The 59,269-nt window shown below is 34.4% G+C and overlaps 2 protein-coding genes across 3 annotated transcripts; both read right to left on the reverse strand.

Moving 5' to 3' along the window:
* Nucleotides 1–23,460: 23,460 nt before the first annotated feature.
* On the reverse strand, nucleotides 23,461–27,216 carry LOC106674385. Its single transcript, XM_014407045.2, has 4 exons — nucleotides 27,132–27,216; nucleotides 23,935–24,105; nucleotides 23,715–23,879; nucleotides 23,461–23,658 (listed from the first exon to the last, which is right to left on the reverse strand). The coding sequence occupies exons 1-4, from the start codon at nucleotides 27,201–27,203 to the stop codon at nucleotides 23,491–23,493; spliced, it is 576 nt and encodes a 191-aa protein (XP_014262531.1). The 5' UTR covers nucleotides 27,204–27,216; the 3' UTR covers nucleotides 23,461–23,490.
* A 19,790-nt stretch (nucleotides 27,217–47,006) lies between these two features.
* LOC106674387 lies at nucleotides 47,007–48,708 on the reverse strand. 2 transcript variants are annotated; one of them, XM_014407046.1, is made up of 4 exons: nucleotides 48,626–48,708; nucleotides 48,410–48,562; nucleotides 47,244–47,411; nucleotides 47,007–47,175 (listed from the first exon to the last, which is right to left on the reverse strand). In XM_014407046.1, exons 1-4 carry the CDS (start codon nucleotides 48,683–48,685, stop codon nucleotides 47,017–47,019), a joined length of 540 nt encoding a protein of 179 aa, XP_014262532.1. In that variant the 5' UTR covers nucleotides 48,686–48,708; the 3' UTR covers nucleotides 47,007–47,016. The 2 variants fall into 2 exon arrangements, with proteins under 2 accessions (XP_014262532.1, XP_024081714.1); XM_024225946.1 differs by having other exon boundaries at nucleotides 48,410–48,565; nucleotides 48,626–48,695.
* Nucleotides 48,709–59,269: the final 10,561 nt, after the last annotated feature.

The raw sequence follows: 59,269 nt of genomic DNA on the forward strand, positions 1-59,269 counted from the left end.
AAAAAAACCGGACACTCGTATTTTGTTGTTCATTTCGTTCATTGATAGCTCAGGTGGTAGAGGAGCGGCGTATCTAGCCGAAGGTCGTGGGTTCGAATCCCTCTCGTGCCATTAACTTGTTTTCATCTCAACTAAAAACCTTAATTAATTGTAACGTATTAATTGGTCAAGCGGACCACGAAATTAGTGAAATGTTACTAAAGAAAAGCTGGTCTTTTGAAATAATAAATGTTTGACTCCTCAATTGAAACAATTTCCCTATCAAGAACAAACAAATCGGCTAATGAAAAATTAAAATTACTGTCAGGGGAGGGGCTCCGTCTCTTTTCCCCCTCTTACGCAGATCTACGCCCTTTATTTTTTGGGGCGAAAACTGAGTACGTGCTCCTCGGAATGTAAACAATTATTAACAAGAAAAACAGCTGAATAATTAAGAAAGTCCTGCCTACGGTAGGAACGCAGAGAACGGAGGATTTAGTAATTTAATATTCAAGGAAGAGGAAGGAGGGATGGAGACGGTGTGAAAACTGAAACTCTTTTGTCAGCACTTTATGAATTAATCCGCAATCAACACTTTATTTTCTTTTTTCCCCTCTTTTTCCCTCTTATATATTTAGAAAATGAATCTCCTTTTATCACCTTCACTCATCCTTCTTATTATTAATATCTTTATTTTTATTTTCCTTTCTAAGAGAACAAAAATGATTACACTTTGCTCAAAATTATTCTATCTGTTTCCCGGCTATCACATGGAAAAATATATCATTACGTTCACAGACAAACTGCCTGTCCATAAAAATCATTATGGCATAAAAAATGTATTATTAAAAAAACAGATAAAAATAACCATTTTCGTAACTAAACAAATAAAACCTTATTTACACAACTGGTTTGTACTGTTAAATGGGTTATTCCTACACATATTGGGTTGTCCGGAAAATAATGCAGGATTTTGGTATTAAACAAAAAAAAAGAAACTAGTTACTTTAAAGCAATGTTCTTTAATCAAAATAATTNAAATGAGTAATCCTGTAAACGTAAACAGAATATTTTATATAGATTTTTTTTAATGAAAACTTAAAATCCTGCATTATTTTCCGGACAACCCAATACTTAAGAAAGTACATAGGTGAACGACTTTTCAATAATTTAATCCTACAATTTGCTAGTGTGTTTAACATACAGCAAGGTTATTCGTAGGCTTTAGAATCTTCTTGTTTGTGATTGATGATTTGTTCAATGCCAAAAATAAGAACATTTATTACGATAATAGTGAATAGTAAACAATTTAGTATTTGCTTTTGGGTGTTAATTTTCCTCCTAACATAAGCGATAAATCCCCAAAATATTTACTTTTGCTAGGAAAACATTGCAAGCATGAAAATCCACAATTGTAGTATCTACCGAAATAGTCAACTAATCTAATTGTTCTTGGTGTCATTTTTATTTTAATTGAAAATGTATCAAAACTTGGTCTTATTTGAAAAGATAAAGTTGGTACTCAATTATTTATTACTGTGTTGCTATTTAAACCCTATACTTTTTTCTTTGTTCTAAAATGATTTGCCTTCGATCCTCCAAAGAGGAATTAGGGTTGGAAACACAACAACTAACTCTCTGTAATAAGCAGATTATTTTGTGCTCCCGACAATCTAATTGTTCTTCAATTAAACATAAATACACTAGAAAAATATTGCGTAAACTTGCATCTAACTCTGAACCTAAAACAGTTTGACGTGATGCTCTTCAGAAAGATTTCAAAAGTCAAATGAGAAATGGTTTTGTTATAGAGGTTCTCGAATAGGTGTGAAAACATACAAATATTTGCGAGTTACTTGACACCTCGATTATCATTCACTCATCATATCATCGAAAGGTTCCAGGGTCCGGTAAGAATCTGGTCAATCATTATTGCCACAAAACCACCATCCTCGGCAATCAAATTACCATGGTTATAATGGCATATTGTGATCTTTAATATGTTATGTTGCTCAAATGTGAGGCTGTAAACGCTACATGTTGAAAAGGTTTCAAAGTTATTTTATAAAAAAAATTACTCTCTCTACTTTAAAACATTCCTACTTGTACGTTTATATTGAAACCCGTTGAACTAATTTTCTTATCTACATTACGCACGCATTTTAAATTTTGTCGGAGAGTATTGTCACTTCCCGATCATCGAATGGTAAATGCTGAAGCCTTGGAGGCGATAAAACGAGGCGTTCTGTGGTTTGATTTCTTTGGTTTCTCGTCTAAGTTTGATCCTACATGGACAATATAGCCCGGCGAAAGGTTCATCGTTCCTCACTTGCACAAAAGATTATTTGCCCTTGTTGAGGACAGATATAATTGTCTGAGATTTGAAACGCCGACATCTCTGGAAACCATTAATTGCTTTTGTGAGAAAGGCCTAAAAATACGGGTGCGATTTAATAAGATTTCATTTATTAATTATGCAACTATGTTCTGTAGCCTTTGTTAATTTAGTAAAATGAATTGTGTATTATTGCGTGGTCTAAAAGAAAAAAGTACGAATTTCATTTTAGATTATTATGTTCTTTATTTAGAAATCGTGAGATGCGGTCTGGTTTGATGAAGGTTTCAGAAAAACATTTTCTTTATCGTGCCAACGTTTCGATCTTTATTCAGATCATCTTCAGGGCCTGGGATTTATAAACATTGTTTACATATAACAATTACATTTTGGATGTAGATAAGTGAATTTATGCAATGCAAAATATATTTTTTATATATATTCAATCAAAGTATTTCTATGTAAATCCCAGGCCCTGAAGATGATCTCAATAAAGATCGAAACGTTGGCACGATAAAGAAAATGTTTTTCTGAAACCTACATCACACCAGACCACATCTCACGATTTCTAAATAAATATCGATTAACGGTCACTAATCACCACACATCATTATGTTCACTTATGTAGTTTTTTAAATTGCTAATTTAAATCCTTTATAAAGTAGTAAGTGTAAAATAAATCTAATTAATTTATTTTAATTTATGTATTATTAATTAAGTTTAATTAATTAATTAATTTACAAGTTAAATGAATTCTAGCAGATGTTCTCCACGTAGAAACATTTTTTTTACGACGGTTCGCAACAGCAGAGGTCATATCAACCCTCAGGGTGCCGGTGTTTTTGAAAACAGCCCATTTGTAAGTATGTGACCTTTACCTTACAGTGATGAGCGACGTGTCGCCTAAACCGTTGCGGCCACCGAAGCCCCCACATAGAAACATTAAATGAGTTGAATAATTTTTTTAATCTGATTTCAGTTAACGTCATTATCCAGCATTGACTCAAAAACCTCCTTTCTCAATCTAACTTGTTTCTTTCTTTCAGATTTTTTTGAGCACATCGAACTTGGTATGTAAAGGTAACATTAAAATGTTTGTGACAGCACACTCATATCAAGCGTGTTATTTGTTCTGACATTTTTTAAGACGAATTATTTATCTTTAATAAAGTGTGTGGTGTTTAGCGTCCGTTAGTTAATGATTATTTGGAGATGGTGAGATGCGGTCTGGTCTGACGTCGGTTGTAGAAAAATATTATGTTTTTTACCGTGCCAACGTTTCGATCTTTATTGAGATCATCTTCAGAGCTCACGATACGTTGTCACGATAAAGAAAATGTTTTTCTAACACCTACGTCAAACCAGACCGCATCTCACGATTTCCAAATAATTATCATTGATAAGCTTATTTGTTTATCTCGATTAGCACAATTTGTGCTAATCCATAACATCCAAAAGTATGTAAGAATATACGATTTACGTAGTGATTACCAACTTTCTTAGATAGTTTGCTGTGAGAGAATTTTTTAAAGTGGTCTGACGACCATTTACCCATCTGAATGATAAGTTTTCCGAGCTGTCATTTTATATATCTAAGCTACGAGTGTCATTTTATTCCAACCTGCATGATATCACTCTTTCTAGGAGGGTTAAAAAATGGTTCTTATATCTTCTAAGATCTTTTGTCTCTTAAAACAATAAATGTTGGGAGAAATTTATTTTCGAGAATGTAAATAGTTGGATCTCCCGCATTCCGGCAAGCTGTAGAACTGCTAAGTTCGCTTCCTTTTCCTTTGTAACCGTCTAAAGTTAAGATGGAATGGTTGGACGGGTTTTAAGACAGTCGTCCTAACTTGTCGAGTAGAAGATCAAACGTGGACAACAATGGCCGTCCTCATCAAGAGGAACTGAGACGTCTATGCAAAAGGGCGTCCTCCTAATTACCACCTCTGTCCGACGGAGTCATAGAGTCAGTCCTTCGAACCGCTTTATTATCCTTAGAGTCCGTGTTAATAACTGGGAGCCGTTGTAGTGCCGGGGATGGGTCAGTCCCCGATCAGGCTAACTAACCAATTACATCAGAATTCCCTTTCTTCCCTTTAAATTACTTTCAATTAATTACCCGGCCAATCGAGTCTTTCATTTTAATTAGCCCTTTTTGTTCAATTTGAGGTGTTCGTTGTCCAATAATTATCTTTGATTTCATTTAAGTTATTTACACCGGCTTCACAAGTCACCCATTAACGAATGGCCTTTTTTTATTTTCAATGATATCCCTCTCTTAACTATCAAATTCGAATTGGAAAAATAACCTAGCCAATTTATTTATAAAAAAGACACATAAACATGTATTAAGTTCAAATCTGTCCAACTGATATATCTTTACGATACAGAAATGCAAGGAAAACAAACTGCACAGCAATAATACAAACACGAGGTGTGATATTTTATATAGACATTCCATTATTCTCCGAAACGGGGTCGTTGTCATTTTTCACAGGTATACCGTCCTTCTTTCTTTCAACGTTCTTCCATATATTATGTAGGATGTAACGTGTCTTCATGTGATGAGTTGCTATTTTTCTATACAATTTACATCTTGATATATTTAATTTCTACAAAATTTACACCATTTATCGTAATGTTACAACAATCGTGAAATTAACGGTTTCTTTAACATTATTATTAAACAGTATTCTTTGTATCCTTCTATTTATTCCCTTCGATACTTATCATTAGAATGAACAGATTTAATTTTAGTAATTGTCAATAATTTTTTTTTCATATTATAACCATCACGATCATATGATTATTATGTAACCTTTAGAAGATCAATAATGTACCGTTTAAACAAGTACAAAAGTAAAGTACAAGGCTATTAAATGTTACAACACCAGTAAAAACTATAAAGGTACCGAGACATACATTTCGAAATAATAATGTTGCTTTAAAATAGGGGTACAGGGATAACGTTTTTGTATAGATAAATTTAAAATTAGGGCAAACATTTTATGACGATATAAAAAACTGCGGATATACTTAAATCGGACATTTTATTATGTATGCAAGTGTTGTTAACCGGGAACCCTTCGCGTTAATCAATTAGCTTTAGTGCCTCAGAAGCTTGATGCAAAAAGGTCCTTTAATTCTGTTAAACTGGGCTAAAGTTGTTTAAAGTGTAAGTTCCAAAATTTCATTTTGATTTATAAAACATGCATTTTTTCAACTGGATACCGTTTAGCAAAACATTTTCTAAATCAATTTTGAATTTATTTGAAAGTTTGACATGTGAAAGTAATGAATGAAGAGATTGCGTTTAATTATCAAAAACCTTTATAAACGTTATTTAAAAGTAATTAAGGTTTTTAGTTGAGATAAAAAAAGTTATTAGCACGAGCGGGATTCGAACCCACGATCTTCGGCTAGATACGCCGCTGCTCTACCACGTGAGCTATCGTGACCTCGATCCACTCGGACACTAACTTCCCAACTCAACCCCACGTTTTGTGTTTTCCCTCCTTTTTGCCATTTTTCAAATGTCGTGTAATCGGATTGCATTGTCGACGACAAATGAAATGGCCACGGAGAGCTTTAATGAAGTATACTTCATTTTAATTCATTAATTCACTAATTTCGTGTTCCGCTTGATCAATAAATATATTACGATTAATTAAGGTTTTTAGTTGAGATAAAAAAGTCAACATAAAATAGGGTTGAGATGGGAAGTTAGTGTCCGAGTGGATCGAGGTCACGATAGCTCAAGTGGTAGAGCAGCGGCGTATCTAGCCGAAGGTCGTAGGTTCGAATCACTCTCGTGCCATTGACTTTTTTATTTCGACTAAAAACCTTAATTAATTGTAATATATTAATTGGTCAAGCGAAAAACGAAATTAGTGAATTTAGTTATTTGTAATTATTCTATTTTTAGGCGATAACGATTTTACAATCCTACAGCACACACTTATTATTGCGATCGTGGACAATCGGTCTAGTAGAGAATTCCTGTCGTTCCTTCGTGTTTGAATGATAAATGTAAATAGTTTATCAGACTATTGTTCATAAGGAAAGTTAAAGATCTTTCCCGCGTGCGGAAAGTGAAGTTGGACCTGGTGCGTAACTGTTTCGGTCAAGTTTTCCGACTGGAGGAAGGAAACAGATTTCGAGGGTGATTGTATCTGCTAGCTACCCTTCCATCATACGCTTCTCGGATTCAATACGATATTGTATTTAATGTAAATTCAAGACAGGCAGTTGGAATATCTCTTTTGTTACACGGGAATTGAGACGAAGTCATACATAGCAATTGTATAGAGCCATTTACCCTTTTATGTCGATCGCTTGCTCTCAATTGATGCACCGCAGTACACTTTGTGAATATGATATACATACAAAAGGGCTCAGGAGAGAATAAGTTTAGAAATTATGAAGAGCATTTTTTAAGCATCGATTTTAAAAGTGAAAATTTAATAGACAGTTAAATAGTAACAAAAAAAAAGCCTGAGAAAATTTTCTGCCATTATATACTTGCTTCGCTGTAATCGAATAGGTGTTGTAACAAAAAATTTTAATTATGATTCATCCCCGTCCAAAAATCCGAATGTTCGCTTAACAAAAAGACCAACACAATTACTTCATATATGCTACTACGCTTAATAGAAAAAATTAGGAAAGCTCCTACAAAAAAGAATTGTTCCAATACTAAATTATCAAAATATAACATAATATGCCATATGATATATCATAAATCATCAAATTCAAATGCTCAACATGACAAATCTCAAAACCTCCTCGCCGTCTGAAAAGGCGATGGTCGCAGGATCACTATTCATAACAATTAATTAAGGTTTTTAATTGAGATAAAAAAGTCAATGGCACGAGCGGGATTCGAACCTACGATCTTCGGCTAGATACGCCGCTGCTCTACCACTTAAGCTATCGTGACCCTTGAAAAATGGCAAAAAGAGGGGAAAATTCAAAAGGTAGGGTTGAGACGGGAGGTTGGTGTCCGAGTGGATCGAGTTCACGATAGCTCAAGTGGTATAGCAGCGGCGTGTCAAGCCGAATATCGTGGGTTCGAATCCCGCTCGTGCCATTGACTTTTTATCTCAACTAAAAACCTTAATTAATTGTAATATATTAATTGGTCAAGCGAAAAACGAAATTAGTGAATTTAACTATTCATAACAATGAGTGTGATAGTGACTTAGGTTTTATTAAATAGAGAAGTGGTATCTTTGAAATACCGCCAATGTGTATTTTCTCTAGTCTTGTTTTATTTTGTATAAATTATACTTCTTTCTCAGGGTTATTGTTTACGAATAAAACATAGATGTACTGCAAATTTTAAAAAATTCTATTACATTCCTAAACAAAACATTAAATAGAGTTATTTTTTAACGTTGTTGTCCATCCTGGGCCCTAAAACTGGTGTACATCATCTGCCTGTGTTAAGTAGCCTACAGATTATTTAAACATTTTTAAGTCATTTGTGTTTATCTTTCATCCTCGTCCTTTTCAAAATATTGGGAAATCGTACCCCTTTGAAAATCGAATATGATTACCACGACTGATAAAACTCATCTGCCATATAAGAAAGATCCTGTCAAAAACCTAATGAGATTGCTGAAAAGGCAAAGTACTAATTGTAAACAATATCTCTGTACTTTCCAAAACTCTGTCACTCGCCTCTCTTCATCAAACGGCTAAAAATGTAACAGGATACTTTCTCAAAGCGTTGTAAACCCTTTTTAATCAGGTTTACGAAATTTCGTAGTTTTTCAGACATTTTTGTTAATATCAAATCAAGAAAATAAATGTAATGCTATTCCTATTACATTTCGTTTTTGGAAAGATTCTTTAAACATAGTAAGAAGGCATTAAATAAACATAAATCAACAAATATGTAAACAAACCCTTGTTTTTGTTTCCCCACGAGGGTTCGCAATAGCAGAGTTATATCAACCCTCGGGGAGTCCATGTTTTTGAATAAAAGCCCCATAAGTATGTCGGGTTTGAATGCAGGGCCTCTGGATTCGAACCCGGGGCCTTTTCCTTACAGTGATCCTAAACCGTTGCGGCCACCGACGCCCTTGTTTTATTCAATGGAATTTAATCAATTTGCTATTTATTATTTCAAAATCAGTAAAGTTTTTTCCCATTTATTCTGGACATACTTTTTCATAAAATCAGTTCTTTGTTGGCGTGGTGGCATGAAAGTCAACTTTTTCGCCACTGCCACATATAAAGGTCTGTTGGGGAACTCTTAATTATGGCCTAGTTTTGGTTCCGGTTCCCATCTTTGGCAATTTGGTCAGCCTGTTCATTTCCTTCTACACTGTAATATGCCGGCACCCACCTTAAGACAATTTGCTGTGTTCCCCTAGGTCAATTAGGCAATTTAGATGATCCCAGTCTAGTTTGGAGGAAAAAGCATTTAGTTCCGCCAGTCCGAAAGTATGTACATATTTGCACCTGTCATATTTTTCTTTATCAACTCCCATCCGAAGAGATGGATTGCACGAACCTCAGCCCTGAAAAGAAGTAATAAAAAATAAAAAAATTTAAAAAAAGATAGATCTTCAATTAATTCCTAAATATTTTAGCTTTTCTTAAATTATATTTGTTTTTTTGCACAGTCCCCTCAGATCCTTGTACAACCTAAAGGATTTCTAGCATTTCGTTTGCTATGTTTCGTGCTTTGTATGCTATGAATTTTCAAAAGTTAGAACATTTTTAATGGTCTGTAAATGATTATTGAGTATAAAGATGTATTGGATCGATTCCAATCTCGCTGTCTATATGTACACACACACACACACACACACACACATAAGCAAGCAAGCAAGCACACACACACACACACACAAGCAAACACACACACAAGCAAGCAAGCAAGCAAGCGCGCGCGCACACGCACACACACACACACACAAGCAAGCAAGCAAGCAAGCACACACACACACACACACACACACACACACACACACACACACACACACACACAAAAGCAAAAACACACACATATACATACGTTATATATATAATAAAATTTCTTTATGGAAATTACATTTAACGTTCCTATCTCTTCATAACGGTGAATATGCCACACGCCATAACATAAAATATCCCTCGCAACTGCACGAAATACATCGTACTTAGCAGCTAACGGGACCGTAAGAAATGGAAATTTGTAACAAAATGACATATTACATTTAATAAATAAAATTCAGTACAAATTGCTCATACAGCTCTCATTCCTGCTATCTCTTGGAATTTCGTAGAACCTCCCTGATTAATTACTGAAACAGATTTTATTTGAGAAATTTTTTGTCAAAAGATTTTTTACTTATTTATCTATAATTAATATATAAATAAAAAGGTTATAATTTGAATTATTGTAAGATATAACTGCTATATATTTTTCTCGATATTGTTCTATCCTATTAAATAGTCACTAATATCAATATTAATGTAAATTAACCAGAAATTGTCCAATGTTTTACAAGGCTTAAAATTATACAAAACCTTACAGTGAAAAAAGTAAAAGACTTCATTTTCAAACGAAGTCTCTTTATTCTTTTTTTAATTGATTCATTCCTTTATATACGTCTAAAGGTCTCATTAACCAAACTACGACTGGCAAGTAGTTTAACGACCAAACTTTTCAAACTAAACTTTTTTATTTTTTAACTTGAAAATTTTTGTACCCATCCTACTAGATCGACGAATTGACCCAGATAGCATGGAAAACTCTTAAACTTTAATGGTTTAATATTATCCAAGAGTTGGTTAATTAAGAACCTCTATGAAAGCTTTCTGTACATACACGTCCTTATTAAGCTAAAATTAACTTAATTCACAAAGTAACTAATATAGATTATTATCAAGCAACTATAATTCCTCCAATTTTTTTGATGTTGTTTTAACGGAATACCCGATCCGGACCTCGGGACCCGGATTAGTGACTTGTCCAAGAAAATCACCAAAAAGAAGAACTGCTCAGGGGCTGGTCGCCCATGAATTTTCTCTTCTCATCAACAGTCAAACTATAGTATCTAATAGAAAAAACGTAAAGGCATTAAAACTACTATATGTTACATAAAATTCAACGAAATTCAAATAAAAATTTGCACCTACCAGAAAAAAACAATAACCAGAAGTATGGCCAATGTGTTGGCGTGAACATGATGAGGTTCCATCGCAGTACAGACATTAAAAAAAAAAACCTTTTGGATTTGTAACTATCCTTACCTGATTAAGAATAAGCCATGCGAGGCTGACATACGGACATAGTTTTGGACTAAAGCCGTTTGTCCGGAATACAGGTTGTTCAATGTGTCTCACTTATCTGAATTATCGCGAGGCCAAAAGTAGCGATAATTATGATGAGTACAGTTTATTAAAAATTAACAATTATTGTTGAAATAGTCTGTACGTAAAGTTCGTAGAGGAAATTGGTCTGCGAATCGGTGAACACACGTTGAACCGGTTGAGCCATTTATTGGGACCGTCTAGACTCGCTGGTTGCGCTGTCATTCAAATGCGTTTCAGCATTGTACCATTTTCAGTGAAAAAAGGGACAGTTCCTCAATGAAAATGGAGCAAAGTCGAAACATGTTTCAGTGACATCGGAACCTTCGAGGGAACATTTTCTCAGTGCCTCACAATTTTAGAGATACCTTACACTGGTCATGTCGATGTGTTTTCAAATAACCCAATAGGGTTTTAAATTGTAATTGTATATTCATGTTTGTTAACCTTTTAGAAATTTAGATGGATTGTTTAGATAAATTCAAAAAAACTTTTAGTTCCAGCAGATTTCAGGTAAGAGCTTTGTTAATTTACCTACATGATGAGGTTCCATCGCAGTATAGACATTAAAAAAAAACCTTTTGGATTTGTAACTATCCTTACCTGATTAAGAATAACCCATGCGAGGCTGACATACGAACATGTAGTTTTGGACTAAAGCTGTTTGTCCGGAATACAGGTTGTTCAATGTGTCTCACTTATCTGAAGGGCGCCATTTCTTGGTTGTATTTAGTGAGTGTGTGTAGGACTGCCTCTCGAAATGGGAATTTTGCTTGACCAAAACAGCTAGTATTTGGGTTGCCGGTTTTTGTGAATGTTGATGCTGAACGTATTTATTAGCACGAATGTAAAATAGAGAGGGCCGATTGCGTAATATTGAGTATCCGATCGACCCTCAATTAGATTAGTTACATCAAATGTGTAAAGAGTAATGGAAGAACATCAAGTACTCCACCATACTAAATATATAAATGGCATGTAAATACGAAAGATTGTCGAGAAGTTTTGGATCTAGAAACTGATTGCGTGAAGTTGTTAACAGCCCCTGGAACCCTACCTCATTGGCTGGTTCGTCCCAAGACTGCAAACCCCTGGTTGGCTGATTTTCAAGGCCAGTTGGTAATTTATTGTAAATTACGCAAATGATGTAATTGACGGTATCAGCGATCAGCCCTGTGCAGAATGGAGCTTATATAAATCGGTAATATAACTGATTTATAGTGCGACGGTCCTGATGAAAATATTCCTAGGAACTGAGTGTTTTCTTTTGGCCTTTTGACCTCATCCCGATGGATTTTTAATAAACAGTTAATTTTTGTTAATCTAGGAAAGTTTTTATTATATGCATTAAAAAACTCATTAACATTTTGCAAATATCTACTTAACCTGTAATACTCAAATATTTTTTTCTGATCGGTTTTTAAGAACATAGTAAGGGATTGACTAGTTTTCGTGGTCCGCTTGACCAATTAATATCTTTCAATTAATTAAGATTTTTGTTGAGATAAAAAAGTAAGTGTAACGAGCGGGATTCGAACCCACGACCTTCGGCTTGATACGCCGCTGCTCTACCACTTGAGCTATCGTGACTTCGATCCTTTTGGACACTAACTTCCCATCTCAACCCCACCTTTCCAATTTTCTCTCCTTTTTGCCATTTTTCAAATGTTGTGTAATCTATTTGATTCTCGGCGACAAATGAAATGGCCACGGAGAGCTTTAGTGAATGTATACTTCATTTTAACTTATTAAATTTTCTAGTTTTCGTCGTCCGCTTGACTATTAATATCTTTCAATTAAGGTTTTTAGTTGAGATAAAACTGAAAAATGGCAAAAAAAAGTGGGAAAATTCAAAAGGTGAGGTTGAGATAGGAAGTTAGTGGCCGAGATCGAAGTCACGATAGCTCAAGTGGTAGAGCAGCGGCGTATCTAGCCGACGATCGTGGGTTCGAATCCCGCTCGTAACACTGACTTTTTATTTCAACTAAAAACCTTTATTAATTGATAATGTTGTTAGTAACATTTACTAATCTGAAGAGAAATTTTAATTCGATATTAAGGACAACCACAGTAAAAACCACAAAAGGCAAGCATACGGTCCCAGATTTTCAAAAGGTCGAAAAAAGTTCTTTGCCAATGCGCTTTGTGGTCGCTGCGGGGAGCGTAGGACCGCGCGAAACCGGGCCCCGGATAAAACCAGGCGAAAACAACTTTATAATTAAAGTTAATTAATTTCATTAGCACTTAAACGAGCTTTCTCACAACTCGGAAGACGTGAGCAGAGCTGGAGTCCTTTAACTTTTTAGCATCATCGCCAACTCTGGTTAACTCTTCTTCTATACCCCACACTTTCACCTCAGTTGACTTTTTCAATTTACAAATTCCTAATTGAAAATACCCTGTTAACAAATCACTTCCATGTCCATTCGAGCCTCCGCTTTGCTTTATAATTGCGCCGTTTTCCATAACTTGTCAGAACCAGTATTGTTTTAACAAGTTCGTCTATCTTTTTTTAAACAGCAAACAAATCTCCATGCGCCCAAATAAGCAAATATTCCTTTTAATTAGAAACAATTTACTTTTTTATAATAGGTTTAAGGGTATTGTTTATTTTTAAATTAACCAACTAGATATTCTTTTGAATTTTTCGTTAATAGATTTTAATTGTAAATAAATTTAAACGACAATCCATTGTGTTGAAAAAGTTAGATATTGCTTTACTCAATAGTTCATCAACTTATCTTATAAAGTAAAGTAATTCCACGTCATAAAGGGACTTATGTCCGCCGATCCGTTGGGACTTTCGGACAAGGGGTCCGACCACTTCGCAATACTTCCTCGAATCAACCTGTCAAAGAAAATGCCAAGAACAAGGCTGGAATCGAACCCATTATAGTAACTTGTTATTACTTGTTGTTTTCCCAAATGGATTATTTACAATAATTTTTCAGTAGAGAAGCAAAAATACACTGACATATTTTCATACGGAATCTCAAGTTGTAGACGATTAGTACAATGTTGAATATTTTGAAATAATAATAATTGAAATAGGTTCGCTCTATTACCTCTATTCTATGTAAAATGAATATTTTCAGAAAGTCTTCCGTTATCATATAGGCAAATATAATTAATTAGCCAAAATTATACGCAAGACTACATGATCATCCATTACTAGCGCCTACATAAAATACTTGCTGCTAACAAATAGTTATCTCTATACTAAACTACTGTTAGGTTGGTTTTTGTTATTACGACGTTATTTCTTAAATTACCATGAATGATGTAATATATTGGTTTTTTTATACTACATTATTTATAATTTATGTTAGTGTTAAAGTAATAAGTAATAGCATTTATTAGATAAATGTAATACCCTGCTTAATCAGTATACAGGGTGAGTCATTTTTTGACGCACCATTGGAAAATCAACGTGGGTGCGTTTAAATCTGACTCGAGGCTTATTTCCTTTGATTTGATACGTTAATAAAAGAAAGTGAGTCAATTTTCGGTGCACCATAGCAAAATGAACGTTGATGCGTCTAATTATGATTCGGTACATTTTATTTTGTTAGTCTCGTACCAAAAAATAGGCGAGTCACTTTTCAACGCACCATTCATTACAAATTAGTTTTAGTAGGTTGGAAGGAAAATAAACAAAACCAATATTATTAAAACGTTATTCAAACACAATGTAAAAAAAAATTCTTCACAAATTCATTTGATTAAGGTTTAAGAGTATTTTTTCGTCCGATCATCGTTTTACGATAGACTAGGCTACTGTGTTGCAGCAAATGGAGGTCTGTTACAACAATTATTATAATTTTTATTTAGAAATCGTGAGATGCGGTCTGGTGTGATGTAGGTTTCAGAAAAACATTTTCTTTATCGTGCCAACGTTTCGATCTTTATTGAGATCATTTTCAGGGCCTGGAATTTACAAACATTGTTTACATATAACAATTACATTTTGGATGTGGAAAAGTGAATTTATACAATGCAAAATATATTTTGTATATATTCAATCAAAGTATTTCTACTCACTCAAAGTGTTTGTCTTCTGATTGAGTAGACTTACTGACTTACAATGTTTGTAAATCCCAGGCCCTGAAGATGATCTCAATAAAGATCGAAACGTTGGCACGATAAAGAAAATGTTTTTCTGAAACCTACATCACACCAGACCGCATCTCACGATTTCTAAATAAATATCGATTAACGGTCACTAATCACCACACAATTATTATAATGATTTTGAACATTTTTGGTTTGCTAACAAAGGAGATTGTTACATTTATTTGATTTTTTCTTACTTTACCAGAAAAAAGGAGATTGTTACATTTATTTAATTTTTTTACTTTACCAGAAAAAAATACTCTTAAACCTTAATCAAATTAATTCTTGAAGAATTTTTTTTTAATTTTTACATTGTGTTTGAATAATGTTTTAATAATATTGGTTTTCTTTATTTTCCTTCCAACCTACTAAAACTAATTTGTAACGAATGGTGCGTCGAAAAATGACTCGCCTATTTCTTGGTACGAGACTAACAAAATAAAATGTGCCGAGTCATAATTAGACGCACCAACGTTCATTTTCCTACGGTGCACCGAAAATTGACTCACTTCCTATTTTTAATGTTAAAATCAAAAGAAATATGCCTTGAGTCAGATTTAAACGCACCCACGTTGATTTTCCAATGGTGCGTCAAAAAATGACCACCCTGTATATGTCACTAATAGTTCAGCTATTCACAAAGATATTACTATATAAAATAGAGAACACGAGATGAAACAAGAAAAGCGACTGAATTTGTAAGTATTAAACTCCACTTAACTTTTACGTATTTCGCTGTAATTTACATTTTCATTTCTTTTTAAAAGAATTTATTACATTTAAGTAGACAAAAAATGAAAAAAATTATTCGTTTGTATTTATATTTATTATTCTAAAAAACTTTAAATTATTTACATAAAAATTTCATTATCACTTGGGGACATACCGGGGGGGGTTCGCTATAATGATGCAAAAAATATAATTGTGTTAGGGTAAATTTTGAATAAACTTGAATGCCACAAAATGGGCTTTCTCGCACAATCCGAGAAGATGCAATTTTTTAATAATTTATATCTTAAAAAAAAGGATTTACCGCACACAGGCGCGCGTGCGAGCACGTACATAATGTCCAATACTAATCTACATGTAATTGTCTAATTAATGGGTCATCTACTGTTTTGTTTCAGTCTAATGTGGTAGTCGTTTCGTTGGTCAAAACTTATAAAATTTAAACATTGAAAAATATTTGAAGAAGTTCAAAAATTCACTTCGCTATGGCGAAACTTTGAAGCTATTTTAACTAAACTAAACTAACAGTGAAGTACAACAGAATACCAAGATTCACTAATTTAGTGGTCCGCTTGACCAATTTATACATTACAATTAATTAAGGTTTTTAGTTGAGATGAAAAAAAGTTAATGGCACGAGCGGGATTCGAACCCACGATCTTCGGCTAGATACGCCGCTGCTCTACCACTTGAGCTATCGTGACCTCGATCCACTCGGACATCAACTTCCTATCTCAACCCCACCTTATGACTTTTCCCTCCTTTTTGCCATTTTTCAAATGTCGTGTAATCCGATTGGATTCTCGAAGACAAATGAAATGGCGACGGAGAGCTTTAGTGAAGTTTACTTCATTTAATTCATCAAATTCACTAATTTAGTGGTCCGCTTGACCAATTAATAATGAATTGTAATGTATTAATTGGTCAAGCGGACCACTAAATTAGTGAATTTAATGAATTAAATGAAGTACACTTCACTAAAGCTCTCCGAGGCCATTTCATTTGTCGTCGAGAATCCAATCCGATTACACGACATATGAAAAATGGCAAAAAGGAGGGAAAACTCATAAGGTGGGGTTGTGATAGGAAGTTGGTGTCCGAGTGGATCGAGTTCACGATAGCTCAAGTGGTAGAGCAGCGGCGTATCTAGCCGAAGATCGTGGGTTCGAATCACGCTCGTGCCATTGACTTTTTTATCTCTACTAAAAACCTTAATTAATTGTAGAATACCAAGAGTTTTACAATATTTCCTAACCTGCCTGTGACTTTATAAGAAAACATTTAAAATCCTAATTTCGAAAAAAACAAAAACAATCACAATTTTGAGTAAAATGAAAATAGAATTAAGTTATTACTAAAACCATGTCTGTAACAATATAACAGTATGTGATAGATCTGAACTGTCATTTAATGTTGAAATTATATTGATTTAAACAAACTGAAAATTTTGAAATATAATTTAATTTATTGCTCTCCAGTCGGCCAATCATAAGGGATCGTAATCAAAATACATTGGCAAATTCAAATCAGCATAAAAATTCTAAGGCAACAGGGAAATTGAACACAGTAATACAGACGTGACACATGAGGCTCGTATGGCATAACGATTTCGGCGAAGCCCCTGATTAAACTAAATTATTAATGACGAGAGATCCATACACCTCGCAAAAATATCGTTGACGATATTTGTTAGACATAAAGCTCTTCAAAGTTTTATGTATTTTTAAATAAAACTTACTAATAATAGTGTCTGATTTACGGACACAAGTAACCCGATTTGTACCACATAATTGAAGGAAGAAATTCCTTCGCTAACAAAGAGCTAATAATGCCATTCAAATCCAAGCTAAGGTCTATAAAATTCTCTGCGCACAGAAGTTGATAAAGAAGAAACTGAAAAGTGCACGGAGTACATACGTTCGGACATCCAGATACAAAGAATCTCCCACCCTTACACATTCCTGTTTCGTCGGTCCTGGCTTCTCTTACCTTTCTCCACCTGCAAACTCCTTGTATCTTCCCTTATATTTCCCTTCTTCGATTATAGCTGTTTGGCATACGGTGGTCTCTCGGAGGAGGAGTACGCGCGATTGAAGCGTATTATGAATTGTTGCGTAAGATTTGTGTACGGCACCCCACGGGGATCCCGGGTGTCGGGGTTGTATTCCCAAATTTCCTGGCTATTCCCCTCCTTCCGTGCACAGTATTTCCTAGGTTGATTTCTTTTCCAGTCCATCCACACTCGTCGTCCTCCTTACATCATCCATTCCCTCCAATTCAACTCCTCACTCGTACGACCCGCTCATCCCCAATCGACTTTATCCTTCCGCAACATACAACCCATACCTTCCAAAGAACCCTTTCTGATCCGAGCCCCTAAAATCTGGAACTCCCTTCCCCTCTCTATTCGTCACGCTGCCTCCTTTTCCTCCTTTAAATCCCACCTGTATAATCACCTCCTCTCCCTCCAAGCAGAGACCTCACGTTAACATTTGTTATTTTTGTTTAATATTCTCGTAATTTTTTCATCTGTCCTGACTTATTGGTATACATTGTGCCAAGATTTCTATCTTTTTTTGTACTTTTAACTTCATAGAAGGAACTTCTTTTATTTATTTCATGTAAATTACTCTTAGGGGACACCAGTCCCAGAATAAAGTTATTTTTCTTCTTTCTTCTTTCTTAATTCATGTACAAAAGGTGGCTTCGGGCGTACCAACAGACTCCTGAGATTCAATAAATAATAAATACAAGCTATAGACTTACAGACTCTTCCAAGTGGTCATAGACAACCAAGTTGCAGGATGGAATCACTAATATGGTATACTGATATATTAAAGATGGTACACGGAGGAGGTAAAGGAGCCGAATTACTCCTTTTAAATACCCTTTGGACTGGTTCTAATATCTAAAAGTGAACGGATCATTTTGTTCAATCAGGCAGCTATAGATGCACTAAATTTGTATGCATTTAGCTCCAATATAATCAGGGAATGCCTAATGGCTCTAAGAAAACACAACAAGGTACAACCTTAACGGTTCCTGGACATGAAGATACAAACGCCTAACAGAAGAATCTAGAAGGAAACGAAAGGCTAACAAAGACGTCAGTCCACCCACCCTATAGGACCGAAACCACAACTAGTCGCGCCGGAAAAGAGCCCTGGAAAAATGAGCTTGAAAACGAATAACTCAAGCACTAGATAAAAGGAGCAGGTTCGCAGTGGAGAAAAGTTTGAAATCTTTACTCAACCCCCCCCCCCAAAAAAAAAAAACAATAATAAAAACGAATCTTTGATTCCCAGGTTAGATTTTTAAAGAAAATAAGCGTATATAATGATAGAAATCTTTTGGTCTTTAGTGATAGGTAGTGCGATTAAGTATTCATTAGCTTAAAAGTGAAGGGGGAAGGTCCGATGATAGCCATTTAAGGTCGATTATATACAGAGTGTATCAACTTCTATAGTTCATTCATTTAATTCGGAAACCATTACGGTGGGAACAGATTTAACATAACTTTCTCGTCTAGCTGGGAAATGACACTAACTTTGTTATTTTAAATAAAAAAATCATATTTTTATTGTATAATTTGATTTTCGGGTTCATTTAATAACCTTTCTAATGAAGTTTGCATTTCTCTAGCATCACTGGGCCGATTTTTTACCGTTTTTGACAACTCGACCCAAAAGTGTTCGATAGGGTCTTCGACGGGACTACATACTGGCCATTCCAAACATTGAATAGAAACACGATCCAAGTAGTCACAGACGATCTAGCTGTGTGGGGCCTTGTATTGAAATGTAAAAAATGAAACCGTCGCCAATTAGTGGCATATAAGAAACAACTTCTGACACATCTTCAATGTATAGCGCAGCTGTTAGGAAACCCTCAATGAAGACCAAGTTAGTGGGAACTTCCATAGAAATGACTGCCCAAAGCCATAACACCACCACCTCCATAGCTTCAAGAGGAACGCATGAAAGACGAAAACATCCACTGAAGATAGCGAAATCCGAAACGGATCAAACACCTGACCACAACAGCGAGGATAGGTATATCAAAATGATCGGAAATAACTAACTGCTCATACACACCAGCTTAAAAATTCTTGCATGACACACAGCAAAAAAGAACGAAAAACAAAATACTGGAAACACACAAAAAAATTCAACAACCTACACTCACCATTTACAGTGTACCTCTGATATACACCATTAAAACATTATACAAATTCACTAATTTCGTGGTCCGCTTGACCATTTAAATCATTACAATTAATTAAGGCTCTTAGTTGAGATGAAAAAAAGCACGAGCGGGATTCGAACCCACGATCTTCGGCTAGATACGCCGCTGCTCTACCACTTGAGCTGTCGTGACCTCGATCCACTCGGACATCAACTTCCTATCTCAACCTCACCTTATGAGTTTCCCTCCTTTTTGCCATTTTTCAATTATACAAATTTTTAAAAAAAGTACCAAAACAACATGGACATGCAGATAAAAATAAGCTGACCCGACTAAGTTGCTCATTTATTATCCTGGAGATTTTAAGAAATCCCACAATTTAAAAAGCAAAAGCATCACTAGGTGTTAAACGGTAAAGAGAATCAAGGCTTCTCTGAAAGAAAACAGTTTTCAACATCCACACTCCACACAAATAATATGATGAAATGCGGTGTTGTCTCCGTGAGTGGGCAGAGGAATGCTGCTTATTAGATAAGCTTGTCTGTTGTACATGCGGAAAGGGTGAAGAACGGGCGAGGGACGAAGGAGTAGGCGAAGGAGTGAGAGGTAACGACACGAGATATTAATGGGTGCACGGCTCATTGAGTCCAAGTTCCTCGCACCACTTCTCTCTTTCTACAGCTAACCCATCAAAATCCCATTACTGATTCACTTAAGATACCCCTCACTTACCGAACCCTTCTACTCATAGACTTACTATCCCTCTCACCAATTCCCCTCTCAGGATTCCGTTTTTCTTTGTTAAAAGAGTAGGAAAAAAGCTGGAAAGCCCATCTATCAAATTTTGCGTAATAGTCTTTAGCCCGATGGCAGGTTGTTAGAGAAAACTCCTTATTTCACACCACAATTCTTTACCTACATATTGACAGTTGGTTGATGCTTAAGAGTGCGTAAAAGGAAAACCTTACTTATTGTTAGACGTTTTGATGCTTGTTTAGCACTGCCAACAGTTTGTGGCATTAAAATATGATTCAAAAGATCAGGGCGCCCTCTCTCCCGCTAATAAACGTGGATTTTTTATGTAACTTATTTTCATGAATCGCTAATCGTATAAAATTAGTATTTGATTATATTTAAAATGTGATTCTTTGCCTACGTTTTTATATTGTGTATAACGTGCAGTATTCTAAAGCTGTCACTCGTTTTTAATGCATTATTTCGTATTTATGCATACAATGCAATATTCCCATACTACCGGAAACTATATACAGGGTGAATCAATTTCTGTAGTCCACCCATTTAATTCGGAAGCGATTAACTTTAGCAAAAAATGGTCTTATACAAACCCAAAGTTAATTTTGGTAAGGAATCGTGTGGTAGTAACAGATTTAATATAACTTTCTCATCTCCTGGGAAATGGCAACAACTTTGTTATTTTAAATGAGAATCCCATATTTTTATTGTAGTGCTTATTTTATATGTTTTGATTGGATCGACCATTTCTGAGTTATGACCGACGGAAAACGCGCGAGGAGAGTGTTTTTTGTAATAAAATTAAGAGAAAATTAACCTGTTTGGCATAAATCTTTTGCTAAACTTAATCGTTTTCGAAATAAACGGGTAGGGCCATCTTGTTGTTAAAAACAGTAAAAAGTCGCCCAGTGATGGTAGAGAAATGCAGAATTCATTTGAAAGGTTATTAAATGAAGAAATTTTTGTGTGATTCGGCAGTCTCTAAGATTATTACTGAGACAGGAGCAAATGTTTGAGTTCCTCAAAAAATTCCGGATTTTTGATAAATTTTGCATTTTCTTTGTTATAAATGACATTTAATGTGAAGTTTTTTCGGAGGATCTACGGAAGAGGTCAACACAGAGAACAACTTCCTTTCGGTTTTCGCCGAGCTTTCGACAGTTTTTTATACTGTCATCTTCAGGGCCTGTTTTATTATCATATAAAAAAACAACAATTAAAACATGAAAAACAAATTGCACAAAAATTGAAATATCTTACTTAAACCTTAATGGGGAAATAAAAAGACATGGTGTTTTGGGTACAGCAGTACATTTCGTTTTTTTGGGGGCTCAGCATCTAAACATTAATAATTTTTTTTCCATTTCTTGGGATCTTTTTTTGGGATCCTTTTCGGTCTATGCAGGCATCCTAAACGAATAAAATAAAAAAATAAAAATAAAAAACTAAGCAAAGGAGGGAAATGAGAACGTCGCCCTAGTGGCGGAATCTGTTAACCAGGGGAAAACATACGAGTTTATCCGGTAGCCTTTGTTCCTCTCTTCGAAGAGGGTTTGTTATTTGTTTTTGATCTGTGATCTTATTGTATACTAATTTAAATGTAAGATAAGTTAATTGTATATATATGTATATATATATATATANTATAAGAAGTATACGCACTGTGTGCATATGTATATGCACTGTGATCGCATGTACCTGAAAACAAAGAAAGGAAGATTTTACTAGTTTTTTAGACTTTTATGAGGTAACCTTTTCTCGACCACGTTTTTTAATTTTTAATTTTTATTGTACTTATAGTGGTAATTTTTAATTCTTAATTTATTCAATTTAAATAATGCTTAGATGCTGAGCCCCAAAAAAAAACGTAATGTACTTCTTTGCCCAAAACAATGTCTTTTTATTTCCCCATTAAGGTTTAAGCAAGATATTTCAATTTTTGTGCAATTTGTTTTTCAGGTTTTTAATTGTTGTTTTTTTATATGATAATAAAACAGGCCCTGAAGATGACAGTATGAAAAACTGTCGAAAGCTCGGCTAAAACCGAAAGGAAGCTTTTCTCTGTGTTGACCTCTTCCGTAGATCCTGCGAAAAAACTTCATGTTTCCAGCAGGTCGATAATCTAGCTCATCGTTACATTTAATGTGTTAATGGTGTCGCAAAGAAATTAAAATGGTGTAGTCCTATACGAAATTTATCCAACATTCCGGAAGAGGATTCAAAACTGCAGATAAATTAAGGAAAAGTTAGGAAAACCCGATTTAACGGCTTAAGGTGCGATTTTTTTTAATGAAGCACAAGAACGATCATAACTCCGTAGTGAACAGAGGTAGGACACCCACTCTTGCGGCATTCTACTTCATTTTCGATAAAGTTTTACCCAAAAAATTTTTCACATTGATCCGAATCCACCCTCCACCCGGTATAACTCATATGTACATACAGTATCATATATATTCATTTTATCTTATTGATTAATTTTTAAAAATAAAAAGCAAACAACTATTAAGAAGTCATGATTAGTTTATTCCGAAATCAAAAATTTATAATAATTAAAACTGAAAAAAAAGACGTCCTGATGTATATAAGTTATAAACGAGTATAACTATTTTATTAAACAAATAAGGAGATGACAATGCTAGGATGCAGGTGTTGCTCCTACAACTGTCTTCAGCACTCTCTCCCACTCCAGAGGTTTTATAAGGATTTTTATTAACCAACAAGGTAGTCTTAAGTTAGATTTTCCCGAAAGCATATCGGAGAAATTTGATTTAGATTAGTAAACTTAAAGAAACTGAATGTACATCAGTACTATTTTGTAATTTCTTGAATAAAAGTTTTTTAAAAACGGCAAAAGAAATTATGTAACTTATATATATCCNTAAAGAAATTAATTAATTAAAAATCCTTGTAATATATATTTTTTAAAGGAATAAACTGATAAAAAATCCTTGTAATGTTTAAGGTGGTAGGAGCTCACTTATTCTCGTAGGGCAATATTGTTTTTGAACATTAAAAAAAATGAATGAGATAATTTATTTGAAAATCAATCTATACTGAATGTAGGAACACAATAATGTTCTTAATTATCCTTTCTTCCTCTTTTGGTTCTCCAGAGCAAATTCTATAATTGCGCAGTGCCACTGTTTTCCTCGGGATTTTCCGTACGATTTCAACTTCCAAAAACCATGAATGAAAGCGAGAGTTTGCACGCTAGTCAGATCAAGTTCCGCTCCATTTAACGAGTAAGTACCCTAAAAAAGGCCAAGTTGGAAAATTTGGATTACTTATTAAAAAGCACATGATTTACCTGTTTTATTGGGCAGTTTGGCGGTATAGCTATTCCTTCAAAAAAGCTCGTCCACGGCATGCCTTCCCGTCCAAAAATTTTACACATATCCTCATTTTTGAAGTCAACCTGGTGGTGGCAGTGCTGTCTCTCTTTGTCCGAGCATTTGTACATCTCTACAATGATCTGGACAAATTATGCTAATAACGAAGAAACTAGAATTATGGTGTTTGATACTTACAGAGGCCGGTTCTACGACCGGTATCCCGACTGTGATGGTTCCATTTATCCGAAATTTGTTTTTACCCGATGGCTTTATTTCCACATTGCTAATTTTGTTCGGTCCGCTTTCTCTCCCGGGGCATTGATAAAACTTTTCTAATAACAATGTACCTCCGAAAACACCCGCCAGCTGCAAAATAAGTGCCAAATAAAAGATGACCATTTCAACAATACACAATAGAAATTTTACTTGTGGAAAGTAACAAACTTGTGCGATTTTTAAAGCACACTCTTTTGGAATTATTCATCGTTAAATTTTCTTTATGTAAAATTTTGAAATAATTTATTAGGCCAATTATAATAACGTAAAGTAGTTATAGACGATTATGTAAAATCATTTTTTCTATATACACAACAAATAAACACTAAAAAAAATCGACTGAACATTTTTATTTCAAATTTTAAAGTGGTTGCAACAATAACATTTACAAGAAGGGGCGGGCGTGTGATCGTAGATTTTAAGGGAAATTTGGTGGGTGAAACTAGACCAAAAATGATTAAATACATGTCAGAGCGTTTTTGCTAATGGCCCCTAGGAGTCAAGTAATAAGTCATTAAGTAATAATGTAAATATATATATTTTAATTCACTAGTTTTCGTGGTCCGCTTGACCAATTGATATATTTCAATTAATTAAGATTTTTAGTTGAGATAAAAAAGTCAATGTCACGAGCGGGATTCGAACCCACGATCTTCGGCTAGATACGCCGCTGCTCTACCACTTGAGCTATCGTGACCTCGATCCACTCGGACACTAACTTCCCAACTCAACCCCACCTTTTGAATTTGCCCTCCTTTTTGCCATTTTTCAAATGTCGTGTAATCTATTTGATTCTCGGCGACAAATGAAATGGTCACGGAGAGCTTTAGTGAAGGTATACTTCATTTTAACTTATTAAATTCTCTAGTTTTCGTGGTCCGCTTGACCAATTGATATATTTCAATTAATTAAGGTTTTTAGTTGAGATAAAAAAGTCAATGTCACGAGCGGGATTCGAACCCACGATCTTTGGCTAGATACGCCGCTGCTCTACCATTTGAGTTACCGTGACCTCGATTCACTCGGACACTAACTCCCCACTATGTTTTTAATGTGGATTTCTGTATTGTTTGTGCATGTATTTAAAAGTTATTTTATTTATTACACCAGTCGATTTGATTGGTTGTTACATAAGGTGAGCAAAAGTATAAATCATCATATTAAATGAGATTAAAAATATAAAATGTTACAGAAACGAAAAGACCCTTCTTCCCACGTAAGCATTTTTTTAAACCCATTCAGATTCATTTGAGGCTCCCTTTCAAGCCCTTAATTGCGAATTTTTAGCATACAAAAATAGATATCTTTATGTTGGATTCTCCGGGTAATTTTTTCTCCGATGTCCTGTGTTCCAAATCCTACGTTATTGCAATCGCTGAAAAGTTAAATATACTTACGTTTGTGTGTTTCGGTTGTGTAAACAAAGTTTTAGGAGATTAATAAGGAAAATTAGGATAAAATCAACTCAAACGTTTCATTTTATATCTTCAATTATAATTCAACGTTATATAAAGCTTCTTGTAAATCGGAGGAGTCGTTTCAAAACACAAAATTTATGTTTTGTTTTTCGAAAAACTGAGCCTTAAAAGGCAAACTTTAGCAAAAAAATCTATGTGATATTCTCGAAAATTTGTATTTAGTGGTTTTTGACAGTGCACAATATCAATTTGTTTCTTACAAAAATAATTATTTTATCCTACTTTGCTAATTTGCTTGGTAACAATGACAAAATTGTAATTACCTAATCACTAAGGATATCTAGATATTAAAATGCATAAACTGTGAACGGGCAACAAAGAAAGTTTTTTAACAAAGAAAAACAGTTTTTCAACAAAGAAACTTTTTTAACGAAACAGTGTTGATATTTGTTTCTCGCACCCCCAAAAATCACTTTTTTTAATTTGTGAGCAATTCAGTTTTTCCCTCAAAATGTTTGCCTTCCAAATTGCCTTCGGATTTATTTATTTTTATTTTTATATACTTTTTTGTAACTGTGCAAGAACACAACCGATTTGGCACATAACCTCCGTAAATAAATTTGAACTGTAAAAATAAAGGTAAAGGTTTGAGCAGTTTTTATTTATTTCCTTCTTATTTATCTAAATTATAATGTCATAAAATCAAACCATTGTTAATATACGTGTAAAAACAGGAAAATTCAAATTCCCTACGGTTGAAATTAGATCAAATCCAGAGGCGTTATCAATTTTGACGTCCGAGACGCTGGACATACGGGAGAAAGAAAATTGCTTTTGGGTAATCAAGCCCAAAAATGGTTATTTTTTATTGCGATAAAAATTCATATTTAGAGGCGGTAAAAGGCGGTTAAAAGGAATCTGATTTTTTTTAGTACATTATTAGAAGCACTGTATGGTTTCTTTCACGTTTTTATTCACTCTCATTTAATATGATCCTTCTTATTATTTTCTTACATTATAACCAGGAAATTTAACTCAACAAAGCCAGAAACACATATTTAAGAAAATTACATCATTTGTCCCAAATATTTTTTTCTAGGCTCTTAGGGTTTTTGAACATTCGGTCGATATTTTTTCACTTCGTATCACCAAGATAAGCTTCATTAAAATCTGTGTTCCCACGTTTATAGCCTCCCCTTATGAATAAAATAATATTAATTATTTTTTAATTAAGTTTTTTTTAGTAAGTCCTCAAACCACATGGCTCTCGCTAATACCCACATAACCGTATCCGATTCCGTTTAAATTATAAAATGTCGAAAATATTTTCACACAAAAGTTCATTAATTATTGTTATATGATATTGTTGAAAATTATCGCTCATCGATTTTATTAATGACACTTGTTAAAAAAAAATCGTTTGAACTTTTCAATTACTTTTTATTTATATTGTTTTAATTTCAGTTATAAAAGATAATTGGAATTGTATTACAAAGCAGATTTTGACACTTTGCTGTTGTGTGATATTAGGCTTTACAACCTTTAATCAGTTTTAATTGATCATTAATGTTTACTATGACCTACACATCCTAGAATAATTAAAAAATATCAAACAACTAGAAAATAATACAGTTATATAAAAGGTTATTTTTATGTTTTATTATGTTTTTTATTAATTTAGGCTTTTTCTTTAAGTACCTGAGTGGTGAAAATTCCGATGGAATGAAACAGCACTAGTGAGAAAAGTAAAACAGTCAAATCGCTCGGCATACTTCCACTGATGTTTTTAGGACGAATGTCGTCCGGTAGAAGATTCCATCGTAACAATAGCTCAAATTGTCATTACAAGCGTATCGCCAACAATAATGTCGGCAAATCAGTGTGAAAGGCATCAATTCCTGAATGGTGAATTTGCTTTTTTTTATCCGTTTTCCTCTTTGTTCAAACACTGACACCGGCGATTCACGGTTTAAATGATGAATGTGGGACTTGCCATTTCTCTCTTACTTTTGCGGAGTACAGTGTGACCCGGGAATATTGGATTTTCCGGGGTGGCGCACCGTCGGGTGCCTTATCACCTTTTTGTTAACAAACCATTACAAACACCTTCCGTTTCCAGAATTAATTTCCACTCCTTAAGCAAAGGCATTTCTTACTCTGCCTTCAAGATAAATGTTCAGCGTTAGAAACAGGAAAAACGGTAAATTGATAGTGCAACGCAACAATGTACTATTAAAAACCATCAGAACTAATGTAACGTTATTTTTTACCTATTGTTATAAAATTAAAATCAATATTTTATTGCATTCTTCAACAACTTACACCGTGTATTTAAGTATGGGTACGGATATTGTTCGAAACAAAGTAATATATTGTTAATACAATCGAAAAGAAACGATAAGAACTAATTGCATATGTGTTTTCAACTATATGTCAAAAATAAATGTATTCCATAAGGCTTATTTTAATTCTTCTCATCTAATATGATAGGCCACAAATAAATAAATAACTTGTTCAAATACAATATATCAAATATAATTCACAAGGCACAGCAAATATTGCCTTCTTTACAATTCTTGATAACAGGTACAATTTTCATTTATCCTACACTTATAAATAAGAAGCAATCAAATAATGATAGAATATTATGAATATTATCTCTGATACAACTTGGTACTGAATGTCTAAATTTAATATTATTTAGAATTCACTAGTTTTCGTGGTCCGCTTGACGTATTAATATCTTTCAATAAATTAAGGTTTATAGTTGAGATAAAAAGTCAGTGTCACGAGCGGGATTCGAACCCACGATCTTCGGCTAGATACGCCGCTGCTATACCAATTGAGCTATCGTGACCTCGACCCACTCAGCCAGTAACTTCCCATCTCAACCCCACCTTTTGAATTTCCCCACCTTTTTGCCATTTTTCAGTTTTATCTCAACTAAAAATCTTAATTAATTGAAAGATATTAATGGGTAAAGCGGATCACGAAAACTAGTGAATTTAATAAGTTAATTGAAATATACCTTCACTAAAGCTCTCCGTGGCCATTTCATTTGTTGCCGAGAATCCAAACCGACTACACGACATTTGAAAAATGGCAAAAAGGAGGAAAAATTCGAAAGGTGGGAAGTTAGTGTCCGAATGGATCGAAGACACGATTGCTAAAGTGGTAGAGCAGCGGCGTATCTAGCCAAAGATCGTGGGTTCGAATCCCGCTCGTGACACTGACTTTTTTATTCCAACTAAAACCTTGAGAGGTACTTAATTAACGTAAAAACCTTAATTAATTGAAATATATCAATTGGTCAAGCGGACCACGACAACTAGTGAATTTAATAAGTTAAAATGAAGTATACCTTCACTAAAGCTCTCCGTGGCCATTTCATTTGTCGCCGAGAATCAAATAGATTACACATTTGAAAAATGGCAAAAAAGTGGGAAAATTCAAAAGGTGGGGTTGAGATGGGAAGTTAGTGTCCGAACGGATGGAAGTCACTATAACACAAGTGGTAGAGCAGCGGCGTATTTAGCCGAAGGTCGTGGGTTCAAATCCCGCTCGTGACACTTACTTTTTATCTCAACCTAAACCTTCATTAATTATTTAGAATATTAAAGCTAAGGATGTAAGGATAATCTAAATTATTTCTTAAAAGGTCAAATAAACTAATAAATTATCCTAGAGAGAGCCGTTCAGGACACGTTTTTGAACAGAGTACACGGCTCTCGAGTCTCGACCTTTATAAAGCGTAGGACTCCCACGTGCAAATATGCAATACTACAAAAATATCAAGATATCCTCCTCAGAGGTAATTTACCACGAATTCTTCAGGCTGTAGAATCGTAAATTCCGGTCAAATTGTCGGGGAATCACGTTTAAGAGAATCCCAGGGCTCGGTGATGAGAGTAGCACTATTTTTGTTTGCGGTGAACGGAAATCTTTCATAACTTGAACTTTAGAAGTATCAACCACTTTTTCACTCTGAATCAAGTTATGGTCTGGAAGAAGAAAGCAAATTTAGTTGCTACTGCCAAGTTTTCGACCTATTTTAAGGTCATCATCAGAGCTTATATTATTATGAAACACATATTTGCACAATTGATTTAACAATCCATATACCTATATAAAACTTTCAAAACAATCTTAAATATGTCTACAGATTGGCATACTTAAGTTTTCCAAATTTTCTTTAAGTCCGACTCAGTCCCAACATTGCCAAGTACTGAACAATATTGCAACCTTATCCCGGAGGTCCTCCTCTCGTTATCATAGACCACTTTTAAAATTAATGAGACCTTCGTAAATTTAACATAAGCCCATAGTATCTCTTCGAATATTAGAAATATTATTTTCTAATATATAATCTAATTTATAATCCAATTTAGGATGTATTTGTAACATTCAAACAGATACTACGGGCTACAGTTCAATTTATGAAGGTCTTATTAATTTAGTAGTATTAGTGTAGTAGTATTATTAATTAATTAATTAATTTCCCTAGACGCACTGGCCTGCGCCTTGATATGTATTAAAATATCAAATAAAACGTTGTAAATTACAATTGTTCTGGTTTTCAAAGCTTAAAGATTAAAGAAACTATTTTTCTATAAATTAATACAATTCTGAGTATCGAGTTGAAAAACCCTTTATCCCTTATATTTTGTGGTAAGGTTTTAATAAGAGAAGAACAGTTATTTTAAATGAACAATATACACGGATAAAAAAAGATATGTAATAATGAAGGATATAATACAACAATATGCTTATAAACGTAATGGTCAAAAAAGAGTCTCCAAATTCAAAGGTGAGAGGATTAAACGTTCATATCCTCTATGGATAAGGTATGATTTATCAGTCAGATAACTACTGTAATCTCTTATAACCCCTTTGGTTAGATGAGCGCTCAGTCACCTCTAATCTTGTATAAAGTAAAGTAAATAATTCCAGTCGTACAGGAGGGCTTAACGTCCAATTACCCCGTTAGGTTTCGAGGACGAGGGATGAAACCACTTTAAAACACTTTTTACATATTATACACCAGTGAAATTCCATGGGCCAAGCCAGATTCGAACCGCTAGCCTAACAAAATCATTCGGACACCCTAATCACTCGTACACTGCGATTTTTTTGTTTTAACATTTATATATACCTTCAATCATATAGAACTATTCAACTTATGATCATTTATAGATAAACATATTTTTTAATATGGTTGAGATTGTAAAATGGATAAAACGGTTCTTTACTGAAATCGTTCGGTAAGCAGAACAATAGAATTCTAGTATTTATAAACTCACAAAGCCAATAATATGAACCGACCGATTGTAATGACCCGGTTTCACGTTTCATTTCAGATGTAATGAACCATTTACTTCCTTATCACGTCTCCATCTAAGCCTTCCGTTGTTCAATTTCCTTATGGAAACAATTGGATGATATTATCGGCAATTTGATCAAAAAATTCGTCGAAATGGTGTCATATGTCCGTAATGCAACAAATCTGAATAAACAAAAGCTTAAAAACACGTCTATCTAGCACGTTTTTCCTTCATTCAGAACTGGCTTGGCAATACTGGTTAATTAGTTTGCCGGTTGGTCGTTCCTTATTCTTTTGGTCTGCAGCAATTCTAGGTTGCTATCGGTCTGTGATCGATGCAGTGAATATCTTATTCCGACCTATACAAACTGCGTAAAATGTAGATGATTGTTATGATGGATAGTTGAAATGAGAGAAGGCTTGTGGTAGTGCATTGGTGAGGAAGAAAAGCTTAAAATGGAAGTTGTGGAATCGTATTCGGATCAGGTCCGTAGTCTGTGCCGTAGAAGGGAGCGTTGTGAATACTACGGAGGCCTTTTGATTGAAAGGATTGGATTCTTTTGATGTTGAAACGTATGGCTGTGCCCCACAGCTCGACTCCGAAATCCGTATCGGTCTGGGTTGTTATTTTGTACATTGCAGTTTGTCTTATACACTTTGTCTTATGTCTTACAGTGCGGATTTAGGGACAGTATCTTGAAGTCTGAGTTGTCAGTGTCTTGGATGAATTCTTTATAATTTAAGGTCTGGGTTCCAAGTATGCTTGCTTTTCAAGTACAACTGAAGGTAGCCAGATTTGTTTGGATGGTGGGGCGTTGTTTTTTGTTGTTGTCAGCTTAATACGCCAACTAGTGAAATAGTCTTTATCTAGTGACTTGGGTTGCTTCTACTGCTAGGATAGGGTCAGCCTGTGAGGAGAGCATTGTTCTGTCGTCAGGGAAGGTTATGATTTGAGCGTTAGGGTGTATCTGTCAGCGGTGTAAACAGAGTAGATTGGTCCTAGGACATTCGGAGTTGATGCGCTTGATGTCGAAGTATCGATGAGGTAGTAGGTGTGAGGAAGAATACGTTTTAGTTTGAAAAAGAGATCGGAGTGTCAAACTTTTCAAACGCCTGTTAGCCACTAAAAAGAACTGTTGAGAATATTGTTTTTTTTTAAGGGAAGAGTATATTGTGTCGACTACTGTTAAAAGCTGGTGAATAGAAAAATGGAGAGATCTAAAACCAAAATGTTTGGTGAGGATGGTGTTACAATTATCTTTTTAGACAGGTTTTTAAGAATTTTGGAGTGATGGGATCGTTACCTAGGGACATTTTTACTTGGAGGTGGAAAATTGGGAATTTAAATTCTGAAGACTGGAAGTGTGGGATTCAGATCAATATCCCAACATTCAAACTGTCCAATCCTTAACCTTAGGAAAAAATATAAGATGCTCCATTTTATGTATTGAACCTAACAACACATTCAGACTTAAAAATTACTTTCGTTCAAGACGAAATCCGTCCCCGTTACCGCAAATTTCACAACCCCCTCCCCGAACAACCGCAAATCAGCATATCAGAAACCTCGCATCCCGATGCGTTCCCTCGAACCATCCTCGCCCACTGAAGAGATAATGGCCGCGAGATCTCCTAGGAAGTGATGGTGATGATAGTTAACGTGATTATGACACAAGTATTACTTAAGCAGACAACAGTTTAGTACCATTGGAACGATAGCAATGCGTATTTTCTCCACTTTTGTTTTTCATTTTGTATATATTTCCTTGCTCAATGTTACATCTTTCCTACTTAAAGGTAGTTGAAAAGTACTACCAATTTTTAAAAAAACTTCTGAGGGGTGGATACGGTTTTACTCAGTTACATTGAGATCTAGATGAGGATTGAAAACAGTGTAGAGATGATCGAAGATAAGACACTTCTCTGCGTTTGATCTGGCTCAGGCGTCTTATTGTGGGTGGTTTCTTCTTATTCTGGATAAGATGATCCCTTTTCTAAGACAAAAATCCTCCAAGGGCCATCGATCGACCGTACGAGTACGTCATCAACAACATCCCGACGAGAGTTCCTCAGAGGACTTGTTACGGACCGCAGTAACCGCGCTCAGAGTGCAGACAAGGTGCAAAGTCCCGTCTAGAATCACGCAAATTAAAATGAAATTTTTATGTTTAAAATGCGTATATTTTTGGGTTAATCTCTTTGAATATTTATTTTACATAAGCGTTAATAAATTATGTTTATTTTATGATGTAGATCACTGTTTTCTAATGAAGTGCCTACGCCCCACAGTAGAGCAATTTGAGTTTTAAGGGGGGTAATTTTGAACATAACTCGATTAGATTTTTAGTCAACTATGTGCCGATTTTCATTTGTCATTTAGTTGAAAAATCATCAAATATCGTAGCTTCTGTTCGCCATGAAATAGCTGTATTTATGTGACGGACCTCGAGTTATTCCGATCATAAGAATTTCGTGCTATTTTATCAATATCCCGTAATAGTTATTGTCACTATCTCATGACATTTCAAGTAACGCTTATCGTCATCGCTGCAGTAATTTAAATTATTTTACGTTAAAATCTTTGTAAAGTCTCGCTTTTTCATAATTTAGTATATTTTATTATATATGTGTCTAATATATATAAATTATGGTATTGCGTTTTTAGTTTTTTTTTTTTAGTTTTTAGTTTTTAAAAAGAATACTATTTATTACACAGCAAGCAAATAGAAAACTGGAATAACCACTTCCAATTAGGGAATCTTCGGTCTATACTCAATGAAAGCCCGAGACGGATTGAATTAAAAATATTAATATTAGCGAAGAAGAACGAAGAACATGGTATTCTATGAACAAATTGCAACTACATATGGAACTATTCTGAAGGACATCGCCAACAGGAACTATCAATCAGAGAACTTTTTTGCTGAAATGCGGACAACACAAGGTCCTGAAGATGATCTCAATAAAGATCGAAACGTTGGCACGATAAAGAAAATGTTTTTTCTGAAACCTACATCACACCAGACCGCGTCTGACGATTTCTGAATAATTATCGATTAACGGTCACTAATCACCACACATTTTTACACACGTTGTTTTATAATATTGGTTTTATTAGGAATTATTAATTTAATCTGTTTTATTATATTATTTTTAATTGCCTATATAAAATTTTCATAGTAAAAATGTTTTTTACGTATACTTTATTACTTATATTTTCGCCTTCCTAAAAAGCAAATCTGTTGATAAAACAATCATGTAAATATGTAGTATTATATGAAATTTTTTGTTAGGTTTTTTTTCTTTACATTATAATTGATTTTTGTAAAACCTAACAACTTTAACATTTGTAAAAAACGTCTAAATAATTAATATTAGCAAAGGCTTGGGGATGTAATGAAGGAGGGGTTTCTTGGAAGTGAACATGTGCAGGTGTGATACGGGAGGAATGTGAAGGGTTGCAACATATAAGGGTCTAGCGAGTACGTAACACACATATATATATATATATATATATATATATATATATATGTGTGTGTGTGTGTGTGTGTGTGTGTGTGTGTGTGAGAGTGTGTGTGTGTGTGTATGTGTGTGTGTGTGTGTGTGTGGGATGATGCCGTGAGAGTGCGATTGGAGGTGGGGACGTGTTGTGACGGATGAGGAGTGGAAGGAAGGTTACAGAGAGTGGCTAAGAGAAGAAGATCTGAAAGACGAAAAAGACGTGTGAAGTTTAAAGTTGTTTGTAATTGCAGTACATTTGTTTACTTTTTTATATTATATACAGGGTGAATTGCTACTCGTGCTACAAACTTCTCCAGTAGATTCTTCACCCTAAAATGAACAAAAAAGTTCATATTGTCCATGGTCCGATTCTCAACCATTTCAGAGTAATTTCGCTTTTTATCGATTTTGAAAGATATCACGTCCTGGCGTCGGAAAATCGTGATATCTTTTAATCTAAACATTTCTCTGAAAATNATTGATTTCAAAGTGACAATGTTATGATTTAGATTTCATGATTAGGCCTAGAGTAAAAAAATAAAAGAGAATAGGGAATAGATAGTCGAGGAGAGGTGAACAAGATTCCGTGTAGATGAGAGACAAGAGAAGTGTGCGATCCTCAAAAGTGTTGTATTCCCTAAAATAGAGTGCTTCGGTCCACTGCGAATTGACTGGAAATAGTGAGTACATATCCACCCTTGTTCTAAATGGTCTGGCAAACGCTTTGTAGGCAATTATTGTTTATTTAAATTTATAAAAAGTTTTAATTGTTTGTTTAAAATTTAAAAGGAAATTTATTGGTTTTAATTATTATTTTCTTGTGTGTTTAATAAATTGTTTTTAAACTTTAATTAAATTTTATTATAAAAAGGCACCTGACCGTCTGTATTCAGGTTCGATCAAGACCTCTGGGGCTCTGTTTCTCACAAAAAAGGATTCAGAGTTGGGCCCGTCTTGTTGAATCGAGAACAGGTCGTGATATATATATACGAGCTATTTGCGTTTTTATGAAAAGGAAAAAACTAAAATTTCAATAAATATTAAATGACAGTATAAATGTTTTCTTACAGGCTTATATAATTTGCTACCAATACTGGCTTTTGTAAATCAACACCTCTCCTGTTTAATCCAAATTAAACCAAGATGTGGCGTTTCGAATTTCATATACAAACTTCACACTGTATAATTCGTATCTTTTGGTATTATAATTTTAATGTTAAATGAAATTTATGAGCCCGAGCCCAATAAATTAAAAGACGAACCAAATTAATCGTACGAGAATGAATAATCGAACTCACTGGAAGTACCCATTTTCCTACTGAGCAAAACATTGCACTATTTCACATGAAATAATATTAAATAATATTTTGCTATTGCGGACTAATATAACTGATTTATCAGGTGAAGGAAAATAAATAGAATAATATAGATTCCGAAAATCGTATTACTTTCTAAGATTATCATTTACATAAGGAAAACTGCATTTTATCTTAAATTTGGAAATTTCAACCAAATCTATGGGAGTTTTTCTCTTTTAGAGAAAATAAGGTATAATCAAATCGACGAATTTCACTGAAATTGACCATTTTTAACATAGTTGTGTATTAATTAATCTCCAGCAAATAATTTTCAACGATGCACCACTCAAAATGCGACAAGTCAACTATTTTCCGACGAAGTATCATTTGGATCTACCAGATGTCCTTTTTTAAAAGTACTTTCAACTTGAATCTCAATTGTCGAATTGCAACAAACTCTTCTTATACCAACGACAGCTATTTATTTTTTTTTTAAATATTGATTCTAACTGATGCGATTTTATCACGTTCGATTTTGCATTGGTGCGTTAAAGGAGAACATCTTATTTTAAAAATTGAAGAACATCATAAAATGAATTCCAGATGAAATGATTAGACGCGGAACATGGTTTTCGGGATTAAAAAAATTCACTTACTGTGTTTTATCAATTATTTTATACTGATTTTCCCCCAAAAAAATTAACTTTATTCAGTGGGCATTTTATTATTATAGATTATGTACGTTGAGGTTGAGAGGTGGGGCAGAAGGGATTTGAAAAAGTCTGAGTGGACATGGCACAAAAAAGGTTGGGAAACAGTGCACTAGATTGTTTAACAGCAGTTAATACAACACTCATCTCATTTATACATAATTGTTTTAGGTCTTCTTAAAAATAAACGGACGTAAAAGCCGTACCTATCAAAAAGCATTGTTGAATAAGTAAAAATGTAGAATTTAATTAGTATTTTAAATTACTTAGACGCGTCGAATTTCAAATGATTCTGTTATGTGTATATGAAAGAAAGAATTCATGCTATCTTTAAAAGAAGTTTTTCACAGAATCTATTTTAAAGTTGAAAGTTTAAGTTTGCTGATTATTCAAGGAAGAAAATGGTGAAAGTAAGATAAATGACACATGTGCACATTGAACCTCCATCTAGCGACGCGAGGCATTAAACGTTTTTCAAAAGTAGCCCAGCTTACAGTTATTTTTCGCCCATTATTCAATTTTTTCCAAAAGGGGAAAGAGAAACAACCAAAATGTCAAACGCCACCAGTTTGCGCGTGCGTACATTCTCCCTTTCAGCGTTCCGGAAAAAAGTTTCGGCCTGATAAATATCCCAGGGTGATCGTCTCGACTGATGGCCCCGCGATTGATATGCGGCCTCGGCCACCAACAGCTTCGACGCTTTTATTCCCACTTGTTAACTTTTTCACTTCCCTCCTCTCCTCCAGTTCGGTATAACTCCTGTAAAGAGTTTCCACAGTTTTGCACGTGTCAATAGTCATTCTTCCCTCGTGCTCTGAATATATCTTTCCCGATTTATTAAACTTACAAGGAAGAAATTCTCTCGGTTCTCCCCTATGCGTTACTTTCTTTTCAAACTAAAATTATATGCATTGGTATACATGTAGCCCACTTTCCTCGACAAGTGATTCGAAAATAGTATTTTTTTTATTAAAACACATACTAAAAGGACAACGAATGACACAGTTAAATACAAAACAAGGCCTAGTATTACTGATACGCCAAAACCGGTCGCTTTTTGATATCCCATCTGGTTGACCCATGGGCATTTCTTCGGTTCCTTACGGAAAAGAAGAACCTTTTTCCGTTAGGTGGAACGTCGACAACTACTTCAAAACACATGCTTGTAACAATAAATGATCATAAGGACATCAGTTAATCCCAAAATATGACATAACATTACCGATAAAAATGATAAATTCAATATTTAAATTGAAACTGTGTTTTGTTTCTTCTAGATGATCCTAAAATTCCAACATTTTTTCGATTTAGGCATATTGTAATTAAAAACAATAGTGTTACATAGTTTCAACAATGGAACTAGATTGGTTTGAGAAATTTGAATTTTTTTAAAACTTTTTATTTGTTTTTTACAACAGCATTCTTCGACGCAACAAGTAAAACAGATAGTACTTACATGTAAAATTATTAACGGTAGCGTGAAAGCTTGAACAATTACCATCCAGTGATGGTAACCGTTAGTTAATCAATACGATGAGCGAGATGTACTCCATCGTAGGAGACCGATTTCAATTGTTAAGGATGTCGCGGGGCCACCGACGCTTCAGTCTTCTGTTGGGATTATTAGGTAATGTGGTTGATGATAGGTTTTCGACGAAAGGGTTCGGATGGTGAAGTAGTTTGGAATGGAACGTTTGCTAGCGGGATTGGGCTAGCTCTGTAACAAAAGGGACATTTAGGTCGGTATGGATGGTGTGATTGGATACTTAGAAAGGGGCGATGACTATTGTTCTGAGGATTTTTTATTGAAAGGATTGGATTCGATTGAGGTTGGAACGCTTAGCAGTACCGTAAAGTTCAAGTCCGTATGTCCAAATGGGGGCCAGGATGGCAATGTAAAGTTTTCTTTTGTTTGTTAGTGAGAGTTTTGATCGTCTGTCGAGTAGTCGTTTAAGCATGAAAAATCGTATATTAGTGTATGGGGGTTCCACGTCAGTCGTTTGTCGAGGTAGAGTCCGAGGTATCGTACATGGTTCGCAATTGGGATGGGACCGTTGTTGAGGGAGTGTTTTCTTGTTTAGAGTAAATATTATGTTCGTTGATTTGGTTTCGTTGATCTTGATTCTCCACCGACGGAGCCAGCATTCTAGAGTGTTTAGGTGATTTTGAAGATTACGGGAAGCAGTGACAGGATCTTTATCAGGAGAAAGGATGGCGGTATCATCGGCAAAGGTGAAGGTGATAGTGTTAGGTTGCGTAGGTAGGTCGGAGGTATAAATTGAATAAAGGAAAGGAGCGAACACGCTGCCCTGTGGGACACCTGCTAGAATAGTATGGATAGGAGACAATGAATTTTTGTGGGATACTTGGAAGTAACGATCGTTAAGATAGGATTTTAGGATAAGGTAATAGGTCGCTGGTAGGATGTTCTTGAGCTTCTACAGCAGCCCAGAGTGCCATACTCGGTCAAAGGCTTGGTGTATATCCAAGAACACACCCGGGCAATGCTGTTTTAGCTCAAGGGATGTGGAAATAACGTCGATTATGCGATGTGCTTGTTGTACAGTTGAGTGGCAACTCCGAAAGCCGAATTGGTGATGGGGAATTGTGTTTGTAGGAATATCCTTGGTCAAGCGGTTCAATAGGAGCTTTTCCAGTACCTCGATCCACTCAGAAAACCAACTTCCCATCTCAACCCCACCTTTTGAGGTTTCCCTCCTTTTTGCCATTTTTCCGCTCTCCGTGGCCATTTCATTTGTAGCCGAGAATCCAATCCGATTGCACGACATTTGAAAAATGGCAGCAGCGGCGTATCTAGCCAAAGATCGTGAGTTCGAATCCCGCTCGTGCCATTACTTTTTTATCTCAACTAAAAACCTTAATTAATTGTAATATATTAATTGGTCAAGCGCACCACGAAATTAGTGAATTTTGATTAATAGTAAAAATTTAGATTATGTAACTGATAATAGTATTAAAACAAGACATATTGTAAATACTTTAAAATTAATTAATCATACTAAAAATGTAATTGCAGAAAAGCTAGAAATAGTTTTTGTAGAATATAAGAATAATGCTAGAATAAAAACAGGTTTATTTAATTGTGTAGGATCTATTTTAAAGATGTTAACTATTTTCTTAAGCCCAAAATGCATATTCATAATATAGATATCATAAGTCTAAATAATGATTGTAAACAAACTAAATTGAAATATCTATGCTCATACGAACAAATCAGCCATAAGGACAACGTGTGCGACAAGGCTTCTATCTGGTGATCCATCGAACTGTACATACACAGAACTCGTCGTAACCGACAATCACCTGACTTGGATACCTAGCTCAACTCAGTATTTGGCTGTATTTCCTAATGAAGAACCTATTAGTATAATCCGCCAAGATAGGACTACAGTAAAATGACTAAAAGGGGTATTTTTACTGAACATCAACGGCAGTAAAGTGGTCTACAGGAACAGAGAATTGTACCACTCTTCTAAAACTTCCGGGCATCCAAAAATTATTAGTAACTTTAAGCTCAAATTGAGCAAGGTTCAAGAGCCAAAATTCTCAATTATCATTAAAAAAATTGGGATTAGAGGAGCTGAAACTCAACCACATTTCGCCAATCATCAGGACTTCCTACATTTCAACGTCTACGAGCATATGGACCATGCCAGTCTACTGTGTATTGGTCACAGCCTCAGCTTATGGAGTCTTTACATGATATCGCAAGCGGAGACAACCCTTGGCCATTGCAACCCCTATCAATCAGCCACCCCCGGGGGGTTTATTTGGGCATAGAGGAGTTACACCTGCACAAATACGTTAATTCACCGACAGATGATGTTGCCACTGAACAGATTCGGAGAATGTGTGTAAGCAAAAAACCCTTCCCTGTTTACTATTCACAATACACTTGTAAAGACAAATTCAGATTAATCATATCCGTGAACAGGAAAGGTTCTTCTCAAATTGTAAGTTGTGTTTAACTAATAAATTGTGTGGTGATTAGTGACCGTTAATCGATAATTATTCAGAAATCGTGAGATACAGTCTGGTGTGATGTAGGTTTCAGAAAAAAATTTTCTTTATCGTGCCAACGTTTCGATCTTTATTGAGATCATCTTCAGGGCTTGGGATTTACAAACAGTTTACATTTAACAAATACATGTAGGATGTGGAAAAGTGAATTTATACAATGCAAAATATATTTTTTATATTCAATCAAAGTATTTCTGTTATATATGTTTATACCATTTATATATGTTATATATGTTTGTAAATCCCAGGCCCTGAAGATGATCTCAATAAAGATCGAAACGTTGGCACGATAAAGAAAATATTTTTCTGAAACCTACATCACACCAGACCGCATCTCACGATTTCTGAATAATTAACTAATAAAGTTTTTTAAAAAGACTCTCGATTAGCCAACACACTTATGTATATATATACATACATATTAATTTATAATTAATTTCTTACAGTATTTATTAATATAATATTTAATTGTGTTATAATTCCCGCTTTTCGCCCGTGATAATTGAGCGGCATGAAAAACCAGTTTCTCATTTGAACGTCATGATGGCCGGGGGACGGGGGTGTTCACTTTTGCAATTCATGTCGAGAGACGTGGTTGTAGAAATCCTTCAATCTGATGATGAGATAAGGGCTCGAAATCAACAGTGAGAACAACTTACTGTGAGTAGGAACTATCCTTTTAAAAATATTGAACATTACTTATACGCCTAAGGATTGACCTAATGATATATAATAAAGGTTCTTATCAATAAAAAACTATTTAAAACAATATATTCAATACGTGTTTCGTTTTCATGCATCTCATAAAAGCCACACATCGTTCTAATTATTGTGTTTTTTGCTTTTTTTATGACCAACCAGACTTAAATTGATGTTTAATTTTCAAAGTCTAACCTTTTCTGGTTTATGATTTCTTACTAAAATTTTACAAGTTTTGTAATACAAAAATATATGGTGTTATTTTACATTGTATTGTGTATAATTAAATAATAAAAAATAACTTTTATATTTTCTACTGTAATGAAAATATATATTAAAAGTAAATCCAATTCGATCATAATTAAGGGTTATATTCATAACAGTAAGAAAAGAGGTATAAAGAGGATGATTTTATTTCTATATTACATCAAATTAAAAAAACTATATCTGACTATGTTAAGATGAAAATGTGCAGATTTTCAATTTTCTGACCAATGGAAAAGAAATATTGGTGAAAATTTCCTAAAAATTCCCACGAGTAAAAATTTCCTGCGTTTTTTCTGCCAGTGATCGAGTTTTTTTATATCCGCCTTTTATATCTTTTATGTTATTCATGTTGATTTATTCAGACAAGAAAAACGACAACCAATTTTTCACTCTTATTTCAGACTTCAATTATTATATCACATTTTTATAGTTGAACTCGTAAATTTTATTTTGAGAGAGAAAATGAATCACCAACTTTCTTACATTTATATATAATAAATTTTCAAAAGTTAGTACTGTCAGTATTGATACAGTATGACAGCTTTCAGGCCAGTTCTCGTATTCTTGAAGTCATCGGTGTTCCGGCCCTCTTGCGCAATAGGCCATGAGCTATTACATGAATTATGTAGGCCGAGGTATCAGACTTGTATATATAAATAATTCAATGTTTACAAATTATTCAAGACATAAATATGTAATGTGGCTACAGGAAAAACAGTAGGTTTTCCCTTAATGTGATACGGATGCTTCGGGATCTCCACCATTGCTCTCCCTTCTATTTGTATTGTTGCTCTATTACATAAGGTGCACCACTTAGCCTGATTACGGTCAGTTTTCTTAATTACCTCCTTTCTTGATGAAAAAATAATATTGCCAAATTGTATTTTCATCAATCAAATAATTTTTTTGGTTAAATTCTATAAATTCTTGGTTTAACGATTCATGCATTTCGTCAGATTTCTTCTCAAAAAAAAGTACATAGCGTTTTTGTACTGTTTATTCATTAGATACAAAGAATATTTTAAAAAATGAATCAACCGTAAGCTTACCGCCATGGAATAATTTGGACAAAATTCCATAAAACTAATCGTGTAATATATAAGTTTTTAGACATTACATTCTGAAAGACTTTGAAATTAGCGATGTATTCCTGTTCAGTAAAAGAAAAAACGTCGACTTTAATGGATTGATACTGAATGTAACTTCTGCAGACTGAGATATTCCACTACTTGGATAACATGGATGCTATAGCCGTCTCCCGAGGGTTTAATTTATTATTGTATTAATTAGATTATCATTGCTTAATGATATTGGCTAGATATTGCATCCACTAATAGTACTATAACTGCTAGACACCACGTTTGGATAGCTAAAATCTTCTAATAACTTTGTTTTTGTATGATAATCTAGGAACACGAACAAAAGCAACGGACGTGGAGTTTTTAAGAAACTTCTTTCTTGTTACTTTACAATTAATTAAGGTTTTTAGTTGAGATGAAAAACCTTAATTAATTGTAAAGTATTAATTGGTCAAGCTGACCACGAAAACTTGGTACATAGAGTGGATCGAGGTCACGATAGCTCAGGTGGTAGAGCAGCAGCGTATCTAGCCGAAGGACGTGGGTTCGAATCCCTCTCGTGCCATTAACATTTTTTCATCTCAACTAAAAACCTTAATTAATTGTAAAGTATTAATTGGTCAAGCGGACCACGAAAATAGTGAATTTTTTGTTACCACTAGGACAAAAAATATTACAAGGGTCCGAGCGTTTTTGCTGATGGGTTCTATGAGCCGAGAAAAAATTATTTTGGTTAATTTCTTAATTTTTTTTAATACGGTACAAGCGTTTATTGAGCATGGCTTTTAAGGTGACTCAAAGACAAAAAGCGGACACTTGTACTTATTTGTTTATTTTCTGTAATAAATAGGTATAATGATTAATAATTGACTTAAATCGTAAACACAGCATTAATAACTTCTTTATTTTTATAGAGCGTTACTAACCCTTTTACACTCGTTGGATTAAAAATAAAGAAAATCCGTTCAATTTCATCATTTCCAGAGGTAACTTGTCGATTAAGTGAATTGGTTTTTTAAATTGTTATTTTTGATGAAACAATAAATTTGAGTAAAAAATTAATTTTTAGTTTTTCTCAAAAGCATAGTTTTAAGTCGAGAAGATCTCGTCCGGATCGATGACATGGCAAACGACGGTCGTAGCGTCCGTTACATAGCCCAATCCACGATGGTCTATCGCGGTTTAGGGCTACCGGAATTCTCGATCGAAGAGAAGGTAGTGGTCGATCGTGATGTTCGACGATTACAGAGATCGTTTTGTTGCTCTTAACGCACTTCGGAACGGTCTGTCATTTAACGGCTTCCTTGATAGCGGTCAACTCCAAACGGTAAGGGTGAGCTTTATTTAAAACAGACATCAGAAGGCTTCGTAAGAATGGAGTATTGTCTACACGTCCCGCATAAGGCTCTCTTCAACTGGATAGGAATTGAGTAGAAAGGCAACTATTCTCAAATGAACAACTCGCTCGGGCACTTGAACAAGAGGAGCTTTTCTCTTCACAGATGAATATCGGTTTGTTTTGTGACAATCAGGTGACCGGAACCGTGTGCGGAGCAAACGTGGAGAACGCTTAGCTCTATGCGCCAGCCTTTTCAAAGACTTTCAAATATGGCATGACTGGAACAATGTCTATGCCCGTACCGAACTGAATATCCTAGACAGATCTTCGACTTGAAATTCTTCTGGAAGCTGTGGTCCCATTCGCGCCATTTATTGGGGGCAAATTGGTGTTAATGCGTGATAATGCAAGACCGCATATAGCTTGAGTTGTCACCCATTACTAGGAGAATGTAGAGATTACAAAAATGATTTACCTATGACCTATGAGACATGATAAAGAAGCCTCTCTTCGAACAATCCATAATGTTCTCGACAATCCTTAAAGGCTTCGCACCGCTCATATTTTGTTAAAACTTTTTATTTGTTTTTTACAACTGCATTCTTCGACGATACAAGTAAAATTGATAATATTTACATATAAACATATTAACGGTAGCATGAAAGCTTGAACAGCTACCATCCAGTGATGGTTGCCGTTCGTAAATCAATACAATGAGCGAGATGTACTCCATCCTAGGAGACCGATGTCAACTGTTAAGGTTGTCGCGGGGCCATCGACGCTTCAGTCTTCTGTTTGGTTTATTAGGTAATGAGCTCGATGACAGGTTTTTGACGAAAAGGTTCTGATCATGGCGTAATTTGGAATGGAATGTTTTGTAGCGGCATTGGGCTAGCTCGGTAACAAGAGGGACATTTAGGTCGGTATGGATGGTGTGCTTGAATACATAGAAAGGGGCGTTGACTATTGTTCTGAGGATTTTAGATTGAAGGGATTGGATTCGATTGAGGTTGGAACGCTTGGCATTCCCGTAAAATTCAAGTCCGTATGTCCAAATGGGGAGGGCAATGTAAAGTTTTCTTTTGTTTGTTAGTGAAAGTTTTGATCGTACCAATGTACCATCAAGGCCCCACGTTGGGCGACAAAATCTTACACCAAAAATTTTGCCGGCTTTGCTCCATATACACGGGCGGGATTAGACAGTTTGATATTAAATTGGAAATGGGCGCCACGCTGTTTAATATGTGAAATGGATACAGCAAACCGTAAAACGTAATTTTAAAAAAGTAATATAAAAACAATTAATTAAGGTTTTTAGTTGAGATAAAATAGTCAATGCCACGAGCGGGATTCGAACCCACGATCTTCGGCTAGATACGCCGCTGCTCTACCACTTGAGCTATCGTGACCTCGATCCACTCGGACACTAACTTCCCATCTCAACCCCACCTTTTGAATTTTCCCTCCTTTTTTGCCATTTTTCAAATGTCGTGTAATCGGATTGGATTCTCGACGACAAATGAAATGGCCACGGAGAGCTTTAGTGAAGTACACTTCATTTTAAATCATTAAATTCACTAATTTCGTGGTCCGCTTGACCAATTAATATATTACAATTAATTAAGGTTTTTAGTTGAGAAAAAAAAAGTCAATGGCACGAGCGGGATTCGAACCCACGATCTTCGGCTAGATATGCCGCTGCTCTACCCCTTGATCTATCGTGACCACGATCCACTCGGACACTAACTTCCCACGTAAACCTCACCTTTTGAATTTTCCCTCCTTTTTTGCCATTTTTCAAATGCCGTGTAATCGGATTGGATGGAAATGAAATGGCCACGGAGGTGCCATTGACTTTTTTATCTCAACTAAAAACCTTAATTAATTGTAATATATTAATAGGTCAAGCGGACCACGAAATTAGTGAATTTAATGATTTAAAATGAAGTATGTTTCACTAAAGCTCTCCGTCACACTATAACAAAATAAGAACGAACTTACCGAATAAATGGACCTTACATTAAAATCTAAATGAACTTTTTTTTGCAAACTAAACTTTCCAGAGAACTAGTAGCTTCTTGATTCCGATGATGTTGAAAATTTGGAGCACCCGCTTCCAGGAAAATGTGGAGCTCCTTCTCCAAAGTTGGGTGGGTCCACTGTCACCTTAGTCGATGAAGGAATTGATTATTTTTTGAAGATCCTGTTACCCTAATGCTAAGCCTATCTTCGGCCATATTTGAGATTGACACACCGCCAACTTTTGTTTAAGAGGCATTATAATTTATAAGGTATAGCCGGTTAAATAATAACACATACAAAACGAAGAAACACTAACCCCCGCATTCAAATTTTCTAGCGTGCCGGATATGACCTTTGCCGTACGCCGACCAAAAAAAAAAAAAATATATATATATATATATATCTATTTTGTTACAAACGTATGAACGCGTTATTAAGAGCAAATTCACATTGTTGGGATTTCGGAAAAATGGAGACTTTTAGAAGGCGAAAAATTTGAGAAAAAAATGGTCTTGTGAGGTACAAATAAATCTTTTTGTTCTAACGATTTTGATTCGTAGCAGGCACATTTTAAGCTTTAAAGTTTATTTTAAAAAATCTCATTTTGGGCTGAGCATGTTTTTTCTCTGATGTTTCTTTTAAAATTCATTTGCCCTCTTGATTTCATCCAACGACCACGGTATTATAAGCGTATGTTATGTCATTATAAGTGAAAATTGAGAATGAAATTAATAAAGCCTGTTCAAAGTTTTAGTTTATATCCCTAATTCTAATTTCACAAAGGCCACGCCATCAGTGTAGTTTAAAAGCTTCTAAGCCACCATAAAACTTCCTCGCATCGGTAGAGTCGTTTCAAAATTAGCGTTTTTGAGATTTTTAAAATCTGAGACTTTCTTATTTGCAAAATTCTTTCTTATCCGGAAAGCAAAATATTTGATAAAACATTTTTTTTTTTCAAATATGTCAGGGTTTTTTGGGGATTCACAGAAAAATATAACGAGCTTGTTAAAGGAACGTCAGTGGCCGCAGCGGTAAGGCGTTGACACGGCGCTCATCACTGTAAGGGGCTTACAAATGGATTTTTTCGTTCATATTTCCTGGTAGTTGAAATACCCTCTTAAAAAATTGAAGTCAGGCCTCTTAGTGGTTTCAATATTTTTTGTAAATGTAAATGTCGTAATTTTTCATCTGTAATGTTGACATATCGTTACCCCCCCAATAAAAAACGATTTATTAAATAATCTAGGTAAATTTTTTAATCAAAAATCAATCATAAGATTATCTTCATACACGTATTTTGCGTATTGTTAGAGTTTGTATCTTTTGTGGATGTCTATTTCCATAAAGAAACAATTCAACAGATTTCCTTTCTCGTTCATCCCTTTGTTTTTGAATTTCCAGTAAGCTTCAAACAGTGGGAAAACTGTATCCATTCCGACTTTCACTCCATGCACAGCGTACGTTCCCTGAAATCGGAATAAAATTAAACATTAATGAGTTAACACAAATTAAATTACTTTGTTGATCGTGTTACCGCGTGAACTGGGCACGTTTTTGGCAACTCCGTTCTATTCCAGTACTGGTACCAGGGTGACGCCTTCTTTTCTATTTTGTCGCAGACCGAACTGAGTTTCAACGATGTGTAATACTCGCACGTATGAGTCTCCGATTTCGAAGCACACTTGTACATCTCGAGTAATAACTAAAAAATGTAAATAGTAGAATACAAAAATGTACATACAAGTAAATAAAAACTCAATTAATCGACAAAAAATTAAAGGTGATTTCAAAGAATTGGTTCAGATAAAGAAAATGTTGTGTGTCTGTAAACAGGTTAAGGCATTTTTTTATGTAGACGTCAGTAATCTAAATTAGGCTTGATCATAGGACCACAAAAATCCATCGATTAGCTCTGGGGTTATTGAAGTGCTTTTTTAGCACAGTAGTATTTCAATTTATCGTGTAACTGGTTAACAAATAGGAGAAAATTTAAAATCCAATTGAATAAAATATTAAACAAATCTTTTGTTGTTTGATTTAAATATAACTTTAAACAACAACAATCTGCTACATTAAAAATTAAAATTATTGAGTTCTGAAGGAAACTTTTAATATCTTCAGAACGAATTGATCAATTTGATCATTTCTGATATTTGGTAGCATAGAAAGGACTTTCTAAATGAGTGAAAAAAATTCTTCATCGAAGTAGAATTTTCCTCAAGATAATTTATTAGGATGAATTTTTTTTTTACCTTAACGAGCCAAATATCACCACCAGATTTTATGTGAAAAATTATCTTTGAAAACATGCATAGTTTTACAATAAAATAGGTAGAGTAAAAATGAAAGGTTATATCTTTTATAAAAATCAAACTATGAAATACGAATTCGTATTTATTTGGAAATTGTTTCAAATAATGATGAAGTGGTTATATTTTTCGAAAGCTATTTTTTTTTTGTCAAATTCACCTTCTCTTTGACATATAACTATGATATTAAGGCGGATATCAATTATATCAGGATAATAAAACGATATTATCTGTCAAATTTAATTTGGCCACATTATAATTTTCGTTTCATCATTTTTTAACATATAATTAAAATTTTCTCGCTGATCATTAATTACATTATGTATGTAGGTATGTATAAACTCAAACTCTTAAAAAGTAATGCAAAAATTAAATATAACATTGTTCATACCTTCATGTCTTTGATGGTCTTGGATACTGTAATTTCACCATATAACCTAGATTCTTTGGCATTAATCCTCTTGACAACCATATCCTTCCAGACAACCGGGATATTTGGTTTATCCGGGCATTGGTAAAAGTTCACGAGTCGAGTCTCCATAATCTACTGAAACATTGGCAATAAATCAATCCAAAACATAAGCAAACATTTCATAAACAAGAAAACCTTCTTGGAAGCGTTTGTGGCAGAAATCAGCCACAGAACTGGAAGCAGCCTTACGATCATGGTATGAAAGATGATGCTGAAGAATTGATCATTTGATCCATTGGACAGGAACGGTTAAATAAACATATCTCGCCGATCATAACAACTCCAGTTGAGTTACGGCTCGGAAAGATAGCAATCCTAACGAGAATCGATTAGCCTTGATTCAAAGCACTATCATCTCCGTTTGCACCCTTAACTTAATTAGAGTAATTTTAAATTATAGGTAACTCAAAAGTTAAATATTTCTCTTTTTCAGTACATTCTTTAATAATTTCTTAAGCAGAGCAAAAATCATCATTACCGTCTGCATTTTATACATTTTTGTAAAAATTATTTTTTTTAATATGCAGCCATTTAATAGTCTTAAGAGTCTCTTGTGACAAACGAGGGGAAAAACAAAAAATTAATAACGGCGAAACAGGTTTGAAACCATCGTTTCGCTACTTCTTCGCTTGGCAGGGTCAATGGTTATGTTTATTTATGCATATCCAATATGTTGCCGGCTCAATGTAAATAACCTCTTATTAGTTTACATTAATTGAACATAATACATCCTCGCTATCTATCAAAATACAGAGCGTATTATTACGTCCAACGATCCAGGTTAATTAATTACCATGTTTGAATACTACGATACAAAAAATCACAAATCCGAATAATAAATATATCTAGTATATTGAGTAAGTTTGTCAACATTATTTTTATTCCATTTTATTGATTACTTGGTTCTCCTTTTAATTTATTTTCAGTTTGTTTTGAAACAAATTGTCTAATTTCTATATCTACGCTTTCATCTATCTATTCATATTTTGCTATTTCTATTTTCTGCGTATTTTCTGTGTCTTTTCTTACATTTTCGAGGTGTTTTTCATCAATTTTATGTGAATTCAATTCTTAGTATGTTATATTTTATTAAATTCACTGATTTCGTGGTCCGCTTGACCAATTAATATATATTACAATTAATTAAGGTTTTTAGTTGAGATAAAAAAGTCAATGGCAGGAGCGGGATTCGAACCAACGACCTTCGGCTAGATATGCCGCTGCTCTACCACTTGAGCTATCGTGACCTCGATCCACTCGGACCATTGGATTTTTTATCTCAACTAAAAACCTTAATTAATTGTAATATATTAATTGGTCAAGCGGACCACGAAATTAGTGAATTTAATGAATTAAACTGAAGTATATTTCACTAAAGCTCTCCGTGGCCATTTCCTTTGTCGCTGAGAATCCAATCCGATTACACGACATTTGAAAAATGACAAAAAGGAGGGAAAATTCAAAAGGTGGGGTTGAGATGGGAAGTTAGTGTCCGAGTGGATCGAAGTCACGATAACTCAAATGGTAGAGCAGCGGCGTATCGTGCCGAAGATCGAGGGTTCGAATCCCGCTCGTGCCATTGACTTTTTTGATGAACTAAAAACCTTAATTAATTGTAATATTCTATCGTCATTTTTTGTTTATAATTTTTTTATAAAGCATTAATATTTTATTATAACTAGCAAACTATTTACGTATATAAACTCGGTTAATTTTTTATGGCATCTAATACACTATTTTCTTTAATTATAACAATACAGATCACAGAGCACAGATAATACAGATAGGGATATTAAAACGTATTAACATAATTGTTCTTCCGTCTTTTATTGGTCTGAAACTCCACCTTTTGAAATTCGCTTAACTATTAAATCATGTGAACGCCAGGTTGTTTTTTTTTTTTTTAATAGAACCTACGAGGGGTGAAAAGAACCCGAGTGAATACTGAATAGATTGAGAGGTAAGCAATCCCGGGTGGATAATGAACGGTTGATCCAGACCCTCGGGGATTAGGTGGAGATTAGGCATCTTCGGCCCCGTTCTGAGGGCGTCGGAACCTTTTACTTGTATTCACAAGTGCCGTATGTCCGCATCGAACCAGATAATTTCCGGGTTAAATCAGATTCAATTTACTACATTAGGAGGGGACCTTTATCGCTTTTCTTATCAGGGGAATTGCGTTTGCCAAGCAATCGACTTCCCTTGAGACCACATCCAAGACTTTTTTAGTATCGCTAAAATCAACGAAATATAAAATTATTCTTTTAATTTTCAGTCAGTTTCAAAGAAGGAAATACAAAACATAAAATCTAAACTATAATAATAATAATGTAAATATACATATAATTATGTTTATTTGAATTTTTTTAATTCACATCCCGTATCATTCTTCAATAATCAATCATCCCTCTGGTTATGTAATTAAATGCTTAACATTTTTATTTTACCACAACGTTCCCTCTTTTCCCTCAAGCTGCATCCCAACGAGGATAATCCACTCAAAACTTTGAAAGAAGCTGCCAACTCTCAATTCTCCTCAAACCGTAGATCCTCGACCTCAGCCGGATTTAAGTTAACTCACCACTCGAAACATTGCTTCATTAAAATCTTATTATTTCCTCTTTTCAAATAAAGAGAAAGAATGCTACTCCTTATTTTGTTTGATTGTGTCTTAAGAATAAAGCATCTCTTTACATACCAAGAAGATGTGACCTATTACCTATTTATTTATAAAACAAATAAATCAACCTGGCCCGGCCGGAGTAAGCGGAACGACAATTGTAAATATTTGAACATTTTAGATAACATTTCGAGGGTGAGAGACAGAGGTCCGAAATTTCAAATTTTAACGCTACACCCTTTGATATTTTTTGACATGTTAACATCAAACACATGAACTCTCATTATTTCATTCAATGTGTACATTAGGACTGTATTTTTGTTAATTTATTTATTTTAATTTTGGTAAACCATACGACATAAAATTCGAAAAAATCGACATTTTATTGGCTAAGCAGTTGACTACAGGCTTATTGATTACACAGCGATTGTATACGTTTTTGATTCTGGATTCGTCAGTAGTTTAAAGCCACTGTGCTAATTTTTTAGACATTATTCTAGTGCTTTACCGTCACAAAGTTTATGTTCTAAAGTCGTTACTTCTTGGCATTGTAGATTTCTTCATATTGCTAAAGAGCCTTTTTCACAGTATACATCAACTAGAGTCACTGCGCCTTTCCACGTGTAGCTCATATCTAGGTTTATGCGTACAGCCTTGATTATTGGCTCCTCAATTTTATTTCCAAGATTTATCTTTTCTTTCTTATTCCGGTATACACAGTAAAATAATCGTGTGCCTGCGCAAGCTATCTTCCGCACCCCCAACATTTTGTCGGCATTCCACTTTTCTTGCATCAGCCCTTGGTTTTCCACCGTTTTTTACAACTGGTCTATTGTAGAAGAATTGTTTAGTAAACTATCCAGGGCATCAGCTAGTTTTACTATTATTATTACGTTCACTAATTTCGTGGTCCGCTTGACCAATTAATATATTACAATTAATTAAGGTTTTTTGGTTGAGATAAAAAAGTCAATGGCACGAGCGGGATTCGAACCCATGATCTTCGGCTAGATACGCCGCTGCTCTACCACTTGAGCTAAGGTGACCTCGATCCACTCAGACACTAACTTCCCATCTCAACCCCAGCTTTTGAATTTTCCCTCCTTTTTGCCATTTTTCAAATGTGGTGTAATCGGATTGGATTCTCGACGACAAATAAATCCCGCTCGTGCCATTGACTTTTTATCTCAACCAAAAAACCTTAATTAATTGTAAATTATTATTACGATTCAAAAAAAATTATATGCAACGTTTACAGTGCTCAATATGTAAAGTGATGCGATCGAGAGTGATAGTAATATTTGTAAAACATATGTACAGTAATATCTGTAAAAATTAGTTTTTTTAAGTTCATTCGAGCACGACTTCGCCCGCAGGGCGATTGAGCCTTTTTTTTATTCCATCAAGTTCATTATTTTCCTCAGTAAGCCATATTTGTCCCCAATGCGAATAAATTCTGGTTGTTTTCCCGATATTTCTGCTAATACATTGCTATCTGGGGCAGGTTATTTATTAAAAAATTTTAAAAGTATTTTAAAGACAAATCCATAAACACGCAAAGAATATATGGGAATTATTAATTATCAGGTTTTCACTGCCATTCAATTGGTCAATCTAAATAAATTGCCAACAAACTAAAATCACAAAGCTTTTCTAGAATTGTGTATATTTTATAGCATTACTTTGAAATTGCAAACATGTCAAGTTCAGAATTATGTACTAATATCTAATCTGGATGGTAATAATATCCATTAATTCAAGACTGTTTACCCTGGCGAAGCTCCTTGGACTAACTCCGACGATTTTCCAAGCAGAGGCCCATGCAGTACAACAATTTGCTGAGTTAACACAGAAAAATAGGGAAGGAGCATAGATATACCTACTCTTAGACAGCCAGGTAACCATAAAGGCACTAAATGCACATGCTTTCAACACAAAACTTGACTGGAAGTGCCTAATGGCTCTAGGAAAACACAAGATTACTTTAAACTGGATTCCGGGGCATGAAAGTATAGAAGACAATGAACAGGCCGATTAACTGGGCATAAAAAAGGGCAACCCTCTCACCCATGGGGCCAGAACCAGAACTAAGTACTCCAGAGTATGTGCTTAAGTTGAAACTGGAAAAATAGTTTAAGAAAGAAAAACTCAAACACTGGGCAAATCTTCAAGTATGAGGTAAGCTAAGAGATATTTTAAATCTAAAAACGGAAAGCAAAATTACTCTTATCTTTCAGCAGGCAGGATTTGAGAAAAATTAAAGGCTTTATACCGGCCAGTGCCCTCTTAATTATCACCTTAATATGGGCAAAGCTGAGACGGAAACATGCTGGCTCTGCCAAGAGGAACCTAACAAATCGGCACATATCTTTTGTGAATGGAAAGCGTTCGCCTGAACAGCCACTTTGGTCAATTTCTCACATCCAAGAACATCCACCAGCAGACATCAAGTAAAATTCTCATTTTTGTAAGGAATAGCGCACATTCCAAAGTATGGCTATAAGCTATAAGGGTTCGACAATAAATTTGTTTAGGTCGCAGTGGAAGAAGGAATTGTATCTGCATCAATTCCCCCGATAAACCCTAAAAATAAAGAAAAAAAAGTGAAAATTGCTATTTGTTCAATTTAACCAACAACAAACCTGTTTACTCTATGTTAAATGACTAGCTTAGATTTGTGAAAGTTGTTTATAATTATTTACAACAATACGTTTTTAAATAAACATTTTCAATCTAAAGTGCTCGTGATTTTCCAGCAAGCATCTTGAATAGAAAGGAAGCATTAAATGATTAATTATACTGTCAAAACTACTGTTTGCCGATTGGTTTGAAAAGTATGACAATCACTAGATCCCGGGGAGAGCTCCACTTGGAAAATGGGCCAGGTGAGATGGCGGAGAAGGGATTATCTGAAGTTTGCAGATACTTCTCATCCCCCTTCTTCAACCTCTCGAAATGAGCTCTTTATTTAACAAAATTACTCATCAAAACACGAGAAGTTGGCTTATTCAATAATTTTGACTGAAGTGTTTGACTGCACGTAATGTTTTTTTATTAATAATTAATTAAGTCAAAATTAATCATAAATAAAACAACTGCTAAAAAATTGTAAGAGGTTCAGCACTCAGATCCATCTGACTGGATCTATTAACAAACACAGTACAGAGAGTATAATGAAAGTGAGACTTAGGTCATAACAATAATACAGTAATAACTACTGCCAAGAAGAATAGTTTAAATTCAAACATAGTCTGGATACAAAATACAAGACGTCAACGTTAGCACAAATTAGATGCCTCGGAGCGATTGGCTAGAGGGAGAAAACTGTACAATTATTTCACATGTTGTCAAACTAACAAGAAAGTAACAACCACCATGTTACAAAATCTACCTACTTTACAAATCTTCATCCAGGGAGAAATAATAATCATTTGCCCAAAGACTTAAGTAAGTTAGCATCAGGCTTCCCTACCTAGGTCGGAAGCTATAATAAGCTTCCTGAAATACCACCTTGTGTTTAGAATAACTCTCATTAATCAAGAAGAAAAGAATGGCGTTTGTTTCAGTTATATTAAGGATTGGTCATTGCAAAACAACCGAAAAGCAAGAATTGGCTTCCATTGTTGAATTTGTGACAACAAAAACTGACTAGAATCAGGGTTAATTGGGTTTTATAACTGCTGAAACAATTAGTATATATTAGTGACGACATAATAATTTACTTCGGTTAAAACTATAATTTTTTTTTGTCAAACACACGGTACAAAATTTTTATAACGAAGAAGAGCATAAATAAGCATGCTTGCACAAAAACTTTCCAAAAAAATAAGGCGTTCTTAATGGTATGTTTTCATTACTTCGGCTGAGGAAACGCTTCTAAATAAATCAAGTGAAAAGGATTATCATGGTCCAGGCCATTAAGTCAGAAATAAAAAAGACATATGGAGAGAGAGCGAGAGAGACAGTGAGAGAGAAGGTATCCACTTCTTATCTCTCTGTGCTCTAATTACCTGTACCTTCCCAGCGAGGACCTTTTAAACGGGACTTACCCGTCCGAAAATCAGTGAGCACGCTTACACCTTTTTTCCCCTCCGTTCGTTTTTTGCGTGTCAACCCTTTTTCTGAGTCTAACCGGAAGGAGAGTTGAAGATAAGGACTTGAAGGTACAGGAGGTTTCTGCTCTTATCACATTGACTGATGTCTGGCACTACAGCGCTTTTTTAATTCGTCCTTCTATATAGTCCTAATAGTAAAAATTCGTATTAATGTACGTGAAAGGACTTCCTTCAATTACATACTATAAGATAACTTATAATGTTTTTTAATGTATTAAATTTAATTGGTGTTAAAACCATTTCTGTATTAATATATACATTTAATAAATAATAAATTTAATATAAAAACTGGCACCTGACATTAGTATTATAATCATACAAATAAACAAAATAATAAAATACATTTCCAAAATTGATTTAAAAAATGTAGTTATAGATATATACAATTAAAGACTCTATAAACATACATATAACTAAACTACTTTGGCGGGTCTGTGGGGTTCTCCATTTTCCGTCAAGTCCATCACGCATACTCTACCATTCACACTAATAAGTACAAAAAGAAAGGGAGAGAAAATGAGAAAGATAGAGAGGGAGATGGAGGAAGGGAAGGAAAAAATAAAGAGAGTGAGTGATGATATACATTGGGAGTCAAAAAAGCTTCTCTCTTTTTTTCCTTTTTTTACAGCAAATACTACTGGCAATCGTTACAGTTTTATTTTTTTAGTTTGTTGGTTACTGGATATTTTTAAATAAAAAGATAAAACTAAATAAAAAAGTAAACTGAGGAAACTAATTTACCAAAAATGTGTTATGAAGTGTTGAATATAATGCTTCCTATTCTTAATTCCTACAAATTATCTGGCATAATTGGGCACCTTTCTCTCTTTTTGACAACTCGTCCCAACGGTCTTCGATAGGGTTTATGTCGGGGTTACATTTTGGCCTTTCCAAACATGTTCCAAGTAGTCACCCACACATCTTCAATGTATCTCGCAGCTATTAGGGAACCCTCGATGAAGATCAAATTTGTGCGTCTTTCCGGAGAACGATTTGCGAACGTCTTGCCGAAACCTTAACACAAACTTCTGCATGGCTTCTCCGGAGTGAAATTGTGGCAGCAACATGTCCCTCTCCAGCTCTTCTCTAAACCCTCTCTCTGCCGTCAGAAGACGGTCTTACTCATCCTAAAACAAGATTTTAGTAAATCGTTCTGGACCAATGGCAAGCTTATGATATTCTTGGCCATACAGTACGTAAACTGGCATTAAAATTTCCAACTTGTTGAGGTCGTTGCTTGGTCTCAGGATAATGGTGAATATGAAGATGCTGTGTTTATGAACCTACAAAGTTTTTTAAGCCATATAATTATTTTTTCTCTTATTTGTTATGAACTGGTTTTATGAATAATTTTAGAGCTTTAGATGGTCTAGATGGTCACTATTCTGTGAAAGACTTAGCCACTTGTGTCATAAAAATGTTTTTTGTTTTTTTTATAACTCCATTTATGTTTTTAAATTATGTAATACCTAAATAGGAACCTGGTCGGCACAAGCATTAAAGGCTTTTTATAAGTTTTCTTTTACATTATAACCTTTCAATCGTTTCTTTTTTTTAATTCTTCATATTGGGTGGAATTAATAAACATAGATCGGCATTTGATAAGATTAAAAATAGTTCTTTCTTGTAGGAAATTTAATGCAGAATTAAAAATTGTAGTTAAAATTGGAACAGATGCTCTAGATATTGTAAAAAATGCCAATTTATTGCTTAAGAATTAGATTTTTGCAAAAAAACACGTAAAAATCCGACCGGATTGAAGTAAAACAGTTCGGTTGTTTGCATTTTAGTCCATTAAGGATGTACTATAACCCAATTTTTTCGGTTTTATGCTGGACCACCCTGTATATAATTTATTGAGAAAAAATTACACAGGAACAAAATACTAAATTTCATAACATATTCTGCATGGAATTGAGATGATAGCAGGTATTTTATAAATATATTTAATTTTTTTAACGCAAAACCTATAAAAATAAATAAAATAATGAAATTTGTTATTTTTTCACCAACATATATTACTAGAAAAATCTATAATTATACGTGTAATTATTGCATAAATTTTTGTAAAGCCAATTAATCCGAAATGTCCATGTGTGTTGTGAAATACATGACGAAATTGTAGGAGTCGTAGAGAGGAAACTTAGCCTAATTGGGGCTTGGAACCACGTGTAATATGTCAGGCTGAAGCTCATCGTAATTGATAATTGGATAGATTTGTGATTTCAGGGGTCGGATTAGAGAAAGCCGCGGTTTGCGAGGAGGTGTATCCTGGCCTCACATTGTATTTAGTCTGTGTGGGACAATATATCAGTTCAACATTACACAGCTAGACTTGGTGCTAGAGACAATGACTTACACACCAACAACGTTAATGTATGACTATTAATCAACGATGTCCCAATTGATAGCGGTTAAGGCAAATATAAGTTTAATTTAGTGAAATTTTCCTCGCAGGCTGGGTAATGATAAATTGATCAAACTCTTCTCATGTAAGATAGGGCACAGTGAAAAGATAAATTTCAACGATCCGCGTTAATCAAAATATATTTCAATAATTATCAGCCCCTTAATCTCAATCAAGCTTGTTTGACACACCAGGCAAAGAAGAGCGAAGTTGGTCAGAAAGCGTGCTAAGAATCGTGAGGGTAGGTGAAAAACATGTTGGAAAATTGTTGGGCAAAGTTGAATGCGCCATAACGAAGATTGAGCTGGAAGAAAAATAACTAATGGCATTACATTCACAGCCTAACTCGCACATAGAAAAAGAAAAATTATATCCCATATTCCTGTATGACATTTTTTCCATATAAAAAAGTAGACGTTCTCAAATTCCTTTCAGCAATTACCTCATTTAAGTCAATGTTTCCTTACATTGCATTCTCTGTGCAGTGTTTTATCAATCGATTTTTAGCCTCTTCTAATATTTTTTGTTTTCCTCGGCTAAAGTAAAATTAAGTTTCAGTGTGCCTTGATGGTTACTTTACTTACAAATTTTAAAATTATACAAGTTCAGAGTTAACTAAAACTTTTTAATGGCAAAATCCATTTATTCATGATAAAAATACTGGCAAGCCGCGAGTACTCAATGCTCTACCATCAGACTTCTCACACTAAACATTCACCCTAGCAGATACAGTAGATCAGTTTTATACAGGGTGAATTTAACTTCTGTTATTTTTTTATTGGGTCGTTTAAAAAAATCGAGACACGTAAACTTTTCTTTTCTGTCTAATTTCTCATAGGCTAATAAGTACTGATCTAATTCTCCAGGATAGTGACATAAGAATAAGGGTTTGACTATAGATTAACTATTTCAAACGACAAGAAACCATCATTTTTAAAGGGATTTTGACGCTGAATGCAACGGTTTTTAAACGATTTTTAATTTCGAGCAACCTTCCTCAAGGAATTCTCAATAACTATTTCCGAACAGTGTTTTTCAAAAAATTGAATTCATTTCCTACTTCTTCAACCACGAAAGGTTTTTGTCAAATTCGCCATATCTCTACTCACTTATATAATAGTATATATTATATACGAATGAAATCCTCCAAAAAGCTATTTTTTAAGCTTTTAAATGGCTTATGTACAAAAAAATATGGATATACTGATTGTATTGGATCTTCTTGAGGTCATTTTACATATATAGAACATTTGAATAAAGAACATAACTATTGGGTTTCACTAAGCTTTCGGCGAATGTTTCGCCATCATCAGGGTCATTTATTTTTAAAAAAACAAAATTTACAAGAACAGAGTTATATAACACATCTTATATAAATATATTACAAAATACAATTACGTACTTAACCCAGTTGTTAGGAAAATTCTATTTATTGCACATGTTTATTGTTTTTTTGAAGTGAAGGTGAAAATGAATTTATAAACTAAAAAACAAAAACCGTCTTGCTTAAAGTCTAGTGACCCTCATCGGTCATCCTTTGGTTTCATTTTTTCATAACTTAACACTAAATCTCAGGTAAAAGTATTTCTTTATCACAGATACGTTATATATATATATACTCGTCCCAACGGTCTTCG

Source organism: Cimex lectularius, unplaced genomic scaffold (genome assembly GCF_000648675.2).
Source record: "Cimex lectularius strain Harlan isolate CLEC.00 unplaced genomic scaffold, Clec_2.1 scaffold81, whole genome shotgun sequence".
NCBI lineage: Eukaryota > Metazoa > Arthropoda > Insecta > Hemiptera > Cimicidae > Cimex > Cimex lectularius.

What these genes read in the sequence shown, in the direction of transcription:
- LOC106674385 (XM_014407045.2), bottom strand. Translation starts at nt 27,203, where the DNA reads ATGCCGAGCGATTTGACTGTTTTACTTTTCTCACTAGTGCTGTTTCAT. An exon ending in TCGGAATTTTCACCACTCAG is followed by an intron (nt 24,106 to 27,131) that starts GTACTTAAAGAA and finishes CTTATTTTGCAG; the next exon opens with CTGGCGGGTGTTTTCGGAGG. An exon ending in CAAACTGCCCAATAAAACAG is followed by an intron (nt 23,659 to 23,714) that starts GTAAATCATGTG and finishes GGCCTTTTTTAG; the next exon opens with GGTACTTACTCGTTAAATGG.
- LOC106674387 (XM_014407046.1), bottom strand. Translation starts at nt 48,685, where the DNA reads ATGATCGTAAGGCTGCTTCCAGTTCTGTGGCTGATTTCTGCCACAAAC. An exon ending in CCACAAACGCTTCCAAGAAG is followed by an intron (nt 48,563 to 48,625) that starts GTTTTCTTGTTT and finishes ATGTTTCAGTAG; the next exon opens with ATTATGGAGACTCGACTCGT. An exon ending in AGACCATCAAAGACATGAAG is followed by an intron (nt 47,412 to 48,409) that starts GTATGAACAATG and finishes TACATTTTTTAG; the next exon opens with TTATTACTCGAGATGTACAA.